Source organism: Tachyglossus aculeatus, unplaced genomic scaffold (assembly GCF_015852505.1).
Source record: "Tachyglossus aculeatus isolate mTacAcu1 unplaced genomic scaffold, mTacAcu1.pri SUPER_32, whole genome shotgun sequence".
NCBI classification, from domain to species: Eukaryota; Metazoa; Chordata; class Mammalia; order Monotremata; family Tachyglossidae; genus Tachyglossus; species Tachyglossus aculeatus.
The window spans coordinates 3960611-4032699 of record NW_024044838.1 but is presented as its reverse complement, the minus strand read 5'-3'; the positions used below and the strand labels follow the sequence as shown (position 1 = coordinate 4032699).

Below are 72089 nucleotides of genomic sequence, written 5' to 3'. Positions count from 1 at the left end.
AGACGCTCCTCACTAGGATCGGGATGGATCACAGACTCTGTGCTAGACACTGAGAAGTCAATTCAGGTAGGTTTCACCAAATCAAATGGTTCGAGCCTAGTAGCCATACAGTTTCCCGTTCTGCTCTCTCAGGCAGACAGGGCCCGGCGGCGCTGGGGGGCTCCATCGCCATGACCACCATTGCAGAGGGAGGGGCTTGATTAGGACGGAGGCGGGGCATGGGGGAAGATAGTCTCAAGAGGGCGTAGCCTGTCATGAGGGGGCGGGGCATCACCTGACCTTGGGCCCAGACTTCTGGCTAGAATCAATTGGACTCAGTGCCCAGGGGCTAGTGCGTCCAGGTGTGGGGCCGTGGGCATTTCCTGCCGAGAGTATGTGTGGAGATTATTGATTTCATGATGTTTCCAGGAGAAGAGGGAGCTGAGTGGCCGAGGAGGATCAGAATGAAGTAGAGGCTATTGGATGGGGCAAGAAGGAGTTCACTGGTGACTTGAGAGAGGGCAGTTTCCGTGGAGGAAAGGGGGCGGAAGCCAGATTGGAGGGAGTCAAGGTGGGAATTTGAGAAGAGGAAGGAGAGACGGCGGGTGTGAACAACTCGCTCAAGTAGTTTGGAAAGGAGTCCCACCTCACCCACTCACCAACTTGGTCATTCCCTCGAACTCATCATCTCCTACCGCTGCACTGTGTCCACCCTCACCAACTCTGAAATCCCTCTCTCTAATCATAATCTTCTCACCTGCCTCCTCACTCACACTCCTTTCCCCTGTAAATCCATATTACTCTCTTACCGAGATCTCTGCTCTCTTGACCCCATCCATCTTTCTGAGCGCCTCACACCCTACCTCGCCTCCCTCTCCTCTCTACCCAGTCTTGATGATCAGATTACTGCTCTCAACTCTACCCTTTCTACTCAGCTAGACTCAGTCGCTCCCCTTTCCCTTCGCCGCTCTCGTACCACTAACCCACAGCCCTGGATCACTGCCACTGTACGCCTCCTTCGCTCTTACGCTCGAGCTGCCGAACGCTGCTGGCGAACGTCTAAACGCCATGCCAACCTCGTTCACTTCAAGTTTATCTTTTCCTGCCTTACCTCATCCCTGTCCTCTGCCAGACAAAACTATTTCTCCTCCCTTATTGACACCCATGCCCATCATCCCCGTCAGCTCTTCCGTACATTCAACTCCCCTCTCAGGCCCACAGTTCCTCCCCCTCCTCCTTCCCTCACCCGCAACGATCTGGCCTCCTACTTCATTAACAAAATTAAATCCATCAGGTCCGACCTTTCCAAAGTCACTTCCCCCCCAACCTTCTCCAACCCCCCGGCTCTCAACACTCTCTGCTACTATCCCATCCTTCCCAGCAGTATCCTCAGAGGAGCTTTCCTCCCTCCTCTCAAGTGCTACTCCGGCCACCTGTGCTTCCTACCCCATTCCCTCTCATTTCATGAAATCTCTCGCTCCCTCCCTTAACTTCTTTCTTCAACCGCTCACTCTCCACTGGTTCCTTCCCCTCTGCCTTCAAACATGCCCATGTCTCTCCGATCCTAAAAAACCCCTCTCTTGACCCCACCTCACCTTCTAGTTATCGCCCCATATCCCTCCTACAATTCTCTTCCAAACTCCTTGAACGAGTTGTCTACACGCGCTGCCTCGAAATCCTCAACACCAACTCTCTCCTCGACCCCCTCCAGTCTGGCTTCCGTCCCCTACATTCCACGGAAACTGCCCTCTCAAAGGTCACCAATGACCTCCTGCTTGCCAAATCCAACGGCTCCTACCCTATCCTAATCCTCCTCGACCTCTCAGCTGCCTGCGACACTGTGGACCACCCCCTTCTCCTCAACACGCTATCCAACCTTGGCTTCACAGACTCCGTCCTCTCCTGGTTCTCCTCTTATCTCTCCGGTCGTTCATTCTCAGTCTCTTTTGCAGGCTCCTCCTCCCCCTCCCATCCCCTTACTGTGGGGGTGCCCCAAGGTTCAGTTCTTGGTCCCCTTCTGTTCTTGATCGGCACTCACTCCCTTGGTGACCTCATTCGCTCCCACGGCTTCAACTATCATCTCTACGCTGATGACACCCAGATCTACATCTCTGCCCCTGCTATTTCCCCCTCCCTCCAGGCTCGCATCTCCTCCTGCCTTCAGGACTTCTCCATCTGGATGTCTGCCCGCCACCTAAAACTCAACATGTCCAAGACTGAACTCCTTGTCTACCCTCCCAAACCTTGCCCTCTCCCTGACTTTCCCATTACTGTTGACAGCACTACCATCCTTACCGTCTCACAAGCCCGCAACCTTGGTGTCATCCTCAACTCCGCTCTCTCATTCACCCCTCACATCCAAGACGTCACCAAAACCTGCCGGTTTCAGCTCCGCAACATTGCCAAAATGCGCCCTTTCCTCTCTATCCAAACCACTACCCTGCTCATTCAAGCTCAAATCCTATCCCGTCTGGACTACTGCATCAGCCTTCTCTCTGATCTCCCATGCCCGTGTCTCTCCCCACTTCAATCCATACTTCATGCTGTTGCCCGGATTGTCCTTGTCCAGAAACGCTCTGGGCATGTTACTCCCCTCCTCAAAAATCTCCAGTGGCTACCAATCAACCTGCGCATCAGACAGAAACTCATCACCCTCGGCTTCAAGGCTCTACATCACCTCGCCTCCTCTTACCTCACCTCCCTTCTCTCCTTCTACAGCCCAGCCGGCACCCTCAGCCTCTCTGCCACTAATCACCTCACCGTGCCTCGTTCTCGCCTGTCCCGCCATCCACCCCCGGCCCACGTCATTCCCCTGGCCTGGAATGTCCTCCCTCTGCCCATCCGCCTAGCTAGCTCTCTTCCTCCCTTCAAGGCCCTACTGAGAGCTCATCGTCTCCAGGAGGCCTTCCCAGACTGAGCCCCTTCCTTTCTCTCCCCCTCGTCCCCCTCTCCATCCGCCCCGTTTTACCTCCTTCCCTTCCCCACAGCACCTGTATATGTGTATATATGTTTGTACATATTTATTACTCTATTTATTCATTTATTTTACTTGTACATGTCTATTCTATTTATTTTATTTTGTTAATATGTTTGGTTTTGTTCTCTGTCTCCCCCTTCTAGACTGTGAGCCCACTGTTGGGTAGGGACCGTCTCTATATGTTTCCAACTTGTACTTCCCAAGCGCTTAGTACAGTACTCTTCACACAGTAAGCGCTCAATAAATGCGATTGATTGATTGATTGATTGATTGAGTGGTAGTCGGGATATTTGGGCTGATAACTGGCGGAAGCCTTTGGGTCAAAGGAGGGTTCTTTTAGGATATGGGAGACATGGACATGTTTGAAAGCAGTGGAGAAGAAGCCACTGGAGGGGAAACAGCTGCCGTTGGTTGTCAAGGAGAGAAGAGAAGAGGGGGTGGTCAGGGAGGAAAGAAAGGAAAGAAGGAGTTTTGACAAACTGCGAAGGCATGGCGAGGGAATCGCAGGTGGAGGGCGTGGATTTTGAGAGGAGATGGGAGATCTCCTTTTGAGATACTGCCAGGAAATATGGGAGAGTTGACACAGGGGCAAGAAAAGGAAGGGCCTGGAGACGAGGAAGGGAGATTTTAGAGAGATACCACCTGGCCACCACTGATTTCCGTGCCAAATCCGCTGGCCTCTACTCCATCCAAATCCTCTTCGATCTCTCAACTGCTTTTGATACTGTGGACAACCTCCTTCTCCTGGAAACATACTCCAGCCTTGGTTTCGTGGACATTATCCTCTCCTGGTTCTCCTCCTACCTCTTTGTACTGTCAATCTTCATCTCTTTCAGGGACCTCTCTTCTGCCTCCCACTCCCTAACAGTGGGGATCCCTAAAGGATCACTTCAGGGTCCTCTTCCATTCTCCATCTACACCTACTCCCTTGGAGAACTAATTCATTCTCATGCCTTCAATTCCTATTTCCATGGGGATGATTCCTAAATCTCCATCCCCAGCCCTGATCTCTTTCTCTCTCTTCAGTCTCGCATTTCCTCCTGCCTTCAGGGCATCTCTAACTGGATTTCCTGCTGACTCCTCAAGATGGACATGTCCAAATAACAACTCCTCATCTTCCCACCCAAACCCTTCCTCCCACCAATTTTCCTGTCACTGTAGACAGTATCACCATCCTCTCTGTCTCAGCAGCCCATAGCCTGGGCGTTTTCCTCGACTCATCTTGCTCAATCAACCTACATATTCAATCTGTCACTATATCCTATCAGTTGAACCTTCACACATCACTAAAAATCTGCACTTTCCTCTCTACCCCCATGCCGATCCAAGCACGTATCCTATCCCGCCTTGACTTCTGCATCAGCCTCCTTGCTGACTTCCCTGACTCCTCTCTTTCCCCAGTCCATACTTCATTCTGCAGTCCGGATTATTTATCTACAAGACCATTCTGTCCACGCCTCCCTACTCCTTAAGACCCTCTATATCAGACAGAAAACCGTTACCATCAGCTTTAAAGCCCTCCATCAGCTCACCCCTCCTACCTCACATCACTACTCTCCTACTACAGCCCACATTGCACACTCCACTTCCCTAATGCCAACATGCTCACTGCCCATCGATCTCGCCTATCTCACCCCCGACCTCTCACCCACGTCCTGCCTCTGGCCTGGAACTCCCTTTCTCTTCATATTCAACAGATCAACGCTTTTTCACTTTATTGAAGGCACATCATCTCAAAGAGGCATTCCCTGACAAAGCTCTCATCCCTCTTCTCCCACTCCCTCCTGCGTCACCCCGACTTGCTCCCTTTATTCACCCCTCCACCCAGCCCGAAGACACTTATGTCCATGTCGGTAATTTATTTATATTAATATCTATCTCCCCCTATAGATTTGTAAGCTTGTTATGGGCAGCGAATACGTGTGTTATATCGTTACACTTGACTCTCACCAGTGTGCATTACAGTGCTTTACATACAGGAACTGCTCAATAAAGACAATTGATTGCTCTTGCCCTTGAATTTGCACCCTTCATTCTCCCCCTCCCTCTGCCCTACAGTGCTCATGTCCATATCCAGAATTTATTATTCATATAAGTATCTGTCTCACCTTCTTGACTGTAAGCTCCTTACAGTGGGCAGGAAACGTGTCTACCAACTCTGTTTTCTTGTACTTTCCCACGTGTTCTGTACAGTGCTTTGCACAGTGTAAGTGCACACCAAATACAATTGATCGATTTATAAACATGGCTGAACATCACTGCACGGGTTTGCCTGTGTCCTTCTCAACAGTCAAGCACCGCTGCTCTAGACCTCAGATGGGGTATGAGAAGCAGAGCAGCTTAGTGCGAAGCAGCATGGCTTTGTGGATAGAGCATGGACCTGGGAGCCGAAAGCTTCTGGGTTCTAATCCTGCCTCTGGTCTGGAACACCCTCCCTCCTCAAATCCGACAAACAATAACTCTCCACCCCATCAAAGCCTTATTGAAGGCACATTTTCTAAAAGTGGGCTTCCCTGACTTTTCCCTCCTTTTCTCTTCTTCCACGCCCTTTTGCATCAGCCTGAATTATGTCCCTTTATTCATCCCCCATCTCAGCTCCACAACACTTACGTACCTATCTGTAATTGATTTACTTATATTAATGTCTGTCTTCTCCTCCAGACTGTAAGTTCATTGTGAGTAGGGAATGTGTCAGTTTACTCTTATATTGTATTCTCGCAAGCGCTTAGTACAGTGCTCTGCACACAGTAAACTCTCAGTAAGTATGAGTGAACGAATAAATGAATAGGTTGAGAAAGCGAGGTGTGGTAGGAGGGAGCAAACTGATGGAGGGCTTTAAACCTGATGGTGAGTGATTTCCCTTTTATGTGGCGGGGGATGGGCAACCACTGGTGGTTCTTGAGTAGTGGGGAAACATGACCTGGGCTGTTTTGTAGAAAAATGTTCTGGGTAGCAGACTGAAGTCAGGCCTGGAGTGGGGTGAGAACGGAGGCAGGGAGGTCAGCAAGAAGGCCCAACCTCTGTCTCGCTCAAATGGCTCAAATGGCTGAAAATGTCTCTTTTCAGGACAGGAATTAGGTGGTGCTAAGATGAGTACGCTGGAAAGAAGAAGGCATTCAACAAATTCTACAAAGAAATTCCACAAAATTTTTTTCTACAATTTTTTTTCTTTAAAAATGCTACAAAAAATTAGTGCTCTGGAAAGAAGAAGGCATTCTACAGATTCCCTGTATCATTATGATTGTCTTCGCTGGGCCACGGCTATCAAAAGGATCCTTTTTCCCTCATCATCCGCCTTACTCCACTTGGTTTTCAGTCTCCATTTTGCATCAATCTACCTCGTTTTCCCTAAGTCATGCTTTTGCTGCACCCTTCCCCTGTTGCTACCTTTCCCAACAGTCGGGGATGAGGTTGAGCTCATTTTAGGACGATAGACTCTGTCTGCCTTCACCCATACAGATTTGTATTGATATTGCAATAAAAAAAAACCTAGCACTGTGACTTGATTTTTTTCCTTAGACTCCACATCTGGGATCTATGTCCGGGATCCACTTGAGTTCTTGGGAAAGGTGCGCTTGGGGCCTGCTGGACCAAGGACTCTCTGTAGCGCAGAGCATACCTAGATTAGGGAGACTTTTCAAATCCCTTGGTGGATTTCAGTCCATCATTCCATCAGGCCCCTAACTGGGGGGGGGGGGGGTCTCCCTGGCCACCGTGGATCTCATTCAGCCCAGCACAACAAGGAAAAGACCACCCCCTTCTCCTCAACACGCTATCCGACCTTGGTTTCACAGACTCCTTCCTCTCCTGGTTCTCCTCTTATCTCTCCGGTCGTTCATTCTCAGTCTCTTTTGCAGGCTCCTCCTTCCCCTCCCATCCCCTTACTGTGGGGGTTCCCCAAGGTTCAGTACTTGGTCCCCTTCTGTTCTCGATCTATACGCACTCCCTTGGTGACCTCATTCGCTCCCACGGATTCAACTGTCATCTCTACGCTGATGACACCCAGATCTACATCTCTGCCCCTGCTCTCTACCCCTCTCTCCAGGCTCGCATCTCCTCCTGCCTTCAGGACATCTCCATCTGGATGTCTGCCCGCCACCTAAAACTCAACATGTCCAAGACTGAACTCCTTGTCTTCCCTCCCAAACCCTGCCCTCTCCCTGACTTTCCCATCTCGGTTGACAGCACTACCATCCTTCCCGTCTCACAAGCCCGCAACCTTGGTGTCATCCTCGACTCCGATCTCTCATTCACCCCTCACATCCAAGCCATCACCAAAACCTGCCGGTCTCAGCTCCCCAACATTGTCAAGTTCCGCCCTTTCCTCTCCATCCATACCGCTACCCTGCTCGTTCAAGCTCTCTTCCTATCCCATCTGCACTACTACATCAGCCTTCTCTCTGATCTCCCATCCTCGTTTCTCTTCCCACTTCAATCCATACTTCATGCTGCTGCCCGGATTGTCTTTGTCCAGAAACTCTCTGTGCGTGTTACTCCCCTCCTCAAAAATCTCCAGTGGCTACCAATCAATTTGCGCATCAGGCAGAAACTCCTCACCCTGGGCTTCAAGGCTCTCCATCACCTCGCCCCCTCCTACCTCACCTCCCCTCTCTCCTTCTACAGCCCACCCTGATTGAGTGATTGATTGATTGATTGATTGATTGAAAGGAGGAACCAAATATTTTCTCGGGAGCAGACCCCATAAGAACCGATACTAGGGCGGACTCCTTAAGAACCAATATGGGGGCGGTCCTCTAAAAACCTAAGGTACTTAGGGAAGGTACCTAGGGAAGTAGGGGAACATGCAGGGTCACTTTTCCTGCTGGCCAGGCATGGGAATGGATGTGGGGGAATATGCTACGCTGCTTGCCCCGACTCCTCCTAAATGATTTTTTGGTGTGAAAGTTGCCCAATGTGTCTGAATATAAATTAACGCACCAGGTCTGGGACTCTACCAGTGGTCAAGACACCCAGAACCTGTCTGCTAACTACGGCCATGACCAGTACGACCTCCAATGCAAGTGGGCTACTGTGAACCCCGTGAACCCAGTGATTGTGTGGGGCTGTCGGAAGACCCAGTGAGGACCTTCTGCCTGCTTTGCCCAAAGAAAGACTCCCTGAGGCCCCTAAGATAAACCGCAAAAATACTTCGATGGACAACTGGTAACACTCCTTGAGTCACCATACGAGATTGCAAAAAGAGGTAGGAACGCGGGGACAAGATGCTCCATCTTTGTCCCAAAGAATGGCCCCGAGTGGACAAGGAGAACAAGTTCGGGTCCATGTTGCCGGTCCATGTCCTTGGACCCCTGGTGATTTCAGAGCCCGGATGAAAGAAGTTCCTAGTATAAAAGGAAGCCTGGGAAGGTTTAAGGAGGAACTTTCCACTAAAATCCAATAATACGACCTGGAGTGGGCCAATAAACCAGCTATGATGGCTCATAACTCCTGATGCTTGAAAGAAAAATAATTCGAAGTCAGCCTAGTAGACTTTGACCGTGATCGCGAAAAGCTGTTAGGAGCAGTCACTGTGGTCTGTCAGCCTAAAACTGATCAGTTAAAAATTAGCAACCATACGCAAGACAGTCCTGGGGTGTAGATGGAAAGACTATGGGAAATTTTTGAACAGCATTCAGGTATACCAGACGCTAGGACTGTGACCCCACATCGCCTAGGGGGCTGCCTTTGTGGCATGCCTAACTCAGAAAATCCACTTCCAACTCAAGTTAAACTGCGTGGGCGACTGACAGGCAGAATCCCTTGAGAAATTACTAGAAGTATCCAATCACTGTGCCGCCAACCAGAAACAAAAGACTGAACAGTTCAGGCTATGAACAGATCCAGCAGATGATCTCATGGGGTGTGCCTTCTGCCCCCGCCTCAGATAGATTAAAGGACCTAAGGGGCCTAATTTTTACTGCAGCCAAGAAGGTCAGTGGAAGAATAAATGCCCCCTTAACCCAACAAAATCTAGAAAGATGCCCCATCGCGCTTTCCCAAAAAGGTGCCACCAGGAATGAGAGTATGTGGGGCAAGGTGAGGGACTTTCCACCTTTGTCCAAATACCGGTAGCGCAGACTCCTTGGGGCCCAGCAGTTCAATGCAATATAGCGAGAATGACCCTTCCTTCCCTTCTTACTCGATGCTGGAGCTCCTCCATTCAGTGGTCGGCTCTCCCAGGTGCCCCATTATGAGGGAGCATTGTTGGAACTATTGGATAAGCTAAAGTTTCTTTAACTACAGGCGTTATTGAACCACTGGGTATGAGGCTAGGAGAGCTGGTAACACAACACCCCATCATCCTTAACCCCCACCCGCCCAGTAAATTTATTAGGACTCGACCTGCTGGGGAAATTTGGTTGCTCACTATGGTGCACCCTGGAATGGAGTCTATGGCTACTCCTGTTCCTTATCAAGAGATATCACTTTTCTTTGTGCTACCTATTAAGGAGAAGGTACATTCAGATTGGAGTCCTCTGCTCGATGCTTTACCTATGATCAAGCCATACTAACAAGGTAGGCTCAGCCCTCGCCCCGCCCCCTCTACGTGAAAATTAAGAGCCCCCAACAAGCCCTTCCTCTAAAACCTCAGTACCGTCTCTCCCCGAGCAAGAGCAGGACATTGCTACAGCACCTCAGAGCAGTTAGCTCTGTAGTCTCCTTATCATATTTCTGCCCTTTTGAAGGTGCCCCGCCCTACTAGGACAGCATAAACTCGGTCTTCTTGTGAGATGAAGAGTTACTGCTGCCAATGGACGCCGTCCTATTCTTACAGGGCCAGGCCACTGCAGGCCCTCGCTACTGGCCCCCAGGAGCAGTTCCTGTGGATGGCCGAGGCCGAAGCCTCTCTTGCAGATTTGAAGCAGACCTTCTCTGTGGTCCCAATTCTGGGATTAACTAGTTATTCTAGACCATTCACCTTGTTCTGTGAGGAATGAGAGGGTTTGCACTAGGCTGTGCTTACCCAGAAAAGTGGAAATTCCCACTGACTCCTCTCCTTGGTTATTATAGCTACATCCTTTACCTAGTAGTGTCCGCCTCCCAATAGTGTCTCCGTGTGGTAGCTGCAGCCACACAATCAGTGGAAGCCTCTGAGGACCTAGTACTGCGACATCCGCTCCAAGTCGTCATTCCCCATGCCATAGCTGTGCTTCACTTGCGTTCTGACGCACAGGTCTTTTCAACAGCTAAGCAGACTAACAACTAAATTCTCCTCCTGAGCTCCCCCAATTTTACCATCAAGCTTTTTGTTCCACTCTAAATCCTGCCACCCCTGTTGCCAACAAAACATGAGGGGGAATGTCATGATTATGTCGTAAACCGAATAATAAGACCACGTCCAGCTTTTCAATCAATCAATCAATCAATCAATCGTATTTATTGAGCGCTTACTGTGTGCAGAGCACTGTACTAAGCGCTTGGGAAGTATAAGTTGGCAACATATAGAGACAGTCCCTACCCAACAGTGGGCTCACTGTCTTGAAGGGGGAGACAGAGAACAAAACCAAACATATTAACAAAATAAAATAAATAGAATAGATATGTGCAAGTAAAATAAATAAATAAATAGAGTAATAAATATGTACAAACATATATACCGGTGCTGTGGGGAAGGGAAGGAGGTAAGACGGGGGGATGGAGGGGGGAGGAGGGGCAGAGGAAGGAAGGGGCTCAGTCTGGGAAGGCCTCCTGGAGGAGATGAGCTCTCAGTAGGGCCTTGAAGGGAGGAAGTGAGCTAGCTTGGCAGATGGGCAGAGGGAGGGCATTCCAGGCCAGGGGGATGACGTGGGCCGGGGGTCGACAGCGGGACGGGCAAGAACGAGGCACGGTGAGGAGATTAGCGGCAGAGGAGTGGAGGGTGCCGGCTGGGCTGTAGAACGAGAGAAAGGAGGTGAGGTAGGAGGGGGCGAGGTGATGTAGAGCCTTGAAGCCGAGGGTGAGGAGTTTCTGCCTGATGCGCAGATTAATTGGTAGCAGGACCTGTCCTTGCAAATCCCTGACCTACTGTTGTCCGTTGATGGCTTTTGCCTTTGGGACTGTCAAGGGACGCTCAGACCATGCAGACTCCAAGCAGAGTCTGCTGTTTTGTAATCCCCATTATTCCGCATAAGAGGCTGAGTTAGATTCTCTTGTGCCTGCGATCTGGCCTCGGACAGAGTGTGACAATTTATACTGACTCCCGGTATGCCTCTGGGATTGTGAATGATTTGGGTTTCCCATATCAACAACGGGGTTTCCTCTTGGATGCGGGAACTCCTAACCGAAATGGGCTCCTTGCTGCATCACTTTTAAAGGCCATCTTGCTACCTATGTCTCTTGCTGTTGTGTAATGTGTCGTGCATTTCTCCTCTCATCTACTGTCCAAGGTTAATGCCCGCGTGAATGCCGCTTCGCGAGTCGCGGCTCTACATTCCTCACAATTCTCTTATGCCGCCACTTTTGTGTCTCTCTCCACTACTCCCTGGCCCTCCCTCCACGATTTCATTTCACACCAGAAAGCAGCCTCTGTGGGGAAGGTAAAATCCTGGTTAACACTTAAGAGTTATCAAACGCCTTCAGAACTATAGGTAGGGGGGCACAACCACCTTCCTGTTGCCCACTGCGCTGTGCTGCCTTTCTTTGTCAGGATGGCACATGGTCACGCCCATTCAGAAGAAAAGGGTGTGGTAGACTCCATCATGAGGCTCTGCTTTGCACCCAAGATAGGGGAGCTAGCTCTCCAGTATGCCTCGAGATGCCTAATAGGTCAACAATATAAAGTAGAGAAAATCATCAAGGTTCCCTGGGCAGCACACACAACCTCTTGGGTCCCCTTTATTAACGTTCAATTTGATTTTACTGAATATCTAAGGTGATACGTTTGGGGTTTTTGTGGTGTTAATAGATACCAGTTCAAGATGGGTTCATTCATTCATTCATTCATTCATTCATTCATTCAATCGTATTTATTGAGCGCTTACTGTGTGCAGAGCACTGTATTAAGTGCTTGGGAAGTACAAGTTGGAAACATATAGAGACGGTCCCTACCCAACAGCGGGATCACAGTCTAGAAGGGGGAGATAGATAACAAAACAAAACATATTAACAAAATAAAATAAATATAATAGGAAATATGTACAAGTAAAGTAGAGTAATAAATATGTACAAATATATATATATATATATATATAGGGTTGAGGCCATTCCTCTGCCGACAGGCAGTTAGCAAGACAGTAGCAAAGTTGTTTTTAAAGGAACTTATTCCGTAATTTGGCTTGCCTACCAGAATCAATAGTGACCATGGGACACATTTTACTGGACAAATAGTTGGCGATATCTGTATAGAACTAGGCATAAACCTGCATTTCCATTGCCCTTATGACCCAAAGTCTGCAGTACTGGTAGGACGGTACAAGAGGATGCTGAAAAACAGATGAGCTATGCTCTGACACTAGATTGAAATGGCCAGAATGCCTTCAGTTGACTCTCTTCGGTCTAGGAAATTTGCCTAGTCGAAAGGCAGGCTTGAGCCCACACGACGGTCTGATGGGGAAGCCTATGTGCCTCTCTATGCCCCCTCCTGTGGGCTGGCAAATATGGAATATAACCCTTACCAATGATGCCTTATTGGCCTATTGTAAATTGGTAAATGACTTCCTTAAGGCCTTATATTCACAAGTACAACAAGCACTGCCAATGTCAGACCCAAAGCAGAGCCATAGACTCAAACCAGGCGACTGGATAGATGCTAACTCCTTCACACGAAAGAATGTCCTTGAGCCACTGTGGAAGGGGTCTTATCAGGTGGTCCTAACTACAGGAACTGTGATACAGTGTCAGGGACAAACCACCTGGATCCATGCATCCCACCGTAAGCAGGTTCCAGAGCCATCAGAAGAGAACCCTGAAGTCATATGAAGTTATGAATAACAGCGACCCCTTGGAGAAACTGCTGACCTATTGGGATATTGATATTGAGCAGGGATTCTAGACCTTGGTTTCTGTAAAATCTCTCATGAACTCTTAATAGAGTCAACCCAGTCATTGGTTGGGTCTACTATACATATGTGAGGGGGAGAGTATGCATCCACCTGGTTCAAAATCACTTGCACCCACTCAGAATGGTACTGGGTCTATGGCATCCCAATTTTTCTTCTACCCAATGGGGCCACAGCACTTAGAACAGTGCTCGGCACATAGTAAGTGCTTTCATTATTATTATCATTATCGAGGTGCACTGAGTAGGTTGGCATTAGATGAGCAGAGTGTGTGGGCTGGGTTGTAGGAGGTCAGCAGTCAGGTGAGGTTGGAGGGGGTGAACGTATTGAGGGCTTTAAAGCAAGCTGAGGGTGAGGAATTTCTATTTGATTCGGGGTGAGGGGGATCTACCGGGGGGGCTTAAGGAGAGGGGAGATATGGACTAAACGGTTTTGTAGAAAAATGATTTGATCATCAGAGTAAAATATGGACTGGAGTGGGAGATACTCCAGTAGAGAAGCAGCGTGGCTCAGTGGAAAGAGCACGAGCGTTAGAGTCACAGGTACTGAGCCCCTTCCTTCCTCTCCCCTTGGTCCCCCTCTCCATCCCCCCCATCTTACCTCTTTCCCTTCCCCACAGCACCTGTATATATGTATATATGTTTGTACATATTTATTACTCTATTTATTTATTTATTTATTTATTTATTTATTTATTTTATTTGTACATATCTATTCTATTTATTTTATTTTGTTAGTATTTTTGGTTTTGTTCTCTGTCTCCCCCTTTTAGACTGTGAGCCCACTGTTGGGTAGGGACTGTCTCTATATGTTGCCAATTTGTACTTCCCAAGCGCTTAGTACGGTGCTCTGCACACAGTAAGTGCTCAATAAATACGATTGATGATGATGATGAAGATGGGTTCATATTCCGGCTCCACCAATTGTTAGCTGTGTGACTTTAGACAAGTCATTAACTTCTTGGTGCCTCAGTTACTTCATCTGTAAAATGGGGATTAAAATTGTGAGCCCCCTGTGGGACAACCTGATCACTTTGTAGCCTCCCCAGCGCTTAGAAAAGTGCTTTGCACATAGTAAGCACATAATAAATACCATTATTATTATTATTGTTAGATACAGGAAGCAGGGAGGTCAGTGATGAAGCTGATGCAGGAATCAAGCTGGGATAGGATAAGTGTTTGTGGATAAGGATAAGTGAATCAGGATGGGAGTAGGTTAAATGGAGAGGAACACGGGCTGATTTTAGCGATGTTATGAAGGCTGAACTGACGGGATTTGGTGACAGGATGAAAGAAGGTTCAATTAAGAATTGAATGTGAGTTAAATGAGAGAGATGAGTCGAGGATAGTGCCATGCTTATGGGTTTGTGAATTTGGGAGGGTGATGGTGCCATCCAAAGTGATGGGAAAGTCAGGGGGAGGACAGGGAATGGGTGGGAAGAAAAGGAGTTCTGTCTTGGACATGTTAACTTTGAGGTGACAGCAGGATATCCAAATAGAGAATTGAAGTCAGGAAGAAATTAGAGACTGCAGAGAGGAAGAGAAATAGGGGCTGGAAAGGGAGATTTAGGAGTCATCTGTCTAGCGATGGGAGATGAAGCTGTAAGAATGAAAGAATTCTCTAAGGGAGTTGGGGTAGATGGAGAGTAGAAGGGGCCCCCTAACAGGGGAATGTGAGGCAGAGGAGGAGGCTGCGAAAGAGACTGAGAATGAGCGGCCAGAGGGACAGGAGGAAAACCAGGAGAGTCAGTGTCCGTGAAGTGAAAGTTGGGTAATTTTTTCCAGAAGAAGGAAGTGGTCCACTGTGCCAGAGCACCTGAGTGGTTGAGGAGGATTTAAGGGCTGTTGGATTTCCCAAGAAGGAGATCATTTATGACTTTAAAGGTGGTGGTTTCTCTGGAATGTAGAGAAGTAAGGCCATATTGAAGGGGGTCAAACAGAGAATTGGTAGAGACTAGCCTCAAGGAGTGTGGAGAGGCTTGCTGGGAGAGCGCTGAGTTGATAACTGGAGGGAGCCATGGCGTGAAGGGAGGATTCTTTTAGATGTGTGGTCCTTACAAGCTCCTTGAGGGCATTCATTCAATCGTATTTACGAAGCACTTACTCTGTGCTGACCTCTGTACTAAGCTCTTGGGAAATGTGTGGGTTAAGTGGGAGTAGGAGAGGTGAGGTAAGAGGGGCAAGGTGATTGAGCGCTTTAGAGCCAATGCAGCGTGGCTCAGTGGACAGAGCACGGGATTTGGAGTCCGAGGTCGTGGGTTCAAATCCAGGTTCCGCCAATTTTCAGCTGTGTGACTTTGGGCAAGTCATTTAACTTCTCTCGGCCTCAGTTACCTCATTTGTAAAATGGGGATGAAGACTGTGAGCCCCCTGTGGGACAAACCGATAGTCTTGTAACCTCCCCAACGCTTAGAACACTGCATTGCACATAGTAAGTGCTTAATAAATGCCATTATTATTATTATTATTAATGGTGAGGAGTTTTTGTTTGATATGGAGGTGGGTGGGTAACCGCCGGAGCTGTTTGAGGAGTGGGGAAACATTTTCTGATCGTTTTCACAGAAAAATGACACGGGCAGCACAGTGGAGTGTGGACGGGAGTGGGGAGAAAGAGGAGGCTCGGCGGTCAGCAAGGAGGCCGATTCACTAATCCAGACGGGATAGGATGGTTGATCGTATTAACATCCTGGCAGTTGGGAGGAGAGGAAAGGGCAGATTTTAGCGATATTATGAAGGTGGGACTGACAGGATTTAGTTATAGATTGAATATGTGGGCTGGAACATGCAACAAATGTAACTGATTGATTGTCTGATTGGTAGTAGCAATAGGTTTCATTCCCTCCTATATTCTGAGAAGAATTGGGAGACGTTTCTCTTGAGCACAACTGAGTACCTTTAAATAAAGTGTGGTACTCATACTTGTTTGGTGCCTGTCCAATATTCTCTGAAAAAGCAGCATAGTCTGGATAAACCACAGAACTGATAAAAAAAAAAAATACCTCTCCCTAAATATCGATGACACGTTCCTATTTTCTTCCGGGATGTGGTCTGAGACAATGAAAGTATAAACTTTTGGACCCTATTGGATTCCTAGGACTTCATCTACATCTCTGCCCCTGCTCTCTCTCTCCCTCCCTCCAGGCTCGCTTCTCCTCCTGGCTTCAGGACATCTCCATCTGGATGTCTGCCCGCCACCTAAAACTCAACATGTCCAGGGCTGAACTCCTTGCATTCCCTCACAAACCCTGCCCTCTCCCTGACCTTCCCATCACTGATGACGGCACTACCGTCCTTCCCATCTCAAAAGCCCGGAACCTTGGTGTCATCCTCGACTCCGCTCTCTCGTTCACCCCTCACATCCAAGCCGTCACCATAACCTGCCGGTCTCACCTCTGCAACATTGCCAAGATCCGCCCTTTCCTCTCCATCCAAACCGCTACCCTGCTCGTTCAAGCTCTCATCCTAGCCCGTCTGGATTACTTTATCAGCCTCCTGTCCGATCTCCAATCCTCCTGTCTCTCCCCACTTCAATCCATACTTCACCCAGCTGCCCGGATTGTCTTTGTCCAGAAATGCTCTGGGCATGTTACTCCCCTCCTCAAAGATCTCCAGTGGCTACCAATCAACCTACGCATCAGGCAGAAACTCCTCACCCTCGGCCTCAAGTCTCTCCATCACCTCGCCCCCTCCTACCTCAACTCACTTTTCTACTTCTACAGCCCAGCCCGCACTCTCCGCTCATCTGCCGCTAATCCCCTCACCATGCCTCGTTCTCGCTTGTCCCGCCATCGACCCCCGGCCCACGTCATCTCCCTGGCCTGGAATGCCCTCCCTCCCCACATCCGCCAAGCTAGCTCTCTTCCAACCTTCAAGGCCCTACTGAGAGCTCACCTCCTCCAGGAGGCTTTCCCAGACTGAGCCCCCTCCTTCCTCTCCCCCTCGTCCTCTCCTTCATCCCCCCACCTTACCTCCTTCCCTTCCCCACAGCACCTGTATATATGTATATATGTTTGTACGTATTTAGTACTCTATTTACTTATTTATTTTACTTGTACATATTCTATTTTATTTTGTTAATATGTTTGTTTTGTTCTCTGTCACCCCCTTCTGGACTGTGAGCCCACTGTTGGGTAGGGACTGTCTCTATATGTTGCCAACTTGTACATCCCAAGCGCTAAGTACAGTGCTCTGAACACAGTAAGCACTTAATGAATACGATTGAATGAATGGATGAATGAATGAATCTTGGACATCTGTCACCCGTCACCCAGGGACAGGTTCGTTCAGTAATTGGCATAGAGAGACAGAGAGAGAGATCGGGGATGGAAAGCCTGAGTTTTATACAACATTTATTCCGCGAGGTGAATTGAATTATTTGATTACTTTAGACACAACGAATTGAACTTCCCTTTCAGTAGGAATAAGGTTACTTAATTGATATTAAAGCTTTCCTATCGGGAGGAATATACTTATGTGTTACTCACGAGTGGCAAAACACCCAGATTCCACCCAGGCAGAATTCACTTATAGTTTATTCACACCTGGTGAGGCGGCCAGCTCCCACCCACTTGCAATTCCCACTTGGGAGGAATCCACTGAAGCGTTGCAAACCCGTGACGAAGCCCCTAGCTACAACCCATGAGTACTTTCCACCTGGGAGGAATCCACTTATGCGTTACACACCCATGGAGAAGCACCTGGCTTCCAGCCCCACGAACGCTCAGCGGGACCGGTCACTCACCCATCTCACTCACTCATCCTAGTAGTGAGGAACTACTGCTCTGTAGGCAGAGCAGGTTCCTCACGCTCTGGGCAGAGTCGACCTGCAGCTGGCAGTATGTCTCGATCCGCTACACAAAAGGTCAGAGAATGCAGGTATTTATCACCTGTGCTTCTAGGCCATTCCAGCTTCCAGCCTCAGTTTATCCAATCTCCGCCCTTCCTCCTCCTCCATACCTAATTTGATTGGCACGGGGGCAAGGGACACCTTCTGTATTCCTGGCTTGGGCTGTCAATGTACAAGTTTGGGTTGTGGCGGTAGTATCCTACCCGCACTTCCGAGTTCTGCCTGCTGGCTCTGGCGGTCACGAAATAGAATTTAATCTTGAGATGATGGGCACCCCGGGGTCACCTTGGGATAGCATCTGAAAACATTCATTCATTCATTCATTCATTCAATCGTATTTATTGAGCGCTAACCGTATGCAGAGCAATGTACTAAGCGCTTGGAAAGTACAAGTTGGCAACATATAGAGACCGTCCCTACCCAACAGTGGGCTCACAGTCTAGAAGGGGGAGACAGAGAACAAAACAAAACATATTAACAAAATAAAATAAATTAAATAAATATGTACAAGTAAAATAAATAGAGTAATAAATATGTACAAACATATATACAGGTGCCGTGGGGAGGGGAAGGAGGTAAGGCGATGGGGATGGGGAGGGGGAGGAGGGGGAGAGGAAGGAGGGGGCTCAGTCTGGGAAGGCCTCCTGGAGGAGGTGAGCTCTCAGTAGGGCTTTGAAGGGAGGAAGAGAGCTAGCTTGGCGGATGTGCGGAGGGAGGGCATTCCAGGCCAGGGGGAGGACGTGGGCCGGGGGTCAACGGCGGGACAGGCGAGAGCGAGGCATAGTGAGGAGATGAGCGGCAGAGGAGTGGAGGGTGCGGGCTAGGCTGTAGAAGGAGAGAAGGGAGGTGAGGTGGGAGGGGGCGAGGTAATGGAGAGCCTTGAAGCCGAGGGTGCGGAGTTTTTGCCTGATGTGTAGGTTGATTGGTAGTCACTGGAGATGTTTGAGGAGGGGAGTAACATGCCCAGAGCGTTTCTGCACAAAGACGATCCGGGCAGCTGGGTGAAGTATGGATTGAAGTGGGGAGAGACAGGAGGATGGGAGATCGGAGAGGAGGCTGATGCAGTAATCCAGTCGGGATAGGATGAGAAATTGAACGAGCAAGGTAGCGGTTTGGATGGAGAGGAAAGTGCGGATCTTAGCAATGTTGTGGAGGTGAGACCGGCAGGTTTTGCTGACGGATTGGATGTGAGGGGTGAACAAGAGAGTGGAGTCGAGGATGACACCATAGTTGCAGGCTTGAGAGACAGGAAGGATGCTAGTGCCATCAACAGTGATGGGAAAGTCAGGGAATCTGATTAAGTATTAGATTCTTTGAAGTGGGGTAAGACTTCCTTCCTTTAAATAAAATTAAAAAGCTTTAATTTTGTGTATGATATTTTTTAAGCACTTATGATGTGCCAGGCACATCTATTCCTTATATTTTTAGTTCGTTGATTGGAGCTGCAGGGGTCAGAGAGGCAAGCTGGATACCTGGGTGCTATCGTCAATTGTTTTATATAGTGCATAAGGTTTAACATGGTTTTTAAGATGAAAAGAGCTGTGATAATAGTAATGACAATGGTAATGATAATGGCATTTTTTAAGCACTAATTTTCTCCGTGCAGTGAACTAAGTTCTGGGGTAGATTCAGAATGATTGGGTTGGACACAGTCCTTTTCCCACAGTCTTACTTCCCATTTTACAGAAAAAGTTAGAGAGGCACAGAAAACTGAAGTGACTGACCCACGATCACACAACAGACAAGCGGCAGAGTCAGCATTAGAACCCAGGTCCTCTGACTCCCAGGCCCGTGCACCTGCCTCTATACGGGGAGTGATAATGCCGATGATATTCTTCAGCGGAAGAGGGTCAGAATAATCTGATGGTGATATACAAGCCAGATTTTAGACATAAGAAATCCGGAAAATTAAAGGAGTCTTTGATAGAAAGCCAACCTGTCCTTGCTCTTTTTGCCTCCTTATTGCGCTTCTGTGTCTCGTCCGAATACCATCACATTCAAAGTCACATTGGAGGTCACATCTCCTCCCATAGTCCTTCACCGATTAAGCCCTCTTTTCCCTTACTCCTTCTCCTACCCGTGTCATCTAAGCATGTACATCTGGACCCTTTCAACGCTTGATATTCAACTCACCCTCTGCTCCACAACACTAATGTCCATAGTTGTAATTTATTTCTTTAAATTTCTACCTCAGCTCGCTGCTTTCCTACTGCAGCTCAGCCCTCACACTTCCCTCCGCTAATGACAGCTTACTCACTCTTCCTCTATCTTGTCTATCTCACCGCCGACCAATCACCCACGTCCTGCCTCTGGCATGAAACTCCCTCCAGCTCTACATATGCCAGACTACCACTCTGTACACCTTCAAACCCTTATTAAGGTCACATCTCCAGGAGACCTTCCTTAATTACTCTCTCCTTTCCCGGGTCCCTCTCCCTACTGCATCATTTATGCACTTTGATCTGTGACCTTTGGACATTTGATATGCACCACACCCCCAATCCGCCCACACCTATGTGCCTATATTTAAATTATTTCTTACAAATAACATTCATTCTTGCCAATGTCAGTCTCCCCCTCTACCCTGTAAACTCATTACAGGCTTGTCCGTTATTTCAGTTATATTGTACTCTCCCAGGTTCTTAATATAGTGCTCTACACATAGTAAGCGCTCAATAAATACCAGTGATTGATTGCTTGATTGACTGATCGTAGAAATAGCAGCAGTAGTAGTAGTAATTACTAGTAGCAATAACCATAGGAATAGTAAAAGTGGCAGTAGCAGAAATGTAATAGATCTATTTTCCACCTACACCCACTTCCTTGGAGAACTCATTCACTCACGTAGCTTCAAGTACCACATCTATGCATTTGATTCCCAAATCGACATCGTCCTGATGTCTCTCTCTCTCTCTCTCTCTCTGAAGTGTCGCATTACCTCCTGCTTTCCAAACACCTCCACCTGGATATCATCCCATCATCTCAAATATAACATGTCTAAAACAGAACACATCTTCCCATCCAAACGCTGTCCATTCCCTCCCTTTCCCATTACTGTAGATGGCACCACCATCTTTTCTGTCTCACAAGCTCATAACCTTGACATTATCCTTGACTCTTCTCTGGCATTCAATGCACATATTCAATTCGTCACTAAATCCCTTCGGTTCGACCTTCACAACATTACTAAAATCTGCCCTTTCCTCCCCTTCCAAACTACCACCACGTTAATCGAAGCAGTTATCTATTTCCACCTTGATTACTGTATAAGTCTCTTTGCTGACTGCCCAGCTTCCTCTCTCTCCCCATGCCGGTCCATAATTCTGCTCAATGCATCATTTCTCTACAAAAGCATTTCCCACTCCTCAAGACCCTCCAGTGGTTGCCCATCCACCTCCACATCAAACAGAAAATGCTTACTATCAGCTTCAAAGCATGCAATTACCGTAACCCTTCTCACTTCACCTCACTGCTCTCGTACTACGACCCAGGCCAAACAGTCCACTTCTCTAATGTTAACCTTCTCACTGTACCTCGATCTCGTCTATCTCACTGCCGACCTCTCGCCACTGTCATGCCTCTGTCCAGGAACGCCATCCCTCTTTATTTCTGGCAGACAATTACTCTTCCCTCCTTCAATACCTTATTGAAGGCACATCTCCTCCAAAAGGGCTTTCCTGACCAAGCCCTCCTTTCCTCTTCTCCCACTGCCTTCTGCATCATTCATTCATTCATTCATTCATTCATTCAATCGTATTTATTGAGCGCTTACTGTGTGCAGAGCACTGTACTAAGCGCTTGGGAAGTACAAGTTGGCAACATATAGAGACGGCCCCTACCCAACAACGGGATCACAGTCTAGAGTCAAGGCATCACCTTAACTCCCTTCACTCATCCCCAACTCCCAGCCCCACAGCACTTATGTCCATATGTAATTTCCCAAGATGGCAAGCTTGTTGTGAGCAGGGTACGTGTCTGTTACATTGTTCTACTGTACTCTCCCAAGCACTTAGTACAGCACTCTGCACACAGAAATTGCTCAGTAAATACTATTGATGGAATAGTAGTAATACGAGTAGTAGTAAGAGTGTAGCAGTAAGAGTAGCAGCGTAAATAATAATAATAGTAATAATTATGGTACTTGTTAATAGTCACCATGTGCGTAGCACTGTTCTAATTGTTAGACACTAGTAGCAGTAGCAGTAGTGATAGTCTTAGAAACAATAGCAATACTAATAATAGTAGCAGTAGTAGCCATGGTAGTAGTGGTAGTAGCAGCAGTTGCAGCGGTATTAGTAGTAGTATAGCTTGGCCTAATGGACATTACACAGAATGTGGATTCAAGAGACCGAAGTTGTAATCCAGGCTCTGTCACTTGCCCACTCAGTGACCTTGAATATGCTCCTTAATTCCTCTGTACCCTAGTTTCCCCATCTGTCAAGAGAGATTTCAAATCCTGTCCTGCCTCCTCCTTACCTGTGAGCCCCTTTGTAATTACACCAATGCTTAGGGCATGTTTTGGCACACACCGACCACTTACCAAATCCCAAAGGTAATATTACAACGACCGTGTTACTGGTGGCTCGGTATTCTCGTCCGGTCTGGTTCCAGGGTAAATGGGGCAGACGAGATGTGGGGAGGGGAAGAAAGGTTTAGGTGGGAAAAGGAAAATTCCCCAGGCGGACTCTGGTCAGGAGACGCCCGTTGCCCCTCCCCAGCCAGTAGGCCGGTGGGGCCGACCCACCTTATTATTAATGTGATCAATTATAACAATGATAATAACAACAATAACAATGATTATGGTGCTTATTAAGCATTTTCAAAGCATCAAACACTGTACCAAGTGCTGGGCTAGAAGCAAGATCAACAGGTCAGACACAGTAACTGACCTACTTGGGGGGTCACAGTCTTAATCCCCAGTTTACAGATGAGGGAACTGAGGCCTAGATAAGTGAGGTCACTTGCGCAAGGTCACGCAGCACACTAGTAGTGGAGTCGGGTCTAGGGTCCAGGTCCTCCGACTCCCAGACCTGGGCTATTTGGACACAGTCCAGGGCCCGAGGTCAGGTGATGCCCTGCCTACTTCAGAAAATCTTCCCCATGCTCCGCCCACACCTCACCAAGCCCCTCCTTCAACAATGGTGCCCGTGGCAACGGAACCCCCTCCCTCCACCCCCGCCCCGCTGGGCTCTGTCCCTGGGAGAGAGCCGAGCGAGCAGCTGTGCAGCTACTAGGCTCAAGTCGGGACCCATTTTTGGGTAGTGAAGACGGCTGCGTGTACTGATTTTCTCCAGTTTAGCGCAGAGTCAAGAACCGGCCTTGGCCCCGGTGAGGAGTGTCTGTGTGTTTGGGGGCGGGGAGATTGTCTGCATGGTTGGGGGATCGAAGGCAGCAGGCCGGGGCGGGGTCGCTGGTCTGGCGGGGCGGGAAGGGGAGGGTCTCGCCCCAGGCCTCCCTGGGGCCAGTTTTCCAAAGTCCAGTGCTTCCTGGGAAGGAGCGGCAGGGAGGGGAGCGCATCGATGGAAGCGCTTGCCGTGAGCAGAGCACTGTACTGAGCGCTGAGAGAGCACCGCTGCCTAAGAATCAGGCCCAGCCCCTGACCCTCGGGGTCTCCCGGCTTAAGGGAGTCGGCAGGAGGGGGCACCTGGGGTCGACCCATCCGGAGAGACCAAACGATCTAGTACGGCACAGTGTCAGACTACCGTGGGGGCCGATGCGGTGGGGGGGGGGGGGACGCGGGAGAGGAGAGAGAAAACTGGTGGTCGGCGAGGGGCCGCCGCCCATCCCCACTGACGGCAGGTTTTCCCACGAGTCGCTTCCTTTCCAGAGCTGCAATGGCGGATCGAGACTGGGAGGCTCGCAGTCAGGAGAGATTCTGCATGTGCCGGCGGGGAAGGTGGTGAGTCTGAGGGGGAGACAAGGCCTGGAGCCGCCCTGGGACTGGAACCGGGAGCGAGGAAGGGAGGAAGGGAAGGAGAAAGTAAGGGAGGGACAGGGCCCATCTCCCCGATCCTCCCCTTCAACTAATCCAGCGAGGTATTCACCGAGGGCTTGCTGCGTGCTGAGCTCTGTACCAAGCGCTTCCCGGGCTCCCTGGGTCCGCACAGCTGACAGGGATCCTGGAGAGTGTCAGCCTGCGGGGAGGGTTAAGCCCAAGGGAGAGGATGAAGAGGGGAGAGTTAGATAGGGGGAGAGTGACAGATGCGGGAGGGTCAGATGAGGGGAGAGTGAGACAGGGGAGAGTGCCAGGGGGAGAGTCACGCTGAGGAGAGTGAGATGGGGACGGCCATACAAGGGAGAATCAGATGGGGGAGATTCAGGCATAAGAGAGAGTCAGACGAGGGGAGGGTCAGATGAGGGGTGAGTCATACGCGGGAGAGTGAAAGGGGGAGACTCAAACAGGGTGAGAAAGTGAGGAGGTGTCAGCCATAGGGGAGAGAAAACAAGGAGAGTATCAGCGGGGGGCAGATTCAGGCAGGGGGAGAGACAGACAGGGTGAGAGCTTGGAGGGGCCTGCCATAGAGGAGGGAGCTAAGACAAGGGGAGAGTCCAGAAAGGGAGAGTCAGACAAGAAAAAGAGAGTCAGACGGGGCGAGCGTGAGACAGGAAGAATCAAAGGGGAGAGCGGATTTGGCCCACCGACGCCGTGCCCCCTTCCCCTTCCTGTGCCCTTTTTGTCTCCTGTGTGCCCCACCCTCTCCGGGCCCCACCGTCCCCTCCAGGCCCCCTGAAACCGTCGCCTTTGGGCCCCTCCCCCCTTTCCTCCTGACTGAAGTCACAGGGCAGGGCAGGGCAGGGCAGGGGAAGGAGGCCTCAGTTTGACAGTTAAAGATGGCGTCAGAGGGAGCGGTGCCGCCTTTAAAGGGGTCGCGGCCCTTACCCCGGCAGGATGATGGGGTGGAGCAAGCCCAGAGCGGCCTGGGCCAGGAGCTCCGGTAGAACATCCTGCCTCAGCTTCAGGCAGGCTGCGAGAGAGGGCGGGGCCAACACCACGTGCGCGCGCTCGCACACACGCACACACGTGCACACACGCGCGCACACTCATCCGCGAGCAAGAGAGGAGCTGCCGGGTTCAGGTGGGAAGGGGCGGAGTGAGCCTAAAACGAGTAGCCAATCAGCGAGGGAGAGAGGAGCGGCGCGACCGGGGAGGGGGCGGGGCCGGCACGCCAAGAGCAGCCAATCCTGGCAGCTCCTAGGAGCTCCTCCCTCCCCGCCCCGAGGAGGACTCGAGCTGGTCCTGGGCGGGACAGGCCGGGGCTGAGGGGACGAGGGCAGAAGCGCGCCATGTTTGAGGGCGCCGCCTGACACGCCTCCCTGCCCCATGGCAGAGGTCTCTGTAACTGGAAGGAGACCGGAGGTGGAGCAGGGATCCGCCCCCGCAACTCCCGTCCCCTCATGGCCGACCCGCTAAGTCGTCCCCCCGCCCGGCGGTGACATCACCGAAGGTCGGGCTTTCCCGCCCCCTCCCTACGGCGCAGTCCGCCCGGGACCCCCGGGGTCTCCTCAGGCGCTGTCCGTCGGACGTGGGCCAGGGGCCCTGCGGGCAGCAGGGCCGGCAGGCCCGTCCCCGGGGCGGGTGGGTCAGACGGTCCACTCTTCCCCTTCACCGCCGACCGAGAGCGACGACCGAGAGGTGGGGGACCGGCCTTCCGGGGAGGGAGGCTGGGGATGGGGCGAGTGGGGAGGGGAGGCGGTGGCAAGCCTGGGCATGGGGAAGGAGTAAGGGCAGGACCTGACAGCTGCTGGGGGCGGTGGGGCAGAGGGGCGGGGCATGGGGGAAAACAGAGATCCCTCCCGGGGCAGACTGGAGACGGGGGCGTTCGGTTGGCGGGAGGAGGGGACCCGGGAACCCCTGACTCTACTTCTCTGGCCTCCTGGCTGCCACAGGTTTGAACACCTGGCGTACACCACCAGGGCCCGGGAGTACCAGCAAATTCCCCGCATCGAGGAGGAGAGGGAGGAGGACCTCGAGGAGGAGGAGAAGAAGGTGGTGGAGGAGGAGAAGAAGACGGTGTTGGAGGAAAACGCGGGGCAGGAAAAGGAGAGGAAATGGAAAAAGGAGAAGGTGGAGGAAGAGGTGGAGGATAACGAGAAGGAAAAGAACACGAAATTGGGAAAGAATATAGAGGTGGAGGGGGGCCAGAAGGAGAGGGAAAAGAAGAAGGACTTGGAAAAGGAGAAGATGGAATGGGAAGAGGATGTGGAGGAGTGGAAGGTGGAGGAGGAGGAAGTTCGGGAGGATGAGAAAAGGGAGAAAGAGGAGGGGAAACTTGAGGGTCCAAGCACGTTCTTTCCCCAGAGCCCACCGCAGGTGGAGATATTCTGCGGGCTGGGGACGCTTTTCCCACGGCCTCGAAGAATTTGCCCCGAGGCGGGAGATGGGGCCAAAGAGAAGGGCAAGAGAGGGGTGTTGGGCTGGTTGGGCCGTGTCCGCAGGTGGGTCCTGAATTCCCTGAGGGGGAAGAACAGGGTGCAACCCCAGGGCAGGGAGTGAGCACAACAACGGCCTCTCCCGGGGCCCTGGCGATGCCCAGCTGGAATCCCATGCCAGTTGCTGCTCAACTATTCGTCAATTGTTCCAGTGGAGGGGCAGCTTGAGAGTCTCAGAACTCCTCACTCATCTGCCACTTGCACCCTGTGGCATTTTTGAAGCCATTCTTTCCCATTTAGGACAGAGAGTGCATCAGAAGAAGATGGAGAAAGTACAGAAAACACCATAGTTTGTTAGTACACTTGTTACCAGGTTCGGGGAAATAGAAATCATGACTAGGCCTCAGTTATCCTAAACCTATCCACCCCAAACCCCATAACTGTTTTTGTTCTCATAATCTAGATAGAGTGAACCAAGAAGTTACAAATAAATGGAACTTCCAGTAGTAAGTTCTATCGAATACATGTTTCAGTTCAAAGGAAATTTGTTTCCATGAAACAATATTTCAAGCACTAGATTGGAAAGGCTTAGAGTAAATTACCGCCATGATTCCTAAGAGAATAAGGAAGTGTTTACTCCTGATGAATGTGTGTGTCTTTCTGGGATTTTCTCACTTGTTTGAGGGGGAACTTGGATCATTTTAACCTACAGAGGAGATTGCATCCTCCAGGTGCCCCAGCTCCAAGAGATAAAACCCAACAGAAATACGTTCCCTGCAATGTCAACATCGATGTGTATGAAAGTAACTGAATACACTGTTTCCCCAGGCAGTGTACAGTAGAGACGCCTGATATTACTACCAATAGCAAGGGATAGCTCACCATTTGACAATTCTAGAATTACCCAGAGGTCCAGTGTCAAAATAAGAAAAAAGTGGCTTTCTTGACAGATGGCTGCGGAGGGTTAGAGAGTGAATGTTAGCGTAAGAGAGCATTGGAGGGTTGAGTGGCATTGTATGAACCACTCACATTAATAATAATAATAATAATAAATTGTTAAGCACTTACTAGGTGAGAAGCACTGTAATTATGCACCGGGATAGATAGAAATATTCTGTCTGACAAGCTCAGTTCCAAGGGTCTCCAAGTGTAAGTAAAAAGGAATAGGGTTTTATCCCTCTTTTACAGATGAGAAAACTAAGGCACAGTTTAAGTGACACTTCAGTGACTTGTTCATGTTCTATTATTCATTTATGTATTCACTTTCTTGTATTATTATGGTATTTGTTAAGTGCTTACTATGTGCCAAGCGCTGTTATGAGTATTGAGATAGATACAGTTGATCAGTTAGAACAGAGTTCTAGTCCCACATGGTGCTCACAGTCTAAGTAGAAGGGAGAACAGCAAGTGAATCCCTGAGGAGACTGAGACCCTGAGAAGTTGTCATTGCCCAAGGTGACACCTCATACAACTGGCAGGGCCAGGATTAAAACCCCGGACCTCTAACATTCAGACCCGTGCTCTCTCTAGTAGGCCAAGATCTTTCTTCTATAATTCCTTTGCACGGCTTTGTCCTGAGATCTCAAAACTGAGACTTGTCTGTCATTCTCAACAGGGGACTCCATCACCATTCGTCAGCAAGAAATGGCGCTAGCCTGCTGACTAAATCATTCTCCTAGCCTTCTGGATGAAAATCATCCATTTTCCTTCATGTATTAGCAAAACCTTTCCACAGTATCCTTTTCCATACCTCAAAATAAGAGACTTTATTTCAAACCCATTGCCCCTTCAGCAAAAACCATTGTTCTTCTCCAAAACTTCCTGATGGCATCTCTGACCTCCACATTACTAAAAATGTAGAGTTAGGGGTTTAACCGGGTTGTTAAAATGGTGTAAAATACCACCACCATTTTATCGGAGAAGGTGGCCGGTGGCCGTGTGTATATGAAAATCCAGGGGACGAAGAAGAAGAAGACAAGAGTGATATGGGCACCACAGGTGGAGAGAGCTTTGCGCCTCCCTTCAGAGCTGTGAGGCTTCAGGGAGCATAAGACGACACCATAGGATACGATCAGCAGTGAAAGGTTCACAACAAATCATCCCGCTGTTGGCAATGACCAAAAGTCGTGGGATGCTTGTCTCGGTGCAGGCGAGCTTCACACAGGGGATCCAAGTCACACATGAAATGGTCTATCACGTTGGGGCTGCAGAAGGGTAACCGGAACATGAAGAGGACCTGAATCATCGAATGCAGGAAACCCCCGGCCCAGGCCAGCCCCATCAACTGGCCACAGGTCTGCTGGCTTATAATGGTCATATAGTGCGGGGGCTTACAGATGGCCACGTAGCGGTTGTAAGCCATCACAGTGAGCACAAACACTTCCACCCCGGCAAAGAAATGTTCAGAAAAGAGCTGGGCCATACAGCCTTCATAAGAGATGGATTTCCTCTCCTAGAGGGAGTCTACGATCATTTTTGGGGCGATGACCGAGGAGAAGCAGGAGTCTAAAAAGGATAGGAGGGCCAGGAGGCTGTGGCTGGTGGTGATGGTGGTCACGATGAGCATATTCCCTCTCACAGTCACAAGGTACACAAACAGAAACACCACAAATAGGGTTTTCTGCATCTCTGGCTTCTGAGACAGTCCCAGGAGGATGAATTCAGTCATGTTGTTTCTACTGCCCATGATTTCTGTCTAGGATGGTTAAATAACAAAGGAGAGCCAGACCTCTGCAAGCAGCAGAGAGAAGGAACATCAGCCCAAGTGGTGGTGCAGCTAAAACACCAAGGTTATGGACCTACTCGCAGTCCCAGAGTTCTTTCTTATAAGAAAGATTATTCCTCCATTCTTTCAGAGCAACAGGCAGCAATTTCCTAGAACAGGCATTATTCCCGAAAGGAAATTTTCTGTAGAAAATACACTTTTTGGCCAGAATTCATCATGAGCGAACCTAAAATTAGATGCTAATTTAGCATCAGCAGGCAAGCAAAGCACCACTCACCTCACCAAACCCCAACTGCACCTCCAGGCTCCTGGTACCTTGCCAGCCCTGTTCCTCCACCTGCTGCCAGGTTGATATGCGGCAGCACTCCCAACACCCGACAGGCTGGAGCCAAAGTGAAGTGGGTAATGCCCAGGATCCAGCTGTGCTCAATGAGGAGCCATGTTTGGGCGCCAATCCCCTGGAAAAATGATCTGGATTCTCCAGCTTCGGGGCCGCTTAACTTTCTACAGGATAGCTGCAACAAAGGCTAACAAACACCAGTAACAAAAAAAGGTACTTGCTAGCTGCCCTGAATATTAGCGGATGGAATGGTAGCTGCCCCTTGAATGGAATAGGCACAGATTGATTAATTTGAATAATTTCAATCTGATATTTGATTTGCCCCTTGAGCTCTCAGGTCCAGTTTTGATTGTGAGTTATTCTATACACCTACATACACGCACTAGTACACAGACACACAAACACACAGACACACACACACACACACACATACACACACTCCTCGCTCGCACACTGCCTATCTCCTTCCCTCCCTCCCTCTTTTCTCTATATCTTTATTGATTTATGTCTCTCTTTTCCCTCTTCCTTGACTAGGGATGAAGACACGCTGAGAGAAGGAAGGACTTTTACAGACACATTGGGATGAGGGAGAGTTTTCTCTTTATTCCCCTCATTTCAAGTCACCAACATCGTTACCCCTTCTAGAATGTAAGCTCATTGTGGGCAGGGAATGTGTCCTGGGCAGGGAATGTGTCCCTGTGACTTGTCACGCTGCCTTCCCTGCCCGGAATAATATCTATTAATTTTGGCATTTGCTCAGTGCTTGTGACATAGTAAGAGCTTAAACAAATACTACTCATTGGAATTTTCAACAGATGCCATATGGGCAGTTGCATGCAAGCTGGATGGAAGCAGAGAGAAGCTATACTTTAGCTTTGCCAAAATTCCCCGCAACTTTCAAATCTCCCTATAGAGAAAACCAACAACTCTATGAGGCATCCTCTGATTATGGTCCCTACGGTGCCATTCTACCTTTCACGCTGTCACTTCAAAATTGCCTGTGTATTCAATTGTATTTTCAGGTTTTTTATATCATCCCCAATATTAATACTACCACCTGTTTTAGGCATGTCCTTCTTCCTGCTTGCTCCCACTATTCATCAGTACTTTTAGTTCACCTCCCTCATTCGATTAAGTTCCTTGAGGGGAGGATATATGTGTTTTACTTCTACTTAACTCTCCCACGTATAATGCTCTGTGATGAGGGTAATACCATCTGCACTCCTCACTGGTGTAGCGGTACTGTAAGGGGGACACAGAAATGCTTTTAGTGAAAAATAAAAGTACTTAGCCTAGTAACACATAGAAATCTTCTGGACCTCTTTAGCTTTGGCTGTTCGGCCATGTAACTTAGCTTGAGCTGTGAGTTTCATAGCAGGATTTTGCAAGCCTCTGTTTAGCTGGGTTCATGAGAACTCTCAGAGGCTGTTGATGTACTATTACCTGTTTTATTGAAAGTAGCTTTTCAATAGCCGAATTCTATTCTTCAACTCAGTCTTGATGTTTTTTCTTTGCCAGATCTGCTGTTTTGATGGTTGCCCATTGAATGAATCTCTGTGAAGTGTCTATTCATGGGCAACATTATCCTTCGTTTTGTTTTGTTTTCTAATAGTATTTACTGAGCACTTATTGTGTGCATAGCACTGCCCTAAACACTTGGGAGAGTACAAAATAACAGATACAATTGCTGCCCACAGTTTCTTGGGCACTTACTGGCTGCAGAGCACTGTACCTAGCACTTCGAGGAACATGATACAATACAGTTGGTAGACAGGTTTCCTGCCCACAGGGAGTTTAAGGTCTACAGGCAGAAAATGCGAATGGTTACCGTTAATTTGTACTCTCCTAAGCAATGATCTGCACACAGTAAGTGCTCAATGAATACGACTAAATGAACGAATGAATACAGCGAGAGATCCTTTGATCTTACGGGGCTACTAGCAGTAATTCCACACTGATTGCATCACCCTTTCATACGCAGTCATTTCTTATTGTTTTCTCCTCCTGTCCTGTCCACTATGGGATGTCACCAGCATTCCTGATTCATCCTCTGTACTGCCCCTCATCTCAACCATCCTCAGCCTTTTTTTGCGCAATTGTCCCTTTGTTCGTTCATTCAGTCAGTCAGTCAGTCATATTTATTGAGCACGTACAGTGAACAGAAAACTTTTCTAAGTGCTTGGGGGAGTACAATGGAACAGTAAACAGACACATTCCCTGTCCACAACGAGCTTACAGTCTATAGGAGGAGGGGGGAAACAGACATTAATATAAACAAATTACAGATATATACCTAAGTGCTGTGGGGCTGGGAGGAGGGAGGAGGAAAGGGAAGAAGGCAAGGCAATGCAGAAGAGAGTGAGAGAAGAGAAAAGTGGGGGCTTAGTCAGGGAAAGACTCTTGGAGGAAATGTGTCTTCAGTAAGACTTTGAAGTAGGGGAGAGTAATTGACTGTCAGATTGGAGAAGGGAGGGTGTTCCAGGCCAGAGGCAGGACACGGGCGAGGGGGTGGTGGCTAGATAGACAGGACTGAGGCACAGTGAGAAGGTTAGCATTAGAGGAACAACGTGTTTGGGCTGGGTTTTAGTAAGAGAGTAACAAGGTGAGGTAAGAGGGGGGCAAGGGATTTGAGTGCTTTAGAGCCAATTGTGAGGAGTTTTCTGTTTGATGCAAGGGTGGATGGGCAACCACTGGGCTTTCTGAGTGGGGTGACATGTCTTGAACGTTTCTGTAGACAAATGCACTAGGAATCAGATAGAAGTATGTACTGTAGTGGGGAGAGACAGGAGGCTGGGAGGTCAGCAAGGAGGCTGATGCCATAATCCAGGAGGGATAGGGTGAGTGACTGTATTCACTTGCGAGCAGTTTGGCTAGATAGGAAAGGGTGGATTTTAGTGTTGTATTGAAGGTGGGACTGACAGGATTTAGTGATGGACTGAATGTATGGGTTGAATGAGAGAAATGAGTCAAGGATATTGCCAAAGGTTACTGGCTTCCTTTCCCCTTGCCCTGGGAGTCCTATAGTGGGAGTGTCTCCATCATCTCACCCAGGCTCAGGGTCTCATTTTTTCTTCTCTTTATCATCAGATAGGCCTCACTTGTAAGACCTGTAACTTTTGATCACTTAATGATAGCCACCCATAATTGTCATTCTGGATAGTCCTACAAACAGACAGAAAGTCAGAAAGATGCCTGCCCATTTTCCTGGCCTACCAACTTCAAAGGACCACCTAATAACACAAGGAGCCAGGCTCTTTCTAAGAGGATTGTAAGAAGGAAAATTCATCTACATACGTTCTAATTGTCCTCACCTTTCACTCAACTCAGGGGCATTGAGTTCAGTACAGATTCCACAGGCCCCTCCAATGTGGATATTGATACATTAATAGTGCTAATCTTTCCTAGGGAGTTGATGCATCCACAGAATAGTACAGGCAGACCTAGACTTCTACAGACTGGCATAGGCTAATGGAGACAGACAGAGACAAATGTTACACCACCAGCGTCCATTTTGCTGCGGGAAACCCTTGTAACATGGCCACACACTGAACGCTCCATGCTTATTGACTAGAGTTCCTAGTCTGGGAAGAAGCCACTGGATGCAGGGGCCCGCAGCCTTTATTTTTTAACATCAGAAATAGCCGCTAGAGGCCCAGCGGGCAAGCATTCAGAGAGGGAGTAAGGGAAGAAAGGAAGATGGAGAAGGAAGCATAGAACCGAAAAGGCATAGAGACGGGGAGAGAGATAGAGAGACAGAGAGAGAGAGACAGACAGAGACAGAGACAGAGAGAGAGAGAGAGAGAGAGAGAGAGAGACAGAGAAAGAGACAGAGACAGAGACAGAGACAGAGAGATAGAGTCTATGGTTGGGATTCACGCTGTGGAAGGAATTTCAAGTCTTGCTCGGAGAACCACAGATTTTCCAGATTGATGGTAATGCCGAGGGGACAGGAAACATGCCGTTAGTTTCTATTTTCATCATCTATCCATCTATCCTCTTCCAGGAGGGATTACTCTGGAGGAGGAGCACTAAGAGGGGCCTCCCCTCGGGACCGGTCAAAAGAAGGGACTCTCCCTCTTTTCCCTGCTCAGTTTCTAGATTGATGGCGTTGGTGTATACTGAGGGGGAAGGAACCGAACCATTAATTAATCCTTTGTTTGTCCATTCATCTGTCCACTCGCTTTCTGGATGAACAACTGCCGCTCGATTTCCTACTACTCTGTCTGGTTTTGGCCCTCCGCCTCCTCCTGGTCCTAGTCCACCTCCATCCCGTGGTACTGATCTATCTCCTCTGACTGGCCCTGGCCCTCCTCCTCTAAGGGATCATGACCATACTCTTCTGCCTAGTCCGGACCCCCCGTCTCTCCCTGATCCTGGGCCCTCCTCCTCCTCCTGGTCCTGGCCTCCTTTGTCGGGGCCTGCTCCCCCTCCTCCATCTGGTCCTGGCCCTTGTACTCTACCCGGTCATGGCCCTGCTCCTCCATCTAGTCCTGATCCTCCACCTCGCTCTGGTCTTGGCCCACCTACTCCTCCTGGTACTGGACCACCTCCTCGCCCTGGTCTTGGTCCTCCTACTGCGCCTGACTATGACCTCCCTTCTCATCCTGGTCCAGGCCCTCATTCTCCACCTGGTCCTGGTCTTCGTCCTGCAACTGATCCTGGCCTTCCTCCAATCCCTGGTCCCAGGCCTCCTTCTCCACCTGGTCCTGACCCTCGTCAGCCTTGCCCTGGCAAACCTTATCCCCCTTCTCCTGGTCCTCCTGCACGTCCATCTGTTCCTTGCCCTCCTCCTCCCACGGTCCTGGCCCACACCTTCTGCCTGCTCTGGCCCTCCTCCTCCGGCTTTTCCTAGGCCTCCTCTGCCTGGTCCTGGCCCTCCTCCTCCACCAGTTATTAGCCGTCCTCGTCCACTTGATCCTGGCCTTCCTCCTCCTCCGATGACATCAAATGGACAGGCTGGAACCAAGTTCTGGCCCCAATCCAAGTGCCATTCCCAAGCGCTTATTACAGTGCTCTGCACACAGTCAGTGCTCAGTAGATACGATTGGATTGGTGAATGCCATTCCAACCCCCTCCTGGGGCACCCATGCCTCACCAGAAGTGTTCCCAAGCCCTGCACTTAAAGTTATTCGGGCTCTACCCTGGTAGGCGGGTCTCCCCCTCCCCGGCCCACCCCCAGACTCGAATGGCGCTCCACTGTCAGCACCCCCACTCCCTACCGACCCCGCTGGCTGAAGGAAAGGCGGTCCCAACCTGGAAAGGAGGTAGGGTTTTGACACTGGCGTGGTCCAGTTCCCCCCGTCCCCGAGTCTTGGGGTTAGAGTCCACCCCCCTCATAGCCTCCTTCCTCTCGCTGGCGGCCAGAGTAAAAATGGGGGATGATGGAGAGGGCCGGGCCCCCTGAATCTGCTTCTCTCACTTGGCTGTCTTTGGCCGGAATCCTCTCAATTCTTCGGAGACCTGAACCTATGGCACGTCACAAGGCAGCCCCCATTGACTCAGACCTGGAGCCCCAGGACAGTCCTGTTGCCACCTCGCCCTCCTAGGCTTCTTCTTCTCCCACGGGATCGGAGCCCTCAGAAGAACTGGCCATCGTTCTCTGCCAGTCTCCTCTTGTAGGGTCTCAGGAATCTGCGAATCCTGTTCGAGCTGTCATTTTCTAGAGTTTGAATTTCTGAAAAGATGGTGGTAAAGAGCACATGAGATGTAGGTCAGAGAGAGAGAGAGAGAGAGAAACGGGGGGGGGGGGTATCTGTATTTGAGACTCTCTCTGGAAAAGGATTCCCAAGTCCTCAACGGAGAGCAGCGGGCTTTCTTGAATGATGGTGATGGTGTGTACTGAGGGGAAAGGAAAAGAGCCATTATTTTCTCGTTTTTTTGCCCATCCATCCGTCCAACCGCTTCCCGGAAGGACTGCAGACTCTCGGTTTCCATATCCATCCCACGTTGGCAGGGAGGAGGAGCCAAGAGAGGACTCCTTTGGGATCCGTCTAAGAAAAGGGGCCGGGACTGATAATGAGGCATATTTTGAGTTTTTTGTTTGCTTCTTTTTTCTTTCCCAAGCGCCCTCCTCTCCCCACTCACTAAGGAAGACAATGGCCACAAATTTCACATCTGGCTGTGGGCAGTTGGTATATGCTAGAGGTTGGGACGAGAAAATTGGATGGCTATACTCAAAGCTCTCCATCTGGGTAGGAAGAGAAGGAGAGTGAGAGACGCCAGCCCACCCCCAACCTCCTTGCAGATGCACCCCAACTTTCCAACTCCTAGTTCCACCCCAGGGCACTGGGCTCTTAACCTCCTCCTAGTCCCTTTCGCAAATCACCACCTCTAGACTCTAAGGTCATTGCAGGCCGGGAACGTGTCCACCATCTGTTCAACCGTACTCTCTGAGGCACTCGATGCAGTGCTCTTCAAACCGTAATTACCCAAGGTATCCCACCCATGTGTCCCCCAGGAGGGTTCCGCACCCACAATTCCCACCCCGCACACATCCCAGAAGTACTCACCAAGGCCTCACAGATGGTATGGTACCGTAGGCCGTGCTCTCCCTCTCTTCCCAGCTCAACATCCACCCGACTACTTTGGAGTGCCTCCAGCCGACTTTCTGGGCCAACTAGAAGAATGTATATCTGGCTTTCTGGAAACGGGGAGCCCGAGGGGTGGGTGTCAGAGGGCGGCAGAGCCCAGGACCAGGGGCCCAGAGAGGAAGCGCACTGTGGAGGGTGGGGGATACTCACTTTGATCACTATTGGGTGCTCGATCTTCAGGTAGGAGAGGACGGGGAGGAGGCAACAGATCAGCTTCTGATGGAGGCCGGCTTTCCTCTCAATCACACAGCTGCTGTCTACTGATGCCAGCAGCTCCAGGGCTGCTACCCGCGCCTGGGGTCTCTCCTGAGGAGAAATCCCCGGTGAAGTGTGTAGGGGGGGCAGGAGATGGGTGGGGGCTGCTGGCACCCTGGCAGGGGATGGGGACCCTAGGGCAGAAACAACAGGGATACTGAGATCTCCGGGGCAAGGGCAGCGCTGGCAGATGGGGAGACACAGTACCGGGCGGAGGGTGGGGGAGCGCCATGGGTAGCCGCTGGGGTGACGAGCTGAGGAAGTGCAACAGATTCCCCACACTATATGGGAGCTGTGGAAACGGTCGCCCGCACTTTGGTTCTCTCTTGAGGAGAGACACCTGGTGGAGTGTGTGAGAGGGGCCAGAGATGGGTGGGGAGCTTCTGGCACCATGGCGGGGTCTGGGGACCCCAGGGCAGGGATAACCCGGGGAGAGACGTCTGCCGGGGAACTGTAGGGAGCGAAGGCAGCGCCGGCAGAAGAAAAGCTGCGCCCGGGTACGGGGGAAGCCGTGTGGCTCGTTGCGGGGGTGACGTTATTGTGAAGGGCAGCCGATGCCACGAACCCAGGGGCAGTGGCCCCCTCTGCGTTATGGCACAGCCGGGTCGGGGGCCGGGAAGGTTCAGAAGGATAGGAAGGAAGGAAAGGAAGACGGACGAGGAAGCACAAAAAACGGAGGAGGAAGCACAAAACAAAGCGAGAGAGATAGGGAGAGAGAGAGAGAGAGAGAGAGAGAGAGAGAGAGAGAGAGAGAGAGAGAGAGAGAGAGAGAGAGATACAGACAGACAGACTACGATTGGGACCCACCCTGGGAAAGGAATTCCAAGTCTTCGCTGAAGAGCCACAGATTATCCAGAGCGATGTTGATGCTGTTTATTGAAAAAGAGATGTAGGCCTTCCAGAAGGCCTTCTGGAAATGGAGAACAAGAATGGGGGTTGCGGGGGGAGGGGGGTGTCAGAGGGAGAGGGAGGCGAGGACCAGACGCCCAAAATGGGCAGGGACTGCAGAATGTGGGTTAGACGCACTTTGCTCACTGTAGGGTGCTGGTCCATTACGTGGAAGAGGACAGAGAGGAGGCAGTGGAACATCAGTGTTGCAGTTAGCAGGCTTCCTTCTCCATCGACCAGCCACCAGCCACGGTTCCCAGCAGCTCCACGGGAGCAGCCTGTATTTGGGGTCTCTCCTGAGAAGAAACCCCCGTTTGAGTGTGTAGGAAGGGCAGGAGATGGGAACGTGTCTGGTTCTTGTCCCGGGCAGTGGTTGATGGTCCCGCCGGTTTGTATTTTTATTTTCTAATTCGTTTGCCTATCCATCCATTCACCCGTTTTCCAGAAGGACTATCGCCACTCGGCTTCCATATCCAGTCCCCAGAGGCATGGAGGAGGAACCAAGAGGGGCCTCCTCTGGGACCCGGCAAAGAAAAGGGGCTGGGCCAGAACATGACGCTTTTTTGTTGGTTTTTGCTTGTTTTCTTTTCTTTCCCCAGGGTCTTCCACTCTCCACTCACCGAAGAAGAGCACGGCCGTAAATTTCACATCTGGTTGTGGGCAGTTGGTATACGCCAGAGCTTGGGACAAGAAAATGGGATGGTTGTCCTCAAAGCAGGACATCTGAGCAGGAGGAGAAGGAGAGTGAGAGACCCCTGCCCATCCCCAACATGCTTGTAGATGCCCACCCCCAAGTTCCCAAAACCTAATTCCACTCCAGGGCACTGGGCTCCTAACCTCCTACTGGTCCCTTTCTCACATCAACCCCTCTAGCCTGGAAGGTCACTGCAGATCGGGACCGTGTCCACTAGCTGTTCAGCTGAACACTCCGAAGCAATGAGTACAGTGCTCTGCACACGCTAAATACCCCCGATATCCCATCGATGTGCCCCCCAGGAGAGTTCCGCGCCCACAATTCCCCCTTAGACTCAAGGACGCCCCTCCAACCCCCCACCCATCCCAGTAGTACTCGCCAAGGCCTCCCAGATGGTACCACAGGCCGTGCTCTCCCTCTCCTCTCCGCTTAGTGTCCATCCAACTACTTGGGTGTACTTACAGTCGATGCTCTGGGCCAGCCAGAAGAATATGTATCTGGCTTTTTGGAAATGCAGAATCCGAGGATGAGTTTTAGAAGGCAGAAGAGGCCAGGACCGGGACCGAGATGAAGGGGACTGTGCAGGGTTGGGGAGACTCACTTTGCCCACTGTCGAGTGCTCGTCCTTCAAGTGGAAAAGGACGGGGAGGAGGCAGCGGATCAGCTCCTGCTGGGGGCAGGCTTCCTCCTCCATCACCCAACTGCCAGGCACAGCTGCCAGCAGCTCCCGGGTTGCCACCCGCACTTGGGGTAGCTCCTCGGGAGAAACCCGTGGTGGAGTGTGTAGGAGGGGAAGGAGATGGAAAGAGGGCAGGTCCTTGATCCGGGAGGTGGTCGATCATCCTGCCGGTTTGTAGCCCGGCCGTGGGGAGATCTCGGCATCTTCGTGGAGGTCTCTAACCCAGGCGGTGGTTTATTGTCCGCACCGGTTTGTGGACTTTCGGGCCTCACACTTGGCTCTGGGCCTCGTTCTCACAGGCTTCTTATTCTCCCCCAGCCTGGGAGTACAAAGAATAGCCTCAGGTCATTCATGATTCTTATTCTGCCTCTGCACGTGGGAGTTGAGAAATGTGCAGATCGTGTTCTCATCACTTGTCGTGATAGTTCATTACCGCTCCTGCACTTTAGCCCAGTGCCTGGATCAAGCCACAGCTGTGGCCTGGGAGATGCAATCGGCCCTGTTCCCATCGGAGTGGAGCAGCAATGGTGGCCATGCAGACAGTGGTTATTCCCAACACTCCACGATAGGTTGGTTCAGGTCCACACGCAGTAAACTGCTTGGCATCCTTGGGAGTTGTCCTCCCTTCCCTGGAACCTCGGTGCGTGAATTTTCCTATTCTATTTCGCTTTGTCCTATTGGATGTACACTGCTGTTGGAAACCGCAAATGAATAGCATGGAAGTGAGGAAATGGGATACCTCTCATGCCTGTCCAGATAAGGCATTGGCTGTACGGTCGTCAAGAGCCCCACTGGGCCACGGGTGAACCAGTGCCAAAGCGTGGGATAGAACAAAGGGGGATACGTCCCGATGGGTAGAGATTAAGCTCTGTCTTTATTTGTAACAATTAGCTAAATTTAGTGTCCGAATTGGAGAACTAGTCTGTAGATCCATCAGATTTCTTGAGATCTTACTGCGTGCAGAGTACCTTGCTGAGTGTTTGAATGTCTACAATACCACAGAGTGTGTGGACACATTCTCCGTCCACAAAGAGCTCACAATCTAGAGTACATAGTATTTACATTACTATAAATAAGATATGTTTATAATATAAATAACTAAGGTCGGTCTAGCCCTCAGTCCTGAACTGCTTGATGCCTGCCATCAAGGCCTCCAGGTGACTCGGGGAAATCAGCTTCTTTGGCCAATCGATGGTATTTATTGAGTGCCTACTTGGGGCAGAGCACTTTACCGAGCGCTAGGGAGAGTAGGATTCAAAAATCGGCTCAGCTTCTGCTTCATTTTTAGGAAGGTGATTGGGGAGTCTGAAAAATTATAATGATGGCATTTGTAAAGCGCTGACTAGGTGCCAAGCACTGTTCTAAGCACTGGGCTAGATACAAGATCATCAGGTCAAAATATAGTCCCTGTCCCAGATGGGGCACCAGTCAAATAATAATAACTGTGGTATTTTTTAGTCCCTTGCTATGTGCCAGGCACTGTACTAAACACTGTGGTGGATAAGACCAGATCTGGTTGGACCCAGTCCCTTTCCCACATGGGGCTCCTTCTCTTCATCCCCATAGGTACGCAACACCCACGAGTTCGCCTCCTCCAGGATGTTGATGATGATGATGGCACTTACTAAGTGCAAAGCACTGTTCTAAGCCCTGGGGGGGATACAGGAGACCATCCAAGACTAAACCCACCTTTTCCTCTGCTCCTCCTCCCCTCCCCATCACCTCTACTTCCTCCCTCTGCAACCTCTCCCCACCACACAGCACTCGTGTATACATGTTCATATTTATAATTCTACTGATTTTATTGATCATGTGTATACATCTATAATTCTATTTATTTATATTGATGCTATTGATGCCTGTCCATTTGTTTTGTTTTGTTTTGTTTTGTTGTCTATCTTCCCCCTTCTAGATTGTGAACCCATTAGGGAAGGATTGTCTCTATTGCCGTATTGTACTTTCCAAGTGCTTAGGACAGTGCTCTGCAGACAGTAAGCAAGCAGTGAATACGATTGAATGAATGAACGAATGAATGAAGGATGTCAGACTAGGAATGTAGGCTCCGGCTTCGCACAAGAAAATATGCGAGGAGGACTTGGCCAAGCTCGTTGAGCATATTGTCCACACGGCTCACACTGGATTTGCCCTCCTAAACCAGACGGCCCAGGTATGGGAGACCTGGTCCCGTACGTCTACAGGACTCGGGTAGGACCGAATAGACTCTGAGAAACTGGAAGTTATTTGGGCATTCCTTTCCTCATATTTCCCCAATGTTGCCTCCCCCATTGGTTCTGGCATATTTTGACTTTCCTCGCTCAAGACATGGCTTAAATGGTGTCGTGCTCTGTTGTTCTCCAGCTTTCTCTATAGCATTTTTCCCCTCTGTTGCTCCACGAAGATCCACCTGCACGCGCTCTGCTTAGAGCAACATTGGAGCTGACTGGTCGGGATGCTTTGGGAGTGTCCCAACCAAAGCTAGCCAAACCGACCCCATTTTGGAAAGTCCCTCCTTCTCTTCTGTTATCAGGGAATTATTACATGCTCGGAGTTGTTTATGTATGGGTAGCAAAGACTTGTCTTTAGAGGCCACACCTTGCGGATATGGCTCAAGGCAACACTTAACAGGGAATAAACATCTCACCCAAATACCCCTATATTTTCCCGTCTGCCACGTCCACAAAAACATGTTTCTATGTAGAGCAGGGTTCATGCGGAAGAAGCTCGATGTTACTCGTTACAGGCAGATAATCTTTTCCAAACATGGCGGTCATATTGGATTGCTCGCCTGGTTGGTCGGGGAATATGATCGCCCAGCTGCCACTTCCACGCCCACCCCCATCAAAACAATGTACACCTGGGCTAACTAACTCTTGCTCTTTGCAACCCAGAGGGGAGACTAGGACAGTCCAGAGTGTTTTTGGCTTAGCCTGGGACTCTCGGGCCGAGGCTCTGTAAAGGCCCCGACAAGTTCTAGAGAGGAAAAGGGGTTCGAGGACCTGTCTATCTGAGATTGAGTTTGAGGCATGAACTCAAACCTCCCCGTGGTGGGGCGAGACATTGGGTCCCTAAAGGATGTCATACCTTTCGTTTGAGGTTTAAGCATGTTTTGTAAACGGAGGCACAGCTCTTGTAGGTTTATGCAGTAAAGCCACAGCTTTTCCATAGACACATGCATCAAAGCCTTTGGGTTTACGTAGGTTTTCGTAGTAAAGCCATAGTTTTCATGACCAAACTCACTGGTTCTGTTTGCTTCCTTCTTCCATGCCTGACACTAAGTGTCCACCAATGAACTCCCTCCTCGGGATACGGCGGTAGTCCAGTGTTTTCCTGAGGCTGCAGAGCCGGGATGGGGGAAGCAGACCAACAGCTCCACCTGCCACAGAGCAGGGTAGCTAGAAAGAGGGGATCCGGTGGGCCCGACTGAAGGACCGGCTGGTGGAGACCTTTGAACGTGGGATGCTCTCGCTGGTCTTAGTCAGTACTCGGACCAATCACCTCGCGGGAGGAGAAATGTCAATGGCCCTTAATCCTACTGCTCTGGGGTGAGGGCTTAACGGTGTCTGAAATCTCATGTCGGATAATTAATTAATGATGGCATTTACCAAGTGCGTCCTCTAGATGATAAACTAGTTATAGGCAGGGAACGTATTTGCTAATTCTGTTCTATTGTACTCACCCAAGCGCTTAGTACAGTTCTTGGTCCATAGTTCGACCTCAATACATACGAATGATTGGTTGAATGATTGATTGATTATGGGACAAGCGCTGTACCAACTGCTGAGGTAGATACAAGTCAGTCGGGTTGGATTCGGAGCAAGGAACCTAACTCCCAGGTGGGCGACTGCATCGTGAACATGGAAAACAAGGTCGTCGGGATTGGCTAGAACGGGATGCCCAACCCCCGAAGCAATGACTTGCTGCCCTGGAGGAGGGTCGCGGACAGCCGACTGGACACCAAATATCCCTACGCCCAGACTGAACCCTCCGCTCCTCTGCTGCTAATCTCCTCACTGGGCCTCGTTCTTGCCTGTTCCGCCATTGACCCCCTGCCCACGTCCTCCCACTGGCCTGGAATGTCCTCCCTCCACACATCCACCAAGCTAGCTATCTTCCTCCCTTCAAAGCCCTACTGAGAGCTCACCTCCTCCAGGAGGCCTTCCCAGACTTAGCCTCCTCCTTCCTCTCCCCCTCCTCCCCCTACCCATTCCCCCCGCTTTAACTCCTTCCCCTCTCCACAGCCTCGGTATACATGTATATATGTTTGTACATATTTATTACTCCATTTATTTATTTATTTTACTTGTACATTTTTATTTATTTTATTTTGTTAATATTTTTTTTTGTTGTCTGTCTCCCCCTTCTAGACTGTGAGCCCGCTGTTGGGTAGGGACCATCTCTATATGTTGCCAACTTGTACTTCCCAAGCGCTTAGTGCAGTGCTCTGCACACAGTAAGCGCTCAATAAATATGATCGAATTAATGAATGAAAATCCTGGCTCCACCACATGTCTACTCTATAACCTTGGGAAAGTTGCTTTTCTTCTCTAGGACTCACTTACCTAATCCTCAAATAAGGGAATTAAGGGTACGTGACCCATGAGGGACAGGGCCTGAGTCCATCCAACCTGGTTGACTTGCATCAATTCCAGCCCTCAGAACAGTGCTAGGTCACATCGAAAAGGGTTCAGCAAGTGCCATCATTATTATTACAAGATCCCTAAGGTGGAACAAGAGGGCAAAAGAGTAATCTGGGGTACGGGGATGGGGACTCTGTGGGAGACCGGAGGCTGTTGATGAATCAACGTCTGTATTTTCTTCCCACACTTACCACGGTGCTATACCCGTCCAAGGATTTCTTAAAAGTTTCTGATTGAGTGGTTGACTGATCTGGTCCCCGTATGGGAAGTAACCCATTACTTCATGGCTTGGATCACCCACACCCCCTCAGGACATTACCAAGAAAGGAGGCTTCTGTTACATACGCTTTTAAATATGTGGATGGAAGAAATAACAATCAATCAATCAATGGTATTTAACGAGCGCTTACTGTGTGCAGAACACTGTACTAGGCACAATATGTTGTGGCCTGAGGATGAGGCAAGATCATCGATTTTGACATAAACCCTAACCCACGTGGGGCTCACTGTCTTCATACCCATTTCACGGATCAGGAAACTGAGGCCCAGAAAAGTGAAGTGATTTTCCCAAGGCTGCACAGCAGATAAGTGGTGGAAGTGGCATTAGAATCCAAGACCTTCTGACTCCCAGCCCTGGCCTCTACCCACCAGGCCATGCTGCTTGTTGTTATTGTTGTTTAACAATGTCTATTAAGCACTTAATAAGTGCCAGACACTGTACTAAGCGCTTGGGATAGATTACAAGCTAAGTAGATTGTACAAAGGGCCTGTCCCACATAGGGGTCATACGACAGACAAGTGGCAGAGCTGGGATTAGAACGTAAATCCATCTGACTCCCAGTACCGTGCCTGATGCAATATGGCAGAGCTGGTAGACAAATTTCTCTGTGCACAAAACACAATCAGGAGAAAGGATAAGATACAGATAAAGCAGCTTGACTTAATGGCTAAAGCACAGGCTCCCAACAAGTTACATATAAGCAGCACGGCCTAGTGGATAAAGCATAGGTTGGGAGTCAGAGGGCCTGTATTCTAATCCCAGCTCCAGCACTTACCCACGGGGTGATCTTACAGTAGTCAGGTCAGTTTTCTAGGACTCGGTTTGCTCAACTGCAAAGTGGGGATTCATATTGGACATGGCTGTAATTGGCCGGATTAACCTGTAGAAGCCCCAGGGCTTCACACATGGTAAGTGCTTAAGAAATGCCATAGAAGTACAGTTTGTCCCTTTCCGTGTAAAAGGATAAATGGTGTTTCAAATCTTTATTTTTAGGGTACTGGCCATTCACTTCATTCATTCATTCATTCATTCATTCATTCATTCATTCAATTGTATTTATTAAGTGTTTACCATGTGCAGAGCACGGCTCTAAGCATTTGGGAAAGTACAGTGCAACAATAAACTGTGACAATCCCTGCCCTATGTGCCAAGCGTGTAACAAGCTTTGGGGGAGACACAAGCAAATCAAGTTGGACACAGTTCATGTCTCACATAAGGCTCACAGTCTTAATCCTCATTTTACAGATGAGGGCCCTGAGGCACAGAGAAATGAAGCGACTTGCCCCAGGTCATGCAGCAGACAAGGGAGGGAGCTGGGTCCTTCTGACTTCCATGCCCGGGTTCTTTCCAGTGGGCATGCTGCTTCTCAAACTATTACTCAAGAAGGTAACACTGAATATTTTCATTGGTACAGAATAGCTACTGAATGATCCAAGTGTTTCTCTTCATTGTTGCTAAGTAGCCCTACACTGACACCAGGTGACCAGAACTCGAGGATCCCTTAAGACACCCTGATGACCAGAGAAGCCTCCGTGGCCCACTTGTCCTTGATCCGGTCATGTGGGGGATGGCAGTGTGAGGAGACCAAGTTCCCCTATTAAAAATCCAGCCTCACCCTGAGTGTTTTGCAACATTTGGGGGCCCGAGAGCAAGTCACTGAAAACCTGATCCTGACTGGAAATTTCATCCCCACCACGAACCCTAGGGAATGTCAACATCAAAAGGAAACTGCATCGTCTCCTGTTAAGGGGCTTCGTGGGAGGCATTGCGGCCTGCTGGCAAGAGCATGGCTCTGCTACTCAGAAGACTACAATTTATCACTCAGTTAATCAATCGCATTTATTGAGCACTCACTGTGTGAGGAGCACTGTTCTAAGCGTTTGGGAGCGTCCAATACAACAGAGTCGGTAGACCCATTCCCTGTCCACAGTGGGTTCAGAATGTAGAGGGGGTCTTCTTCAAATGCCATCGAACTCTTTGGAATCAAGCGCAACTTCATGGAGACGCGTTTTCCAGAATGTCCCATCTTCTATCATCAAGTCATCCCGGTATGCATATCCATAGAGTTTTCTTGTAAAGATACTGAAGCGGTTCACCATTGCCTTCTTCCAAACAGTAAAAACTCGAATCTCTGCTGTTGTCTTTGCTCAACAAATCGACCATCCGTCATTGACTCTTCCCCATGCCGTGGTTGCCCAGCTCAGGCGATTCGACTCTGTCTGATGCTTCGGCTTAGTCCTTTCCATTATGGGTAACCCTAGATGGCATAGCTCCAAGCTTCATCAACTACAGGCAGACACAGACCTTAATACAAATGATCTTGTACAACAAGGTTCCTGCTGTGTGACCTTCGGCAAGTTACTAAATCTCTCTGTGCCTCAGTTTCCTCATCTGGGAAATAATAACGATAATCATAAGAATTGTGGCAATCATTAAGCGCTTACTATGGGCCAGGCACTGGACTAATCCCTGGGGAAAATAGAAGATAATCAGATTGGACACATATGTCCCACATGGGATTTACTGTCTTAATTCTCCTGTTAAAGACGAGGTCCAGAGCAGTGAAGTGACTTACCCAGGGTCATAAAGCTGACAGGTGACAGAACAAGGATTAGAACCCAGGTCTTTCTGACACCCAGGCCCGTGCGCTATCCACTAGGCCATGTGAAATGGGAAGAGAGTATAGTAACCTCTACTTCTTAGGCTGTTAGCTGCGAATGGGATAGAGACCATGTCTGATCGGATTACCTTATATCTACTCCAATACTTAGAACAGTGCTTGGCACATAGTAAGCAGTTAACAGATACCATAGTTATGATTATTACTCGATGCATAAACAGCACTAAATAAATAAGATTATCATTAGTAGGAGCTGTTATGGGAAAATCTCTCCCAAGAAGGCAATCCCGGCTCCACCTCGTGTCTCCTGTGTGCCCTTGAGCAAGTCACTTCAATTTTCTGGGCATCAGTTACCTCAACAGTAAACTGGGGATTAAGATCGTGAGTGTCATGTGGGAAAGGGTCTGTGTCCAAACTCATTAACTTGTATCTTCCCCAGAGTTTACTAGAGTCCCTGGCACGTAATAAATGCTGAACAAATGTCATGATTATTGGTGGTGGTATTGTATTCCCCTCCATAGTAAAGAACTCGAGCCCCCAGGTAGGAACGAGAATAACCTTTCTAGCTATGAACACCGCTTACTTTGAGTGAACCCCAAAGGATTCTCTCCACCAGTAATCTCACGGGTGAGCATACTCGATCCAGATTGAAAGATTTTCTTGTTTTCTACACTTCTAATCCTGGGACCTCCTCATTCATGACACCCTTATCGGTCACGGATTTTTTTTTGAGAAGTTCCCTTTTCTTTCCCTAGGGTCAGAGCACAGGGAACTCGAAGGTTGGATGGGTGCCCCCCTTCCCTTGACCTTGAACTCTATGCGGGACCCCCATCATAGGGAAGAGCAGTAATTCCTGTCCCCCTGCTTTAGCTTAGTCCAACTTCTCCAACTATTGGGATAGAAACAGGGAACTCCTAGACGGGGCGAGCTAGAGAGTCTTCTCCACTCTTTCTACCAATCAATCAATGGTATTTATTGACAGTAATTATAGTAATAATAATGCAACAATAATCATAATAAGCGTGGTATTTGTGAATAACTTACTATGTGCCAAGCACTGTAAGCTGACAGGTCTTTCTGACTCCTAGCCCGTGCTGCCTCTCAGAAGCACTTAGCTATGTGCACTTACAAGAGCTATGAGCTATGAGTGCTTACTACAAGTCACTTTAGCTCTCTGTGTCTCAGTTACTTCATCTGTAAAATGGGGGATGAGACGGTGAGCCCCACGTGGGACAGGGCCTGTGTCCAGCCCAATTTGCCCGTATCCACCCCAGCACAATATACAGTGGTCTGCACATTGTAAGCGCTTAACAAATACCACAATTACTGTTATTATTAATCTTATTACTATGTGCAGAACACTGTACTGAGCCCTTGGAAAAATCTGATACAACAGAATTAGCAGACCGGCTCCCTGCTCATAATGAGCTTCCAGACTGGAGAACTTGAGCAGCCCCAAATGCACAGGTTTGGGCGTCAGAGGAAATTGTTTCTAATCCCGGTTCTGCAGTTCGGCTGCTGTAACCTTGGGTAAGGTCACCTAACTTCTCTGAGCCTCAGTTCCCTCACCTCTAAAATGGGGATTCAGATTGTGAACCCCATGTGGGACATGGACGTTATTAAACCTGATTACTTTGTATCCAACCCAACGCTTAGGAAAATGTTTGGCACATAGTAAGCGCTTAACAAATTCCATGATTCTGATTCTGATTAGAGGACTGGCCATGCTCTGGGAAGGCTCCTCATTTCAGAGAGCCAAAGGGCACTACCCCCATCCCAAACTGCGCAGCAGAGACTGGACAATTTCTGACTTGTGCCCTTATGGGAGGGGAGGGGTGGGGCAGGGGGCAAAGTCCACAAAGAAAGCCGGGAAAGGCAGATCCTCAGGGCACATGGACGAAGACCGCAGGTCAGAGACCATAGATTGGGCGGGGGGAGGGTGGGTGGGTGGAAGGGATCGTGAGGAGGAAAGGAGGGGCGGGGGAGCGAAAAGGTGAGGGGCTCGAGCCCTGCCTGGCAACCGATTGTGATGTACTACTGATGTCAGAGCCCGGGCGCGAGGGGTCTGCCCGTTGGGGACGGGAACTGTTTATTGGACCGTTGGCCGAGGTGTTGGTGGTGGTTGTAGAGTTAGTGGTGCTTTCGGTGGCAGTTTGGTGGTTCGGAACTTGAGAGTGGATTGGAACGTAGAGAGGAGAGAGAACGATTTCGTTTATTTGTTGAGGGAAGGTGTTTGGGGAGGGCTAGGAAGAGGCGGCGGGACTTGTTGTGGGCTAGGGAGGGAGACTTGAATTAGAGTAGAGAAGAGTAGAGCAGAGTACAGAAGCGTCGAGTGATAACGATCAGCGGAATGTCTCGATTCATCCGGTCAGTCCACTCTTGTGTCCGCGGGCCCGGGATGTGGTCAGCTGGGAGGGCAAGAGAGGAGTAACGGGCGGGGGTCCAGACTGGGGCCAGGAGTTGGGGGCCGAGGGGAAGCAGGGGCTGAGGAGCAGGAGAAGGGAGGAGGCGAAGGGGAGGGGAGGAGGGTAGGGCAGCGGCAGTTATGGGAGGTGCTGGCGGTGCCTCCCCCATTCCTAACCTGCGAGGGGAGGCCGAGGCGGGGGACTGGGAGAGGTAGGTGCCCCATTCCAGGAGCCTCATTCAACCCCCTTTACGTCTCCTTCTCTTTCAACTCTTCCTACGGCTCCAGGAGAATTTTTTCTGCGAGTGAGAATTCCAGGATGCGGGGCTTCCTGGAATTGTCCCTAAAGGCTAATTCCAGAAGGCTTTTCGCCCGCACCTCCCGGGTCGCTGCAGCCCCTGAGGACACAGAGTTCAAGAGGAAGTGATGAGCAACGGTGAGGAGCCTGTGACACGGTAGTGGACAGAGTGTGGGCCTATGAGACAGAAGGACCTGGGTTCTGATCCCAGCTCTGTCCCTGTCTGCTGGCTGACCTTGGGCAAGTCATGTCACTTCCCCATGCCTCAGTTACCTCATCAGGAAAATGGGGATCGATTGTGAGCCCGCATGTGAGACATGGACTGTGTTCAACCCAATTACCTTCTGTTTACCTTAGCGCTTAATAGATTGTCTGGCACAGAGTAAGTGCACAGCAAGTACCGCAAACAAAGTTAATAGAAAGAGTAGATGGAGGGTGGGGTGGTGGCGAGGGGCCGGGTGCAGCCCAGTCCTCAGAATGCTCTGGAGCTGGCGGGGTGTTCGAGCTCCTCGGAGAGCACAGTTGAATGGTTGGCGGACACGTTCCCGGCCCGCAATGACCTTAACGTCTAGAGGGGTTGATTTGTGAAAGGGACCAGGAAGAGGTTGAGAGCCCCATGTCCTGTAGTGGAAGTGGAAGTTGGAGAGTTGGGGAGCATCGTCAAGGAGGTTGGGTATGGGTTGGGGTCTCTCACTCTCCTTCTCCTCCTCCCCTAATGAAGAGCTCTGGGGACTTCCATCCCATTTTCTTGTCCCAAGCTCTGGCCTATACCAACTGCATCCAGCCAGATGTGAAATTTGCGGACGTTGTCTTCCTCGGTGAGTGGGGAGTGGAGGGCACTGGGGAAAGCAAGCAATCATACAAACCAAAAACCAATAAAATAATGCCAAACGATCTGGCCCGACCCCTTCGCTTGGCCAGATCCCAGAGGTGGCCTCTCTTGGCTCCTCCTCCCTGACTCCGGGGGCTGGATATGGAAGCCAAGTCCTTCCAGTAGTCCTTCAGGGAAGCGGGTGGACGGATGGATGGGCATACAGAAGAGGAAAATAATGGTTTGTTTCCTTTTCCCACAGTGCACACCATCACTCTCTATACCGCAAGCCCGTTGCTCTCCTACAAGACGTTCAAAATCATTTTCCAGAGTTAGTCCCAAAGGCACGCAAACTTTCCATCTATCCCCTAATTTCTCTCTCTCTCTCTCTCTCTCTCTCTCGCTCTCGCTCTCGCTCGCTCTCGCTCTCCCCCCCTCTGTCTCTCTCTCTCTCTTTCTCTCTCTCTCTGGCTCTCTCTCTCTCTTTCCCTCTTCTGTCTCTCGCCATGCTCTGTGCTTCCTCCTCTGTCTTGCTTTTCTCTTTCACTCACCTTTCTGAATGTTGGCCCTCTGATCTTGTGGCAGCTATTTCCCCCTAGACCGCTAGCTCCTTATGGGCTGGGAGATCTGTCTGCTCATTCTAGTTGACTATATTCTCCCTAGCGCTGAATTCAGTGCTCTGCACATGGTTAGCGCTCTGGAAATACCATCGACTGAGGGATTGATGTCTCTGCCTTCTTCTTTCCTCTGTCTCGCGTTTCAGGCTTTCCCATCTCCGCAGCCCTGGGTGGGTGGTGGTAGAAGGACAGAACGAGGCGAGGGGAAGTTATGGGCTGAGGAGATTGGAGTTGGAGAGTGGAGGACTCTTCCCAGGTCCCCGGGGCATGATCAAAGTGGTGGAGAGGGACAGCTTCTAGTGGAGGACTGCCTTGCATCTCACGTGTTCTTTACCACATCTTTTCAGAAATCGAAGCTCTGAAAAACGACTCCTCGTCCAAGATCCGCAGATTCCTGAACACCTACGAGCGGAGACTGAAAGAGAAAGATGAACTGTTCTTCTTCTGAGGGTCCCCACCCCGTGGGAGAAAAGAAACCAAGGAGGACGAGGTGGCATCAGGACGGTCCTGGGGCACCGGGTCTAGAGGAGCTGAGGCTGCCTTCGGACGTGCCATGGGTTCTGGTCCCAGAAGAATGGACAGAATCCCGTCCCGAGACAGCCATGTGAGGGAAGGTGGCTCAGGGGACTCGGCCCTCTCCGAGATCCCCCAATTTTGCTTTGGTCGCCCCCGGGAGCATGGAGGCCAGGCTGGGTGTGGACTCTAACTCCAGGACTCTGGGACGATGGGGACAGGACCGAGCCGGTGTCAAAATCCCACTTCTTTCCAGAGGTGTGGGGCCTGACTTTCCTTCAGCCAGCGGGATGGTAGGGAATTGGGGCAGGGTTTAGATTGGAGTGCCACTAGAGTCTAGGGGTGCGGCGGAGAGGGGGTGACCTGTCAGCCCTGGACGGCTCAGCCCCCAGGCTTCTGGGACACTGTTCTTCAGGTCCCAAGGCCACAGGTCAGAACTGGATTCCAGGCACTCTGTGTGATGCCATCGGAGGAGAAGGAGGGCCAGGATCAGGTGGAGGAGGATGGCCAATACTGGTGGAGGAGGAGGTCCAGGACCAAGCAGAGATCAAGAAAGAGCCAGTGGAGGAGGACCAGAGCAGGTGGATGATGTGGGCCAGGACCGTGGGAGGAGAGGTGGCAAAGACCAGGTGGAGGAGGAGGAGGAGGGCCAGGAGTAGGTTGAGGAGGGGAGCCACAGAGCGGCAGATGAGGAGGGTCAGGGCCAGGTGGAGAAGGAGGTCTAGGACCATGGATTTGGGGAAGGCCAGGATCAGGTGCAGAAGGAGGATGAGGACCAAGTGAAGGAGGAATAATTGAACCAGGGGATGTAGGTGGGCCAGGACCAAGTGGAGGAAGAGAGTCAGAACCAAGAGGAGGAGGATGGCTATAATCAGGCACAGCAGGAGGACCAGGACCAGGGGGAGGAGATGGGGGCGTTGGAAAGAAGATCAAGGTCAGGCGTAGGAAAAGGACAAGGACCAGAGGGAGTAGAAGGGCCACGAACAGACAGAAGAGGGGGGCCAGGAACAGCCTTCCCCCGGTATTAGTAGACCAGGCAGAGGAGGAGGACCAGGGTCAAGCAGAGGAGGAGGGCCAGGGTCAGGCAGAGGAGAAGGGCCAGGACTCGGTGGAGGATGAGGGTTTGGAACAGGACAAGAAGAAGGGCCAGGACCAGGGGGAGGAGGTGGACAGTGCACAAGGCCTGAGAGTAGGGACAGGTCTGGGTAGAGGAGGAGGGCAGAGATTGTGCGGGGGAGGAGGGCCAGGAACAGCGAAAGGAGGAGGGTCAATAACTGACAGAAGAGGAAGTAGGAGGACCAAGACCAGGTGGAGGAGAAGAGAGGCCAGGACCAGGCCAAGAAGGAAGGCCATGACCAGGCAGAGGAGGAGGGCCATATTAAGCAGAGGAGGAAGGCCAAGACCAGGCGCCAGAGGAGGGTCTAGACCGGATGAAGGATGAGATCCGGGACCAGGCAGAGTAGACGAACCAAAGCCAGGTGGAGGATGGGGACTGTGGAGGGTCGGGGTGACTGTGGAGGGTGGGGAGACTCACTTTGTGCACTGTTGGGTGTTCATCCTATAGTGGAGCAAGACCCGGAGGAGGCAGCAGACCCTGCAGGTAGGCTTCGTCCTCAGTCACCCAACTGCCTGTCACAGCTGCTAGGAACTCCAGGGCTGTGACCCGCACTTGGGAGCCTACGCTGGAGTGTGTGGGGGGAGCAGGAGATGGGAGGGGAACGTCTGGCACCGTGGCGGGTCCTGGGGACCCGAGGAAGGTACAGCCGGGCCAGAGGGGTCTGTGGGGTGAGAGTAGGGAGCAAGGGCAGCGCCGGCATAGGGGAAGCTGCTCCAGGGTGGGGGGAAACCCCGTGGCTCTTTGTGGGGATTACATTATAGAGAAGGGCAGCCAATGCCACGAGCTCAGGGAGAGGGGCCCCTTCTGGGCACTGGCGCAGCCGGTGCAGATTCAGGGAAGGTTCAGAAGGAGAGAGAGCACCTGGATTAGCTGTGGGTTGGGATATGCGATCGTCCCGGTTCCCATCGATGTGGAGCAGTAATGGTGGCCATGCGGATATTGTTTATTCCCAATCCATCACGTAACCCTCCACTGTAGGGCAGCTCATGTCCACATGCAGTAAAACGCTTGGCATCCTGGGGAATGGATGTCTTCCGTCTCCGGGAACCTCGGTGCCTGAATTTTCCTTGCTTGCCTTGTAATTCTGTTTTGTTTTGTCCTATTTGTTTTACGGTGCTGTTGTGGTATCGAGTGCTGAGGCCCGGAAGAGAAAATACTCACTCTTTCAGCCTAGTCGTTAGCAAGGTGCTATGGATGGAGTGTAGGGGGGAAACCACGGAAGAATAGCATGGAAGGGGGGAAATGAGATGCCCCTCGTGCCTGTCCAGATATGGCAGATATGGCACTAGTCGTAGGGTCGTCAGGAGCCCCACTGGGCCACGGGATGGGATGTCAGCCTAGGAATGTAGGCGTCGGCTTCGCACAAGAAAATATATGAGGAGGACTTTGCCAACTTCACTGAGCATGTCGTCTTTGCAGCTGACACTAGATTTACCCTCTAAACCCAGATGGCCAAAGTAGGGGAGACCTGGTCCCATGTATCTATGGGACTCGGTAAAGCCCGAAGAGACTCCGAGAGACTAGAATTTATTTGGGCGTTCCTTTCCTCACATTTCCTCAACATGGCCTCCCACATTGGCCCTGGAATATTTTGACATTCCTCGCTCATGTCATGGCTGAAATGGTTTTGTGCTCTCTTGTTCTCCAGCTTTCTCTATACCTGATTTCCCGCTGCTGCGCCCCGAAGATTACCTGAAACCGCTCCGCCTAAAGTAACACTGACCTGATCGGTCGGACAACCTTGGCTACAGGCTGGAGTGTGAGACCGGCCCGAGCTGCGTTCAGAGTCGCCTGACTAGAGCCAGCCCAACCGACTCCAATTTGGAAAGGCCTACCTTCTCCTCTGTTATCTGGGAATTGTTCCATGCTCTGCGTTGTTTATGTATGAGTAACAAAGACTTATAGTTAGAGGCCACACCATGCAGATATGGCTCAAGATTGCACCTCACAGGGACTAAACATCACATCCAAATTCCCCGATAACTTCCCCGCCTGCCGTATTCACAAAAACACGTTTCTATGTAGAGTAGGGTCCATGCAGAAGAATCTCGATGTTACGTGTTACAGGCAGATTATCTTTTCCAAACATGGCGGTGATATTGAGTTGCTGACCAGGTTGGTCAGGGGAATACTAACGCCTAGCTGCCACTTCCACGCCCACCCCCATTAAGGCCATGTGTACCTGAGCTAACTCCTGCTCCTTGTAAACGGGAGGGGGAGCTAGGACAACCCAGACTGTGCTTGGCTTACCCGGGGACGCCTCGGCTGAGGCTTCGTAAAGCACCCTCCCACAGTACTAGAGAGGAAAAGGCGTTCGACCACCTGTGCACCTGAGATAGAGGTTGAGGCACGTATATCTGAAAGTCAACTTCTTCTTATCTTCCTTCAGCATTTAAAGACAATGAAACGCCTGAGTCTTCTTTGTGGTATTTCCGATCTCGTTTCTTTCATGTCACCAAAGATAAATTCATACAGCATCACTGACAACATCACATCACAGTTTAGAAAGAGAATCAAGACCAGTGACAAAAATAATACAGCCACTTACTTTAATCCATCTTCTTCTGCCCTTCATTCGAATGACAAACCTGTACAGGGTCAAGGATGCCTTCTCCTCAACTTCTTATTTAAAAGCAAGAGTCTCGAGGTACATTCACCAGACAAGCCCAGGATGACAAGAAATATAATTTCTGATCGGCAAACTATCAGTTGGGAACCATTTCTCTTTGGGAAGACTTGATACTGTTGATTGACATTTTTATTGGATGAAAGTTCAGTACAACCTCACAAAGAACAAAGACTTGTTTTTCAAATAGTTTAATAGAGCAGTTTGTAGTCAAATTCCTGGATTGGGTAAATTTAGAAGACAGCTTCAAATCAATGTCTGCTTTCAGCACGGGGCCCACAGTTCCCATATAAGGTCAGGAATTCAACCCCAAATCCTTGCTTCTTGTATTTTCCCTTCATTTCCTCTGCATTTGTCACAGTCTGTATTGTCAAAAAATTATCTGAGTCCTTGGTCCACTCTAAGTTCGGCAGAGTGTGACGAGGAGAAGGAGGAGGAGGGGATTTACAGTCTGTCTCTGGGAGAAGGTTAGAAATCCATTACTACCAAGTCATTGCTGATTGAAGTTAGGACAGAGGTAGGAGACCCTGTGCCATTTGTAATGATGTGGGTCTCAGCAGAAGCATAAGCATTACCTCACCTCTGAGAGGGATCTGTCCATGTGGGCTGACTAGTGTGTTAGCCATTGATCATAGAAAACTGACAGTGTTTGCTGCAACTTTGTGCTAATACTTCCACTGGGGTGGTGGGGGATAGAGGATTTCTCGATTTGCCACTCCTTGCATTAAATGCTTCCTTCGTGGGAAGATTTCCTGGGACAGAGTTTTCTGATCAATTGTTTACATTTTGCTTCCCTAAGATATGTAGGGATGTTTAATTACTTACCCAGGCAGGATTTGATCTGTGGATCTTTTCCCCTGCTTCTAGAAGGAAGTATGGCAAATCTAGTGGTGGTGGTGACGGGGGTGGGGGATGGGGGCAGGAGTTGCTATTTGGAGTTGGATGTATATGTATCAGAAAGAGAGAGAGAGAGAGAGAGAGAGAGAGAGAGAGAGAGAGAGAGAGAGAGAGAGAGAGATCTCAATCATTATTCTCAGAGCAGGTTGTAACACTCTACTTGTCTAACTGAAACTGAAACAATTTCAGATGTGACAAATCAGCATATACATGAAGTCACTGATCATTGGTCATAGCTAGGCTTTCCTGGGAACACCTTCTCTGGGCAACCGGCAACGTCCTCATACCACCCTCCTGACTCCACCTCTGACCAGCCGACACCGTGATCGTGCCACCCTTCTTGATACCACTTCCAGGCTGCCAGCCCCATCATCGTGCCTCTTCCCTGACACCGCCTTTCAGTGTCTGTCACCGTCATCATGTCATCCTTCTCGACACCAATTCCAGGCCACGGGACCATCACTGTACCACCCTCACTGACACCGCCTCTGGGTCACCGGCATTGTCCACCGTGCCACCTTCTGTCGGCACCACTACCGGGATGCTGACATTATGATCCTGCCATCTTCTCCGATACCTCCTCTGGGCAGCCAGTAAAGTCACTGTGTCAGCCTCAATGTCACCTCTGGGTCGCCGGAACTGTCATCGTGCAACCCTACCTGACACCATCTCTGGGTCGCTGGCATTGTCACCGTGCTACCGTCCACCACCACCACCTACCTGACATCTGTGGCACTATCCCAGCTCCAGCCTCCCCAACGCCTCCTCTGGGCAGCCAGCACAGTCACCTTGCCTCCCTCCCTGACAGCGGTCCCATCACTGTGCCACCGTGCCACCTTCCTTGACGCCTCCACTGAGCAACCAGCATCATCATAGTATCACCCTTCTCGACACCACCTGAGGCTGTCGATACCATCATCAATACACCTTCCATGACAGCTCCTCTGTGACCCCGGCACCGTCATCGTGCCACCTTCCCTGCATCGCCCCTGTGTCACTGGCAATATCACCATGACACCCACCCCTGACACTACCACCAGGCCATTGACATTGTCATCGTGCCACCTTCCCTGAAACCTTTTATATTCAGCCGGCCCTGTCAACAACGAGCCTCCCTGACAACTCCTCGGAGCCACAGACAAAGTCAACCTGTAACCCTTCCACACATGTTGTCTGAGCCACTGGCACTGTTTTCGTGCCACTCTACCCGACACCTCCTGTGCAACCGGCATCGTCATAGTGCCACCTTTCTCGACACCACCTCTGGGGCCACCGGCACTCTCATTGTGCTACCATCTGGGCCAGAAGTTACCATCATTGTGCCACCCACCCTGATATCTCCTCTGGGCAACTGGCATCGTCATTGTGCGATTCTTCTCGCCACCACCTCCAGGCCACCAGCACTGTCATCGCGCCACTTTCCCTGACAGCTCCTATGGGCAACCGATACCATCACCGTGCCACCCTGACCGACACTTCCTATAGGCTGTTGGCACAGTCACTGTGCCCCCCTACATGAAACGTCTGGGCCATTGGCACAGTCATTTTGCCACCCTTCTTGAAACCCTTCTTGAAACCACTTCCGGGCCGTTGGCACTGTTATCATGGCAGCCTCTCTAACAGCACCTCTGGGTCACCATGCCACCCTCCGCTGACACCACCACCAGGCCACTAGCACTGTCATCGTAACCCCCCCCCCACGCCCGACACTACCTCAGAGCAGCTGGCCCTGTCACGGTGCCACCTTCCTGAAGCCTCCTCCAGGCTACTGGTACAGTCTCCATGTTACTGTCCCTGACACTCCTCTGGGCTGCCCCAATATTCAGAAAACCAGCCACCTCAACGCCTCTTCTGAGCCAGCTGGGCCACCTGCTATGACACCTTCATTGGGCAACTGCATCCTGTCATCCCAACACCTCAGCCCTGTCACCTCCGCCTCCCACACCGACACCACTGGGCCGCTAGCACCACTGGCCTCACCTCCTCTGCTGGGCTACCACACGAGCCGCCTGGGCATCTCAGCTGGGCCAACGCACCAGCCGACCTGACACCTCCTCCTGGGCCACTGCTGTCAATCACTCCCGACAACTCCAGGGCCACCAACACCTCCATTCGGCCACCAGACCAGCCATCCTGACCCCTCCTGCTGGGCCACTACCGCCTCCCACCCTGACACCTCTGGGCCACCGCACCTGCCACAACAAAACCTCAGGTGGGCAACCACTACCACCCACCTTGACACTACAGGCTGGCCACCACACCAGCCGACAGACAACTCCACTGGGCCAGTGGTGCCACCTGATCCAACACCCCTGACAGACCACTGCGGCCACCCCCCGGACACCTCTTCTGGGCCACTTCACCAACCGCCATGATGCTTCCACTGGGTCACCGCCAACATCTGCCCTGACACCTCCGCTGGGCTACCACCATCACCCATTCTGACATCTCCACCAGAACACCACATCTGCTCTGCCGACACCTCTGCCAGGCCACTTCGTCAGTCACCACAAGATCCTGAATCTGGCATTGAGTTTGCCCGATTCAGACGGGTCCAGTGAGTTTCACAGATGTACTAACTGCCCGACAAACCACAGGTCATCTATCACCTCTTCTCATCTCACCATCTCCTCTTGAATGTCCAGGTTTAGTCATGGATGGCTATTGCAGAGAAAAACTTAGACTATTATTATTATTATTATTATTGTTATCATTATTATTATTATCATTATTATTATTATTATGTGCCATCGAGTCATTTGCGATTCAAAGTACTCCATGGATATACTTTCTCCAGATTGTCCTGTCCTCTGCCATAATCCGCAACCTTTCTAACGGTTCTTCCATTATTGCTGATTTGGTCCCTATCTAGCTGCCTATCTACCTCTTCTACGTTTTCCCTGGACTTTTCCTAGCATTAGTGTCTTCTACAGAGAATCAGTCCTCCTAATTGCATGTCCAAAATAAGCTAATGTAAGTCGAGACTTTTGGGCCTGAAAAGACCACGTGGGTTTAATTTGTTTGGTTTTCAGGCAGTCCATGGTATTTGCAAAAGCCTTCTCCAATACCGCATTTCCAAAGAATCGATGTTCTTTCTGTCCTGTCTTTTCACTGTCCAGCTTTCAGATCCATGCATTGTCACTAGGAATACCATAGAGTTCAATCATTTGTGTTTTTGTGGCAATTGGTACATCAGCAGAGCACATTTCACGTCTTTTCTGGGCTCTTCATAGCAACTCTCCTATCATTAATCTTTGGAGTTTTACTTGTCTACTAGATCCTTTATTATTGATTATCGATCCCAAGATAGAAAAATTATCAACTATTTCAAACTTCTCTCTGTCTAGGACTAAAGTGTTAAAACTTTCATTTGCCATGATCTCTGTTTTCTTGACATTGAAATATAGGCCAATCTTTTTGCTCTGTTCCTTAATTTTTAATATTAAGCCCTTCAAGTCTTCTTCACTTGAAGAAGGGCTTATAGTAGGGTTATATCATCAGCATAACGAAGCTTGTTTGTATTTCTCCCTCCAATCTTTACTCCCCGTTTGTCTTCATCGAGTCTGACTTCTCTCATTAGGTATTCTGTGTAAAGGATGAGCAGATACGGCAATAAGATACATCCTTGACATACAATCTTGGTAATGGAAAACCAAACTGTTTCTCCCTATTCTGTTCTTATTGTAGCCACCTGTCTGTCATACAGAGAAGCAGCGTGGAGCAGAGGAAAAAGCACGGGCTTTGGAGTCAGAGGTCATTGGTTCAAATCCCAGCTCTGCCAACTGTCAGCTGCTTGGCTTTGGGCAAGTCACTTAACTTCTCTGTGCCTCGGTTCCCTCATCTGTATGATGGGGATTAAGACTGTGAGCCCCCCACAGGACAACCTAATCACCTTGTAACCTCCCCAGTGCTTAGAACAGTGCTTCGTAAACAGTAAGCACTTAATAAATGCCATTAGTATTGTAATTATAATTATTATTATTATATAGGTTCCATATTAATGCACCTTATGGTCTGGTACGCCCATTTCCCTTAATGTGCTCCAGAATTTCTTGTGATCCACACAATCACAGGCCTTACTATAATCAATAAAACACGTGCTGACTTCCTTTTGCTATTCTCTTGTCCTTTCAATTACCCAAAGGACATCAGCTATAATATCTCCTGTCCCTCGTCCTTTCTGGAATCCTGCCTGAGCAACGGGCAATTCATATTCCATATAGGCCTCCATTGGACGCTGTATAGCTTTTAGCAGTACCTTCCTGGCATGTGAGATCAAGGAAACTGTAGGTAATTGTTGCTTTTAGTTATATCTCTTTGTTTCAGTATCGGAGCATGAACTAATCTTTCCCAATCAGATGGCCATTAAAGGGTTAGCCATATTAGCCATACCTGTTGACATAATTTGGTAATTACTCTGACCTCTTCCTCTTCAGCTGTCTGAAACATCTCAGTAGGAAGCCTATCAAGCCAGGTCCCTTGTTTTTGGTGAGGTAGCATAAAGCTGACCTAAAACTTCACTTCCCATGATAAGTGGCTCTAATTCAAAATGAACTTCCTCAAATACTTTTTTTATATTGCTATCTTTAGGGTACAGTTCCTAGGTGTATTCTTTCCATCTCTGTTTGATTACACTTGGTATCATTTATTGTCAGGCCATCTTCATTTTGACAAAGCCAATCCGAGAACGACACATTCCCTTAATTTCCTTAATCCTCTGAAATAGTGATCTTGTCTGCCCATTTTTATTACTGACTTCCATTTCTTTCCATATGCTGTTCTAATATTCCTGTTTGTCCTTCGTGGTTCAATGCTGGACTTCTCGGTTCAGTTCATTAACCAGGTCGTTTTGTCCTCTGATTTTTTGCTTACTTCCCTTTCTTGGCTACTTCGTGAGTTATATTTGACATCCATTTTGGCATTTTCTTCTTCTTAACCTTTTGTAATACTGTGTCACTTTCTTCCTTGATGACATTTTTAGTCTCCATCTACATTTCCTCTGGTTCCTTGTCTGTGAGATTAAGCGCATCAGATGTATTTTTTTACATGATTCTGTTGCCGAATTGTACTCTCCAAGCAACAAGTACAGTGTTCTGCACACAATAAGCTCTCAATAAATACGATTGAATGAATGAATGATCCTTAAATACAGGGGGAATATTCGTCAGTTCATTTTTGGACACCTATGAAGCATGATTGATCTTCCTAAGTTTTATCCTGAGTTTACACAATGACAGCTCGTGGTCTGTTCCACAGTCAGCCCCAGGTCACGTTTTTGATGCCAAAATAGAACTTCTCCATCTCGTTCTGCAAATAATATAGTCTATTTGATTTCTATATGGTCCGTCTGGTGAAGTCCATGTCCACAGTCGTCGTTTAGGTTGGAAAACGAAAGTGTTGGCAATGCAAAAGTCATTTGATTCATAGAACTCATAAGTCGGTCCCGGGCTCGATTCCTATCTCCAAGACCATATTTTCCAACAACTTTCACTTCCATTCCATTACTAACTTTTGCATTACAATCCCCAGTGATAATCAACACATCTTGCATGCAGCTTTTATCAAATTCTCTCTGTACTTCACTGTAAAACCTCTCTATTTCTTCTTGCCCTGAATTTGTTGTTGGGGCATACACCTGAAGTATGGTCCTACTGAATGGTTTTCCTCTGAACCTACTAGATATCAATATGTCATTGACAGCTTTATATCCAATAAGTGTCTTAGCAATTTTCTTTGTTTCGATTATTGCTATGACACTTCTTTTTTCAGCACGGGCAGAGTAATATATGATGTGCTCATTCTATTGGAAATGCCCAATACCAGTCCATTTCAGTTTGCTTATTCCTAATATGTCAATCGTCAATTGGTCCATTTCATTCTTGACAATTTCCAACTTACCCTGGTTCATATTTCATACATTCCATGATGTAATAATAAGAGTATCTTTGCAGCTTCAGATACTCATTTCTTGTGTGGCAACATCAACGACCGGGTGTTCCAAAGGCTTTATTCTGGACACGTCATAGACACCCATGATACTCTGAGACGTCACATGCTCTTCCCGAACAGCTCATTGAGCTCACCTCGTCCAGGAGATCTTCCCTGACAGAGCCCTTCCTTTTCCTCTCCTCCTCCTCTCCTCCCTATCCCCCCCCCACCTCCCTCTGCTCTGCCACCTTCCCCACCCCACAGCACATATGTATATTTGTGCATATTCATTACTATATTCATTTTATTAATGATGTGTATATAGCTATAATTCTATTTATTCTGATGGTATTGACACCTGTCTACTTGTTTTGTTTTCTTGTCTGTCCCCCCCCCTTCTAGACTGGGAGCCCGTAGATCTGTAGGAACCGCCACTACATGTTGCCGATTTGTACTTCCCAAGCGCTTAGTACAGTACTTTGCACACAGTAATCGCTCAATAAATACGATTGAATGAATGAATTAATGAATGAGTGCCTACCAACCTGAGGAGCTCATCTTCCAGCACTATATAATAATAATAATAATAATAATAATAATGGCATTTATTAGGCGCTTACTATGTCCAAAGCACTATTCTAAGAGCTGGGGAGGTAACAAGGTGATCAGGTTGTCCCAAGGGGGCTCTCAGTCTTAAACCCCATTTTACAGATGAGGCAACTGAGGCACAGAGAAGTTAAGTGACTTGCCCAAAGTCACACAGCTGACAATTGGCAGAGCTGGGATTTGAACCCATGAACTCTGACTCCAAAGCCCGGGCTCTTTCCACTGATCCATGCTGCTTCTCTGCTTCTCTGATATCTGTAATCATTCTGGTATATGTATCCATATAGTTTTCTTGGTAAAAATACAGAAGTGTTTTACTATTGCCTCCCTCTGCTTGGTGAAAACTTGAGTCTCTGGTGTTGTCCTTGATCAACATTTTGATCATTTGATCAACCGCATTTTACTCTTTCCTATAGCACTGTTGCCCAGCACAGGTGAATAAACTTTGTCTGATGCTTCCGTTTAGACCTTTCCATTATGGGTAACCCAGCGAGGGTATCATGCAATGGCATAGCTTTAAGCTTCATTGGCATACGCAAACTCTTCTGCCACGGTAAGGCATTGATTCATAAGAGAGCTTCTTGCCATATCCAACAGCATAACCTATTTGTCCTCTACCTCTCATCTGCCTTAAACACTGACAACATTGACAACCTCTTTCTCCTGGAAACATTATCCAAATTCGGCTTCATTGACACTGTCCTCTCCTGGTTCTTCTCTTTTCTCTCTAGCCACTCATTCTCAGGCTCATTTTTTCTCAGATTTCTCCTTTGCCTCCCACCCCCAAACTGTGGGGGTCCCTCAAGGTTCAGTTCTGGGTCCCCTTCTATTCTCTATCTACACTCATTCCCTTGGAGAACACATTCGCACTCATGACTTCACCTCTAAGATGCCCAAATCTACATCTCCAGTCCTGATCTCCCTCCCTCACTGCAGTCTCGCATTTCCTCTTGGCTTCAAGACATCTCTATTTGATATCCTCCTGTCACCTCAAACTGAACATGTTCAAAACAGAGCTCCCTACCTTCCCACCCACACCCTGTCCTCTCCCTGACTGTCCCATAACTGTAGACAGTATCACCATCCTTCCTGTCCCTCATTATCATTTACTCCTCTCTCGTATTCCATCCCAATATTCAATCCATCATTAAATCAAGTCAGTTCCACCTTCACAACATCACTACAATCTGCTCTGTCCTCTCCATCTAAACGTCTACTACATTAATCCAATCACTCATCCTAACAACCTGGATTACTTTATCAACCTCCTTGCTGACCTCCCTTCCTTCTATATCTCCCCAGTCCTGTCCATATATCACTATGTTGCCCGGATCATTTTTATACAAAGACCTTCAGGTCATATTTCCCCACTCCTCAAGAGTCTCCAGTGGTTTCCCATTCACCTCCACATAGATCAAAAAGTCCTCACCACTGGCTTTAAACCACTCAATCACCTTGTCCCCACCTACCCTACTCTCCCACTACAACCCAGCCCCAACACCTAGCTCCTCTAATGTTAACCTTTTCATTATATCTCGATTTCATCTATCTTGCCACCAACGCATTGCCCATGTCCTCCCTCTGGCCTGGAATTCCCTGTCTCCTTCAGATCCAACAATTACTCTCTCTCCTCCAAAGCATTGTTGAAGGCACATCTCCTATAAGAGGTCTTCCCTGACTAAGCCCTCCTTTCTTCTTCTCCTATCCCCTTCTGCATTGCCCTGACTTGCTCCCGTTATTCATCCATCCTCCCAGCCCCAGAGCATTTATTTACATATCTACACTATATTTCCTCATATTAGTGCTTCTCTCCTGCTCTATACTGTAAGTTTGTTGTGGGCAAGGAAAATGTGGATTAATGGTTAAACTGTATTCCCCATGCACCTAGAACGGTGCTTTACACAGGGTAAGTGCTCAATAAATACTACCGACTAACTGAGTGGGGGAAAGAGAGCTGAGGGGTGTAGAGCAGAGAGCTGAGGGGTAGTGCTGCAGAGAGCATAGACCTGAGGGGCACATTTATTTATTTATTTATTGCTTCCGGTGTGCAGAACACTGTACTAAGTACTTGGGATAGTACAATGTAACAATAAAAAGACACATTACCTGCCCACAACAAGCTTACAATCTAGAACGGGAGACAGACATTAGCAGAAATAAATGAATGACAGATACAGACATGAGTGCTGAGGGGCTGGGAGGGGGGAATAAATAAAGGGAGCAAGTCAGGGTGAAGCAGAAGGGCGTGGGAGAAGAGGAAAGGAGGGTTTAGTCAGGGAAGGCCTCTTCGAGGAGATAGAATGACCTACATCCATACCACACTGTAAGAACAGTGTGATAACCAATTGCACCACTTCAGCTCCAGGAACCGCCAAGATGAGCATGGAAACTGGTTCATCACCCTCACTCAATCTCCTGAGATGGACACCCTAGAGCCAATCAGAGGCCGGCATGGGGTCCTCGGGAGCAGGCAGGAAAGGATGCTAAATTCAGCAACCAAGTCATTCTAGAATGGACAAGGAACTCCACAAACTCATTCATTCATTCATTCAATTGCATTTACTGAACGCTTACTGTGTGCAGTACTGTGTACTAAGCCCTTGGGAAGTACAAGTTGGCAACATATAGAGACGGTCCCTATCCAACAGTGGGCTCACAGTCTAGAAGGGGTACAAATCTGATACTACTACTACTACTACTACTACTACTACTACTACTACTACTACTAATAGTTATATTAATAATAATGGCATTGATTAAGTGCTTACTATGTGCAGGTTGCAAGGTGATCAGGTTGTCCCACGTGGGGCTCACAGTCTTAATTCCGAATTTACAGAAGAAGGAACTGAAGCACAGAGAAGTTATGTGACTTGCCCAAGGTCACACAGTTGACAAGTGGCAGAGTCAGGATTTGAACCCATAACCTCTGACTCCAAAGCCCGTGCTCTTTCCACTGAGCCGCACTGCTCATCTGTCATCTGATCTATCTGATCTGCCTCTGAACAAGACGGCGCCTCAAAAAGACCTGCACAAAGAGAAACAAATCAGCATTAGCCATAGAGAAACGGATCCAACATCCGGCCACCCACCTGCCTGTCAATGTGTTGTCATACCTGAAGAGGTAGGGGCCAGGATGCTCCACTGTCCACCTTTTCAGGTGGAACCGAGGGCCTTTGGGCCCTTCCGATGCTCCAAGTTGCTTCGAATTTGGCTGGGGTCCAGGGCCACCCTACGTTCTGGCCTAATCCTTGGGCAGTGGTAAGGGACTGGAAAGGGGACACGCTGTCTTCCTCGAAGGATTCTTAGCTAGTATTCTGCGGTCTGTTCCATCCTCCATCACTCCTCAGGAGCCCAGGAGCTTGGCTCCTGCCAGCCCCTCACTAATCCCTTCTAGAAAAGGAATCTATGAAAACTCAGTCTGACAAGGCCGGCTTTTTTATTGATTATTTGTAAAACACTTACTAGGTGTCAGGCACTGTACTAAGCGGTGGGAGAGATACAAGCTAATCAGGTTGGACATAGCCCAGGTCCCACCTGGGGCTCGCAATTTTAATTTCAATTTTACAGATGTGGGAACTGGGGCCCAGAGAAGTGAATTCATTTGGCCAAGGTCACTCAGCAGATAAATGGGAGAGCTGGCATCAGAACCCACGTCCTCTGTCTCCCAGGCCCATGCTTTAAACATGAGGCCATGATGCTTCCCAAGGGAGAGATGGAGGCCAGTGATAAGCCTCTCTAATGTGGGAGAAAGCACCACGCCAAACCACTCAGGGGTGAGAGGTGGGGTCCCTTGCCATTATCTAGAAGGGTGATTCCTCCTCCTCTCCCAAAAAAAACGCTGCCCAGTTCCCTCATTCATTCATTCAAACGTATTTATTGAGCACTTACTCTGTGCAGAGCACTGTACTAAGCATTTGAAAGATACAATTCTGCAGCAGATAGAGACAATCCCTACCCAACAGCGGGATCACAGTCTAGAAGGGGGATACAGACAAGAAAACAAAACAAGTATACAGGCATCAATACCATCAAATTAGATAAATAGAATCTACTCTATTCTATTCTTGGCAGTCCCTGATCCTCATGTCTCCCCACATAGAGAAGGGAGGGAAAGAACCCTATCCCTCCTCTCCTGCTGCCATTTGGGCCCACAATTCTAACCTCCATTCCTTCTTAAAATCCCACCCTCTCTTTAACCTCCCTGCCATGGACCAAATGTCAGAACCCCAGAGTCCAGTGGATCATAGAGACCCTAACAGTGATTTAGAGATCTGAGAGACAGGGAGCCGAGAGGCATAGAGCAGAAAGCTGGGGTGCAAAGAGCAGAGAACTGGTGGACAAAAAGCAGAAATCTGGGGTAAGATAGAAAAGAGCTGGGTGTGGGCAGAGAGCAGAAAGCCTAGAGTGGGCAGGGAGCCTGAGGAAGAGAGGAGAGAGCCTGAGGGCAGAGGGCAGACTGCATGGGGGCATGGGGAAGAAAGGTTGGTGAGGCAGAGAGCAGAGTGCTGGGGGGGCAAAGAATGCAGCGGGGGCAGAGAGTAGAAAGGTGGGGGGCAGAGATCAGAGAGCTGGGGGGCAGAGACCTGAGGTATGGGGCCAGAGAGTAGGAGGGGAATAGGGAAGGGAGCTGGGGGGTAGAGAGCTGGTCGGGCAGTGAGCTTGAAGGCTGGGAGCAGAGGGGAGGTTACAGCGCTTAGTGACAGGGATCTGAGGAGTAGAGAGCTAGGGATCCAAAGAGCTGAGTGTCAGAGAGGTTGGGGCAGAGATCAGAGAGCTGTGTGCAGGGGAGTCAGAGCAGAAATTTGGGGGAGCAGAGAGATGGGGCAAGGGGCAGAAAGCCAAGAGCTGGGTAAGGCAGGGGACAGAGAGCTAAAAGTCAGAGAGCAGGGGGGAAAGAGCTGACAGGCAGAGAGCTGAGAGGAGAGAGAGCTGGGTGGGACAGAGAGCTGGGGGGTGGGGAATAGAAAGCTCAGGGGAAAGAGTATTGGGGGACAAAGAGACTGGGATGAGGGAGCAGGGAGTAGGGTGAAATCACAGAGCTGGGAGAGGGGGAAAAAAGCAGAACACTGGAGCCAAGAGCAGTAAGTACGGGGGCAGAGAGCCAGTTGGACAGGGAGCTGGGGGAGGAAATTGAGCTGATTTGCCGGGAGCTTGGAGGAGCAGGAAGTGAGAGAGAAAGAGCAGAGACATGGGGTAAGACAGCAGATAGCTGAAGAACAGGCTGCAGAAAACTGGGGGACGCAGAGCAGAGAGCGTGTGGATGGAGATCTGAGAACTGGGGGGCAGGGCAGAGAGCTTATGGAAGATAGCAGAAGTCCAGGGGTCAGAGAGCCTGGGGTGGAGAGACCTACGAGGCAGGAGTCTGTGAGGTAGGGCTAGGGAGCAGAGAGTAGGCGGGCAAAGAGCAGGCAAGAAGAGAGCAGATTGGAAGAAAGCCGAGATCTCGGGGTCAGAGAATTGAGGGGCAGAGAGCTAAGGGACAGAGGATTGAGGGAAAGAGAGCTGAAGGGCAGAGAGCCTAGAGCTCAGGGACAGAGAGATAGTGACAGAAATCAAAGAGTTGTGGGACAGAGAATGGGGGGGTCTTAAGCAGGGGGAGCAGAAAGTGGGAGGGCAGAAACTGTTGAGCCAGAAAGTGGGGGGGGGGGCGGGCTAAAACTGAGGACTTGGAGCTGAGGGGCAGGGAGATTAGTAGTAGAGAGCTAGGGATCCAAAGAACACCGGGGCAGAGTGTGAGAAGCAGAGAGGAGGAGGCAGACAATAGGGGGAACAGAAAGGGGGGTAAAGAGTATGGGGACAGAGGTCAGGAGCGAAGACAGCTGAGGGGCAGGCAGTGGTGTAGCAGATAGCAGAGGGACAGAGAGTAGAGGAGTAGAAGACAAAGGGGCCGAGTGGCAGAAAGCTTGGGGGATAGATAGCCAGGGAGATGGAAAGTTGGAAGGATAGAAAGCTGGGCAAACAGAAAGCTGGGTGTCGGAGAGCAGAGAGCTGGGGGCAGAAAGCAGAGAGCTGGGGGGCAAGAGATGAGAGAGCTGGGGGGCAGAGAGCTGGGGAACAAAGAGCAGAGAATTGGGTATAGGATAAAGAGCTGGGAGATGGCACACATGGCTGCGGGCAGAGAGCTGGTGGCAGAGAGTTGGGGTTAGAGAGCGGGTGGCAGAGAGTGGGTGGTAGAGAGCAGACATCTGATGGGTAGAGAGCCCGGGTGCAAAAATCAGGGAAGGCAAAATAGCAGGGAGACAGAGAAGCAGGGCAGGGAGTCTAGGGGCAGAACGGCATAGGGCAGTGAGCAGAAGGCCAGAGAAGAAAAGGGAAGAGAGCAAAAAGCAGTGAACGAAAGGGCAGCGAACTGAGGAGCAGTGAAATGAAGCGATTGGAGGTGAGAGTTGAGAGGCAGAGGGAAGAGAGATGAGTGGTAGGGAGCTGGAGCTAAGACACAGAGAGCTGAGGGTCAGAGGGAATAGAGTTGAGGGACAGAAAACTGAGGGGTGGAGCACAGGGAAGTGAGAGCTGAGGGGCAGAAAGCAGGGAGACAGAGATTCAGAGAGCAGGTGGATAGAGAGCAGGGAGTCAGAGAACAAGGGCCAGAGATCAGAGGGGAAGAGATTCAAGGGGAAAGTTTTGAGGGGCAGAGAACTGAAAGATACAGACCTTAAGGGCAGAGATCTGAGAGCTGAGGGGCTGAGAGTCAAGAGCTGGCGGGGGGGGGGTGGAGAGGGCGCGGGCAGAGGGACAGGGAGCAGAAACTAAAGGGGCATGGAGTAGAGAACTGAGAGGCAGGGCAGGAAAGCAGGGGACAGAGAGAAGGGGGTCATGGAAGTGAGGGGCAGGGACCAAGGGGAGCTGATACCCGGTGGCAGAACGCTGAGGCGTGCAAATCTGCGGATCCAGAGAGCTACGGGCAGAAAACATAGAACCGGGGGGCTGAGAGCTGGGCTTTAGAGTCTAGGGGGGCAGAAACACTGGGGACAGAGACAAGGGGACAGAGACAAGGGGGGAAGAGACCACGAGGGAAAAGACCAGGGGGTAGAAAGTAATGGGGCAGAATGCAGAGGGTAAGAATGCAGATGGGCATAGGGGCAGGGAAGTGAGAGCAAAGGGGCAGGGAGCCGAGAGCAGAGGGGAAGAGAGCTGGTCGCAGGGTGGAAGGAAGGTAGAGAGCAGAGGGGAAGGGAGCATTTATTCATCCATTCAAGCGTATTTATTGAGCGCTTACTGTGTGCAGAGCACCGTACTAAGCACTCGAAAGTGCAATTCATCTACAGAGAAAATCCGTACCCAACAACAGTCTCAGAGTCTAGAAGGGGGGAGATAGACAGCAGAAAACAAAGGCGAAGAGAAAGGAGGGCTGAAGGGTAGGGCGAAGAGAGCTGAGGCACAGCAGGGCAGAGGGGTAGAGGAGTAGAGGGTTGAGAAGCAAAGGAGTGGAAAGCAGAGGGGTAGAAAGTAGGGGGCATTCATTCATTTTATAGTATTTATTGAGCGCTTCCTGTATGCAGAGCACTGTACTAAGAGCTTGGAAAGTACAACGTCATCAACAATCCGTACTCAACAATAGGCTCACAGTCAAGAAGGGTGGAGACAGACAACAGAAAGCAGAGGGAAAGAGAAAGGAGAGACGAAGGGTAGGGGGTAAAGAGCTGAGGGGCAGAGGGTCTGAGAAGCAAAGGAGCAGAAAGCAGAGGGGTAGAAATCGGGGGCATTAATTCATTCATTCAATAGTATTTATTGAGAGCTTACTGTGTGCAGAGTATTGTACTGAGATGGGGGGGGGGGGTTAAGGAGTGGGGACATGTGCCCAGAATATTTTTTTAAGAAAATGATCTGGGTAGAAGATTGAAGGTTGAAGGCAGGGCAGTAAAAAAGAAGGCTTGGGCAGCAGTCAGAGAAAGTAAATCTACGGGAAGACGGTACTATATTGCAATTAATTCATTCATCCAGTAGTATACATTGAATGTCTGCTGTATTCAGAGTACTATACTCTATGAACTTACTGTGGTTGTTCTCACTACGTGCTAGCTGCTGGGGCAGAGAAAAAATAACCAGAATGGAAAGAGCACCTTTTTCCACACAGAACGCATAGTCAATGAAGGAGGCAGGACAAGAATTGAATTCCCCTTTTACAGGAAACAGGCCCAGAGAAGTTATGTGACTTGGTCAAGGTTACCCAGCAGACAAGTGGCAGAACCAGGATATGAACCCAAGTTTCCTGTCTCCCAGCCCTGTGCTTGTTCCAATAGGCCACATTGTCTCCCTTGTCTCCAAGCTGTGACGTCCTCTGGAAGACGGGGAAAAGCAAGTTGAACTGATTGACACATCTGTTTTTCACTTTATGAAGCCAGAATCAGAGCCAGAGCTATGCTTTTCTAACCTGCCTTCCCGTTGGTGAGCAGGGCCTACAAGATCCACCCAGGATCTGTCTCAATAAAGAAGTCCCCATTTGGACTCTCATGATACCGGGCCTACCCTTACGACTAATTACCAAAGAACGACCGCCTCTCACCTCGGTATGTCCAAATTGAGAATCAGATTGATTTGGCCAAATTCCAAACCTCAGACTGGAAAGCTCAGCTCAACTCTTTCCCTATGCTTTGGCATGGTAGACTCTGTTTATTTTCAACAAATCTTTTCTAAAAGGCAAATGTGAGTCTGTGAATGGTTGATTTGGTTAGAATAAGTTATTTGGCTCTCATTTCAATCAGGATGTTGACAATGCTTCATTGGCATGCCTTGACCTCAAGCGGAAAGTCGAATCCTTACAAGAAGAGTTAGTCTTCTTGAAGAAACTTCACGACGAGGTAATGGACTTCCTCTTAATCAGGGAATGTAAATTAAGCCGATCTTGTCAGGGAAGCCAGCAGGAACTTGATCTTCTCTACTTATTCTTCACCAGGAAATCCAGAAGCTGCAGGCCTGGAATCAGGAGCAGCACATCCAAATCGATGTGGATGTAGCTAAACCCAATCACACTGTTGCCCTGTGTGATGTTCTCAAGCAGTACCAGAATGTGGCTCCAAAGAACCTCCATGAAGCTGAAGAATGGTACAAATCCAAGGTGTGACTCTACAGGAAGGTGTTCCTTGAGAGCGGGACCCTAAACCAAGTCCCTAAACGAGCTCTCTGGGGATTAAACCAAGCAGTTGGCATAGGTCACCCGTCTGGAGAGGGGGTGCAGGGATTGGGGGTACGGTGCATGCATGCATACACTCACTTTATCAAACCGGCAGTCAGAGGGTAGGGAGTCCCTCTGGGAGTATATGTGGCATGCGCAGGACTCACCTATTTCCCTAGATGGGTTTCTCAGGACCACACTGTATGCTACGGGAGGTGGCCCTGGTGACTGTAGGAGAGTGGAATAGGGAATTCATTGGTAATCCAGCTTTCCAGTTGACAGCTGACTGGTCCTCTGTCCTCTTGGGACCAAGGGGCTGCGATCCACCCTTGGGTTGAGATGTCCACTGTGAATGCTTTCTCAACAGTTTGCTGACCTCTCTGAAGCTGCTAATAGGAACAATGATGCCCTGCGCCTGGCCAAGCAGGAATCAAATGAGTATCCCTGGTAGGTCCAGTCTCTCACTTGTGACGTGGATTCACTGAAAGGGACTGCGAGTACATGCTGGAGGGTGTGGGTGTGGGGGATGAAATACCACAGGTCCACTGTGTTGGCTGAAGTTGGCATTGTAGGAAATTCTCCCCTTTGCTTCGTGATGGCTAATTTAACACCAACAATGGGCTTCGCTCTAATATCCTAGCCTCCTAAATTGGCATCCCACCCCTTCTATGAGGACACCCAACAGACATTTTAAACAGGACTATTTAAACCATTTGCCCCATGAACACATATTCCCATAATCCCAAATGTGTTTCTAACCAAAGTAGAAGACATCGGCAATCAAAACTAGTGATTAAATTCAAGTTTGAAACAAAAGAAGTTTAGGTTTTTAACCAAGTGTTAAGCTCGCATGAAAGACCAGATGATTCCTGAACCACACCTCTGGGCCCCGTGTCTTTGATTATTTCTGCTTGACTGACTGTGAGAGACTGGACCTACCAGCGATACTCATTTGATGTATTTGATACTCATTTGATGTGTACGTAAGTGGTAAGGGTTGCCCTGAGGTCACAGATCCGAGGGCTTAGAAATGAAGAAGGAAAAGGGAGGAGGGGAAATGAGGGCTTAATCAGGGAAGGCCTCTTGGAGGAGGTGTGTCTTCAGTAAGGCTTTGAAGGTGGAGAGAGTGGGGGTCTTGAGGGGAAGGGAGTTCCAGGTGACGGGGGAGATGTCAGAAAGGGGACGGCGGTGAGGTAGATGAGATCTGGGCACAGTGAGTGGTCTGGCGTTAGAGGAGCAGAGTGTGCAGGCTGGGCTGCAGTAGGAGACCCATGAGGTGAGGTAGGGTGGGGCGAATTGACTAC

General features: G+C 49.7%; 1 long non-coding RNA gene and 2 pseudogenes across 1 annotated transcript; 2 read left to right on the top strand and 1 right to left on the bottom strand.

Annotated features, from left to right (window-relative positions):
* Positions 1-27914: 27914 nt before the first annotated feature.
* Positions 27915-28834, bottom strand: LOC119921910 (annotated as a pseudogene).
* An 8450-nt stretch (positions 28835-37284) lies between these two features.
* Positions 37285-41186, top strand: LOC119921909 (annotated as a pseudogene).
* A 9876-nt stretch (positions 41187-51062) lies between these two features.
* Positions 51063-54010, top strand: LOC119921928. The gene is made up of 3 exons (XR_005448604.1): positions 51063-51080; positions 52064-52099; positions 53265-54010. It is a non-coding gene; the product is annotated as an uncharacterized LOC119921928 (long non-coding RNA).
* The last annotated feature ends 18079 nt before the right edge of the window (positions 54011-72089 follow it).